General features: G+C 37.9%; 3 protein-coding genes and 1 pseudogene across 3 annotated transcripts; 3 read left to right on the plus strand and 1 right to left on the minus strand.

Annotated features, from left to right (window-relative positions):
• Positions 1-4223: 4223 nt before the first annotated feature.
• On the plus strand, positions 4224-14491 carry LOC133825793 (uncharacterized). The gene is made up of 3 exons (XM_062258692.1): positions 4224-4799; positions 4875-5358; positions 14436-14491. The coding sequence occupies exons 1-3, from the start codon at positions 4251-4253 to the stop codon at positions 14489-14491; spliced, it is 1089 nt and encodes a 362-aa protein (XP_062114676.1). The 5' UTR covers positions 4224-4250.
• Positions 14492-18757: 4266 nt separating this feature from the next.
• LOC133824673 (putative pentatricopeptide repeat-containing protein At3g15130) lies at positions 18758-20999 on the minus strand. The gene has a single exon (XM_062257636.1). It carries the CDS (start codon positions 20976-20978, stop codon positions 18912-18914), a length of 2067 nt encoding a protein of 688 aa, XP_062113620.1. The 5' UTR covers positions 20979-20999; the 3' UTR covers positions 18758-18911.
• A 25-nt stretch (positions 21000-21024) lies between these two features.
• LOC133824674 (pentatricopeptide repeat-containing protein At2g20540-like) lies at positions 21025-22718 on the plus strand. The gene has a single exon (XM_062257637.1). It carries the CDS (start codon positions 21025-21027, stop codon positions 22603-22605), a length of 1581 nt encoding a protein of 526 aa, XP_062113621.1. The 3' UTR covers positions 22606-22718.
• Positions 22719-29042: 6324 nt separating this feature from the next.
• On the plus strand, positions 29043-50458 carry LOC133825794 (pentatricopeptide repeat-containing protein At2g20540-like; annotated as a pseudogene).
• The last annotated feature ends 21631 nt before the right edge of the window (positions 50459-72089 follow it).

Consider the following 72089-nt stretch of genomic DNA (forward strand, 5'->3'; position numbering starts at 1 on the left):
AGATTGGCCTAGACCAAAGAACGCGTCGGAAGTAAGAAGCTTCTTAGGGCTAGCAGGTTACTATAGAAAGTTTGTAGAGGGCTTTTCTAAGATAGCCACTCCACTCACCAACCTGACCCGGAAGCAACAAAAGTTTAACTGGAGTGATAAGTGTGAGGAAAGCTTCCAGTTGCTTAAGGATAAGCTTTGCTCAACACCAGTACTTAGTGTCCCAACACCCAACGACAAGTTCGTTGTCTACTGTGATGCATCAAAGTAAGGATTGGGATGCGTACTGATGCAAAATGACAAGGTGATAGCCTACGCGTCACGTCAGTTAAAGGAGTATGAACAACGCTATCCAACTCACGATATGGAGTTGGCAGCGGTGGTCTTTGCGTTAAAAATCTGGCGCCATTATCTTTACGGAGAACGGTGCGAGATTTATACGGACCACAAAAGTTTAAAATACTTCTTTACTCAGAAGGAGCTTAACATGAGGCAGCGCCGGTGGTTGGAATTAGTAAAGGATTACGACTGCGAAATCCTATACCACCCGGGGAAGGCAAACGTAGTTGCCGATGCACTTAGCCGAAAAAGTTATGGGAACTTAGCAGCCTTATCCGGAATAGAAAAGCCACTGCAACAGGAGCTTATCAGTGCCGGAATAGAAGTGGTTGTAGGAAAGTTGGCTAACTTGTCTATCCAATCGAATCTGCTAGAAGACATACGGAATGGTCAGAGACATGATGATTCACTAGCAACGCACATGGATGCAGTCAGAGAAGGCAAGACTACAGATTTCTCAATATCCAGTCAAGGTTTATTGAGATATAAGGATCGGGTATGCGTGCCAGACGATCAAAGTATTAAGAAGACGATCCTAGAAGAAGCGCACAACACCCCATACTCGGTTCATCCAGGGTCTACCAAGATGACTCATGACATCAAGGCAGTCTATTGGTGGCCAGGGATGAAGAAGAACATAGCGGAGTATGTATCTAAGTGTCTGGTATGTCAGCAAGTGAAGGCGGAGCATCAGCGGCCTGCAGGATTATTGCAACCGCTTAGCATACCGGAGTGGAAGTGGGACGATATAGCCATGGACTTCGTGACGGGTCTGCCAAAGACAAATAAGCAGCATGATTCTGCTTGGATAGTCATAGATAGACTAACCAAGTCGGCTCATTTTCTGCCTGTTAAGACTTCTTATACGGCAGACCAATATGCAGACATCTACATCCAAGAGATTGTACGATTGCATGGAATCCCCAAGACGATAGTATCAGATAGAGGATCAGTGTTTACGTCAAGATTTTGGAGAAGCTTACAGCAAGCCATGGGTACTAAGTTAAGTCTTAGTACAGCTTTCCATCCTCAGACAGATGGGCAGTCAGAGCGTACGATTCAGATTTTAGAGGATATGCTACGCGCATGTGTACTTGACTTCGGAGGATCGTGGAACAAGTACTTACCGCTGATCGAGTTCTCGTACAACAATAGCTACCAGTCGACGATCGAGATGGCACCTTATGAGTTGCTATATGGAAGAAGGTGCCGATCACCGTTGCACTGGGACGAGGTAGGAGAAAGGCAGCTTCTAGGGCCCGAAGCTGTTAGGCAAGCTCAAGAAGCAGTAACGCTTATTAGACAGCGTATGCTTGCTGCTCAAAGCCGACAGAAAAGCTATGCAGATACCAAGAGACGCGATGTGGAGTTCCAAGTTGGAGATCAAGTCTTCCTGAAGATATCTCCTATGAAGGGTGTCAAGCGGTTCGGGAAGAAAGGCAAGCTCAGTCCCCGATTCTTAGGTCCTTTTGAGATATTGGACAAAGTGGGACCAGTTGCGTATAGACTAGCCCTACCGCCAGCACTAGCCGATAGTCACAACGTCTTCCACATCTCGATGTTACGCAAGTATGTGTCAGACCCATCTCACGTCCTCAAGTACGATACCATAGCACTCCAGAAAGACTTAAGTTACGAGGAACGACCGGTTAGCATCCTAGATAGGGGGATGAAGCAGTTACGGTCCAAGAGCTTTCCTATAGTTAAAGTCCTATGGAGCAATAGTTCTGAACGCGAGGCAACGTGGGAGTTGGAAGAGGACATGCAGAGCCGGTATCCGGAGTTATTTGGTAAGTAAATTTCGAGGACGAAATTCTTTTTAGTAGGGGAGAATTGTAGAGTCCAAGAACTTTACTTAGCTAATTGTTTAGTAGTATTATAGTATGTTTAGTGTTATCATTGTTACTTTGGATTTTTGGTTCAGACCGGGAGTTATTTGGACACTCATAGTAGTACTTATAGATTTTCTAAGTTTAACCTATAGTTTAAGAATATTAAGTATAACCTAAGGTTTGATTAATGTGTCTGATATTAAGGAATATATTATTATATTATACGGTTTAGACATCAACCAATAGGATTTTAAGCACATGTTTTGAATGGTAATTAAGGATTTAGTATTTTTGAGGATTAAATTAAATAAGGGTAAAAGTTTGAATGTATAGGGTCAGTCAGCAGCTTTGAGCACGTTGAGGGCTTAGTCAAGGCTGTTTACTCCATTCAAACTCAGCTAAAAATGTGTAAATTCGTGTTTAAATATTCAGCGTATGCCGATATATCGCAGCTATAGGGGGCGATATGTCGCAGCACGTAGATACGGAAAACACGAATCGATGCACGGTCGCCTCGGGAACAAAGGTCCAGGCGATATATCGCCTATAGGGGGCGATATATCGCCTCCACCAGCATGAATTCAAATACATTTGAATTCTTTTCCCTTCAGCCATTCAAACTCCTTCAACAGTCCAGCATCTTCTGAACGAGTCTTCAGCCTCTGCTGAACGATTATTCAAATGATTTTCACCTAAAAAGCCATTATTTTTATTCAAGTAAAATCAAGATATTTTCATTCCCAAACTCTATAAATAGGACCTAGTACCCAGCCATTATTCACCATTTGCTCTAAGTTCAGAGGCTGCTAGTGTTAAGTGAGTGAGAGAGTGTAAACACTTGGTTTGGGGAAAAACTATAAGCTTAAACATCATAAGCTTATCAAACACTTGGGAAGTAAGTGAGTGCTATAGTATTTCGGTGGATGTTAGATTGATCTTGCAATCTTTGAGGTAAACCCAAAACTCTAGTCCTTTCTGTATTCTATGTTATTTCTTTTCTCAAAAACCTTCTACTCAGTCCCCTAACCTTATTCTTTTTTTTTGGTTAGGGAATCCAAGTTCTTAAGCACTTAAGTGGTGGTAAGCATATTTTCGTTTAATGGTTTAGTCTTCCTATTCTCTTTCATTTCATCTCCTTTCTTTAGACTCACCCTTGTTCATTGTGGTTTTAGGAGTGTTCCAAAAGTCCTAACTCAGTCCATTTTATCCCGGTAACTTTGGTAAGGAAAATAGGCTAGAATTAATATGTTATGTGCTTATGTTATCTATATGTTTATGTTATTAAAAGCGTTATGATATGTATATGTGTATGTAGGCTTGGGCATATGACCCATATGACTAACAAGACCCCAAATGGGTTATGGGCATATGACCTACTTAGCTAGTAGGACCCCATTAACCCCATGGGCATATGCTTGTTTAGTCTATGGGACCCCAAGTAATAATGGCCATTATAATAAGTGTATGTTATATGTATTATGTTAAGTCTTTATGTTTTCTTATGAAATTGTGTATATGACTATGTGTTAGGTTTTTCCTTGCTGGGCATTAGGCTCACTCCTTTCTGTTTATGTGCAGGAAAATAAGCTTAGAGGCGGTAAGATTCGTGATGCTTGGGAGGATGTGTATCGATGATGAATGGAGTCAAGGGGCCGAGCGTTATCGATTCGAGGATGTAGTCTCCTTTTATGTTTTTTATGGTTTTACATGTATTTTCCGCATTATTATGTAATGTCTTTTATTTTAAATCTTATTTTGTTTTAAAGACAATGGGATCCCAAAATCCTTCTTAGTATTCTGTTTCTTTGTAAATAACTCTTATTTTCAAGTTACTCAATAAATTATGGTATTTTCGTAAAATGTAAGTTTTTATGTATAGTTTCGATAATGGTCCAATTAGTCTAGATTAGTGGGTCATTACACGAGGTTATCACCAACTTATAGGGAAGGCCCTCCCCCCGCCTCTTCTGAAGACGGGGGAATTTCATGGTCCCCAAGCTCGATCTCGGGGGAAAGTTCTAGTTAGGTTTCTTCTTTCACCACTCTATATAGTGTTGGAGTAACTTGTATTTCTTTCACTGACTCACTGTGATGACTTGTGCAGGCAACATGGACTCCGACCTCGACGCCCTCATCGACAATGCGGGTGCCAAGAGGAGCAAGCGCCCCAGGGCAAGGGGACTGACAACCAGTCAGCCTGGGAAAAGCTCCAAGAGATCCAGGAAAACGCCTCCTCCTCCCCCGCCGGCTTCGAGCTCTGCTGCTGCGTCGACTGGCCAGACTAACGTCCCCACGACGATACCACCCTCGCAGGCCGTCGTCCCTGGGGTGGCGCCGGCCTCGCAGACTGATATCGCTGCCGTGGTTGAATCCCAACCTCCTGTGGCGGGTCAAATGCCTTCTACCCAGCTCGTCAAAAGACCTTCTGCTTCCCGAGCCCAGAAGCTAACTATTTCCACCCATATGGATTCGTATGTGGTGGATAATGCTGCCGGTCCTCACGGGTCTACGCTGATCTCGGATGTAATGTCCCGGATTGGCCAGAGCTACGGCAATTTTGAGGCTCCTCAGTGGCAGTGTCTAACTGGCACTCGGGACCGCACTGTCCTGTACGAGAAGAGTATCGAGCACACTGCCGCGGTAAGTATCCTATATATTCCTTTTGCTTACATTCATGCTGTCTCGAGGCTAATGATGGTTTCTTCCTTTTTTCAGGCTCTTGCTTTCACTGCCCAGCTTAATTACGAGCTGAACAACGAGGTCCATACGAGCAGGACCCTCGCCCAAGAGGAGAGGGACCTCCACCTTAAAGCGAATGACGACCTGAAGGCAGTGAATACTAAGCTCGAGGCAGTGGTTAAGGAGCGTGAGGAAATGGCCAAGGAGCTCGGAAAGCTGAAAAACGAACTCGAGGAGCAGAAGAAAGACAACATCCAGCTTCGGGAGACCAATAAGAAGCTCGAGGAAGACAAGGCCGTCACCCTCGACCTCATGGAGGATATCAAAACCCGCCTTACTGCTGAGTTCAAAGAAAAGAAGGAAACGGCGGTCGATTCAGCCATGTACCGGATGTGGGCCTATAACGAAGAACTGGACACCAGTTTTTTGGGTCCCCTCGAGGCGTCCTTCCTCGAACGATGGAATGCCCGGCTCGAGAAGGAAGAGGCTGACCAGCTCGAGAAGGATAAAGCTACTCCGAGTACTATTTCGGAGGGAGCTCAGGAGGATAGTCATGCTATTCGTCCTGAGGGGTCCGGTGCCACTGATGCTGAGAAGGCCAAGGAGACTCCTCTTCTTTGAATCTGACCTCGGGGAGATCAGTTTTCGGGGCTGCGTCCCATTATTTCTGTAATTATTTCAACTTGTGCCCACGGGGCTGATACAATTTCCTTTATTATTCTTTTATATACTTACATTTCTTGGTTCGAAATATTTTGCATATTTTTATAATTGATGGACCGGTTATGTTTATTTATGCATACAAACATAGTTTGGATTTAGGCTCGAAATTCGATGCATTCATGCATAGTTTATTCGATTTATCCGTTTCCAACCTCGTTATTTATCAAGGTCGGACATTACTGTAACCATGAACTGAAAAGTACTTATATGGCATGTAATATGAATGATTTGGTTAATCTTTTTAGTCACTTTTCCTCATCCTTAGTATCTTAGCTCCGAGGTTATGAGTTCGAAACTATTTTAAGATGTTCCAGCCTCGATCTCGACATATTTTGTGACGGGTTTAGGCTCCCATTCATCATTGATCGATAATTTGGCTGGTTTGTTCCAAACCTGTTATGCTTGCACATCTGGTTAATTCCAAACGTTTTTTGTTTTTGGTAGCTCGGTAATGTCCGAACTATCTAAGCCCGCGTACTTGGTTATTTCCAAATACTTAATGTTTTTTATAATTCGGTTAAGTCCGAACTATCTAAGCTCGCTCGGTTAAGTCCGAACTATCTAAACTCGCGTATTTGGTTATATCCAAATACTTTTTTGTTTTTGATAACTCGGTTAAGTCCGAACTATCTTAGCTCGCGTATTTGGTTGTATCCAAATACTTTTTGTATTGTATTTTTTTTTTTAAAGCTAGAGGTATGTATACCAATGTTGCCCCCTTAATATCCTATGAGTGTGACCATAGGTTATTAAATTAAGAGAGATTGCAAAAATAAAAATAAGTTACATGTGAAACAAAGTAGACCCTTTATTTGAAATTCAAAAACAAACTAAGTACAGAAAATCATGGTTACGGGCGACACTTCCTACACTATTGATAATATGGTCTAAGGTGTTCGCCATTCCATGCTCGTGGTATGAGGTTCCCATCTAATCTCGCAAGTTTGTATACGCCAGGGCGGATGACTGATTCTATCTGGTATGGTCCTTCCCAGTTTGGCCCGAGTACTCCTGCTGCTGGATCTCGGGTTGCTAAGAATACTCGTCTCAAAATCAGGTCTCCTACTCCGAACTTTCGACTTCGGACCCTTTTATTGAAATATCTTGTTGTTCGTTGCTGGTAAGCAGCATTTCTCAGCTGAGCCTCCTCCCTTTTTTCTTCGATCAAGTCTAGGGTTTCTTCGAGCTGAGTATGATTGGAACTTTGGTCGTAAATCTGAGTTCGAATTGTCGGAATTTCGACCTCAATGGGCAACATTGCCTCGCAGCCGTATGCTAGAGAAAACGGGGTATGCCCAGTTGATGTCCGAGCTGTAGTTCTATATCCCCAAAGTACTTGGGGTAATTCCTCAGGCCGTCGTCCCTTTGCTTCTTCCAACTTTTTCTTCAAGGAACTCTTGAGAGTTTTATTAACGGCTTCGACCTGACCGTTCGCCTGAGGGTGAGCCACTGACGAAAAGCTCTTTATTATACCGTTCTTGTTACAAAAGTTGGAAAATAAGTCGCAATCAAACTGGGTTCCGTTGTCAGACACAATCTTTCTTGGCACTCCATATCGGCATACGATGTTCTTTACCACGAAATCCAGGATCTTCTTCGAAGTTATGGTCGCCAATGGTTCAGCCTCCGTCCATTTTGTGAAGTAATCAACCGCGACCACAGCATACTTTACTCCTCCTTTGCCAGTTGGGAGTGAGCCTATGAGGTCGATGCCCCATACCGCAAAAGGCCATGGGGACGTCAACATGGTTAGTTCGGAAGGTGGAGCTCGGGGTATCGTGGCGAATCTCTGGCACTTGTCGCATTTTTTCACGAACTAGAAAGAATCCGTCTTAATGGTTGGCCAGAAATATCCTTGGCGTATAACTTTCTTGGATAGGCTGTGCCCCCCGGTATGATCTCCGCAAAACCCCTCATGAACTTCTCTAATAATCTTCTTTGCCTCGGGGGGAGTCACGCATCTGAGCAATGGCATGGAATACCCTCTTCTGTATAACCTTCCATCCAGGATGGTGTAACGAGGAAGTTGATACATTAGTTTCCGAGCCTGACTTCGATCTTTGGGAAGAATTCCATTTTCGAGGTATTCAACGATCGGGCTCATCCAGGTCGGTTCTGTCTCGATCATGCACACATCTTCCTTGTCTGACTCAGTAATGCTGGGTGCTGACAGATGTTCTATGGGTACAACATTCAGCTCCTCATTTTCAGTGGAAGTGGCGAGCCGAGCTAAGGCATCTGCATTTGAGTTTTGTTCTCGGGGAACTTGTTCGATTGCATAAAACTCAAAAAACTCCAATGCGTACTTTGCCTTCTCCAGATAAGCTGCCATTTTTGTGCCACGAGCCTGATATTCTCCCAAGATTTGATTAACTACGAGCTGGGAGTCGCTGTAGCAATGTATAGCTCTGGCCTTGAGTTCCTTTGCTATTCGTAGTCCCGCCAGTAAAGCCTCGTACTCAGCTTCATTATTAGATGCTTTAAAGCCGAATCTTAATGCAGAGTGAAATTTGCTCCCTGCAGGGGTGATCAGAATAACTCCTGCCCCCGCTCCATTTTCATTTGACGACCCGTCGACGTAAAGTTTCCACAGCTCGTGGGCCGTGGTTGTTACTTCGTCGTCGGCTGTACCGGTGCACTCTACTATAAAATCTGCCAACGCTTGTGCCTTAATGGTTGTTCTCGGATGGTAGGTGATTTCGAATTGTCCGAGCTCAACAGCCCACTTAAGGAGTCGACCAGATGCCTCTGGTTTGGACAAGACTTGCCTTAATGGTTGATCTGTCAGTACATGGATAGGATGTGCCTGAAAGTAAGGGCGGAGCTTTCGAGATGAGTGGATCAGACTGAGGGCGAGTTTCTCCATCAGTGGATACCTTGACTCTGCCCCCAGTAATCTTTTACTGATGTAGTAGACGGGTTTCTGTATTCTCTCTTCCTCTCGGACGAGCACCGCGCTTATCGCGTGTTCAGTTGTTGAGAGATATAAGAACAGTACTTCTCCCGTCTCAGGTTTCGATAGGATAGGTGGTTCGGCTAAGTGCCTTTTTAGCTCTTGAAAGGCTAGCTCGCACTCGTCTGTCCATTCGAACTTTTTACTTCCTTTCAATAAGTTGAAGAACGGGAGACCGCGGTCCGTTGACTTCGAAATGAACCTGCCCAGAGCTGCCATCCTGCCAGTCAAGCTTTGAACATCTTTATGCTTCCGAGGTGACGGCATATCAATCAGGGCCTTTATTTTATCGGGATTAGCCTCGATTCCACGAGAGTTGACAATGAAACCCAGAAATTTCCCTGAAGACACCCCAAAAGTGCACTTCTGAGGATTCAACTTCATGTTGTACTTTCTGAGCACGCCAAAGCACTCTTCGAGGTCATCAACATGGTTCTTGGTAAGTTGAGACTTTACGAGCATGTCGTCAACATAAACTTCCATGTTGTTCCCTATTTGCTCTGAGAACATCTTGTTTACGAGCCGCTGGTACGTTGCTCCGGCATTCTTGAGTCCGAATGGCATGACATTGTAGCAGTAGAGCCCTTTATCCGTAATGAAGCTTGTATGCTCTTGGTCGGGGGCATGCATGGGAATCTGGTTATATCCAGAATAGGCATCCATGAATGACATCAGACCATGCCCCGCCGTGGCATCCACGAGCTGATCAATTCTCGGTAGGGGAAAACAGTCTTTCGGGCAGGCCTTGTTGAGGTCTGAGTAGTCAATGCACGTCCTCCATGTCCCATTGGGTTTCGGGACCAACACTGGATTGGCCACCCAATCAGGGTAAAAAGCGTCCCTTATAAAATTATTTGCTTTCAGCCTGTCCACCTCCTCCTTTAGTGCTTTCTTTCTGTCTTCATCCAGCTGCCTTCGCTTTTGCTGCTTCGGAGGAAAGCTTTTGTCTATATTCAATGCGTGGCTCGCTATACTAGGGCTTATTCCCACCATGTCAGAGTGGGACCACGCGAAGACATCCTGATTTTTCTTCAGAAAGCAAATTAATTGCTATTTTGATTCGTCTAGGAGGTGTTTCCCGACCTTCACCTTTTTCGAGGGACTAGATTCATCGAGCTGAACCTCTTCGAGCTCCTCCAAAGGTTGGAGATCAATCTTCTCTTCAATCCTTGGATCGATCTCCTCGTCAATTTTTAGAACTGTCCCGTCTTTATACTGTATGACAACAAGTGCTTGCGCGCTTGTTTGTTTCTTTCCCCTTAAGGAAATGCTGTAGCACTCCCTTCCTGCCAGTTGATCTCCTTTCAATGTTCCGACCCCGCTTGGAGTTGGGAACTTGAGGGCTAGATGCCTTACAGATGAAACTGCCCCCAGCCCGACCAGGGCGGGTCTCCCGAGCAATACATTGTAGGCAGATGGTAACTCTACTACCACGAACTCCATCATCTTGGTCACCGAGACTGGATAGTCTCCCAAGGTCACAGGGAGTTCAATGGACCCCATACAAGCGGTTCATTCTCCAGAAAAGCCGTACAAAGTGGTTGCACAAGCCCTCAGGTCGCGAAGGGAGAGCCCCATTTTCTCTAGGGTTGCTTTATAATGAATGTTAACTGAGCTCCCATTGTTTATGAGAACTCGGCGCACTCTTTTGTTGGCAAGCTGTAGGGTGATGACGAGTGGATCATGATGAGGGAACTGGACGTGAGAGGCATCCTCCTCGGTGAAGGTTATAGGCTGAGTCTCAACCCTTTGGCTTTTTGGTGCCCTTGGTTCGGGTTCATATGGAGACCCGTCCCCTGTTTTCAGCTCATTCACATATCGTTTTTGAGCATTTCTGCCCCCTCCTGCGAGATGAGGACCTCCCGAGATGGTTATTACGTCCTCTCCATCTATCGGTGGAGGCCTATCCTCATCCCGAGATCGGGAGTTATTATTCTGTGTCGCCGGAAGTGCGGCTACTCTCTAGCTGGCAGTAGTCTGTCCAGTATTCTGGTTTTTGACATACTGCCGGAAATAACCTCTCGAGATCAATCCTTCGATCTCGTCCTTCAGCTGTCGGCACTCATCAGTTGTGTGGCCGGTGTCCCTATGAAATCGACAATACTTGCTGGAGTCCCTCTTGGACTTTTGATTCCTCATAGGATCCGGTCGCCTGAAGGGGACCTGGTTTTCATTAGCCAGGTATATGTTTTCCCGGGACTCGTTGAGCTCGGTATGCACTTTATATACGGAGAAATATCTTTCTCCTTTTTTCTTCTTTCCTCCATCAGCCTCGGGATTATTTCCCTCGCTTTTTTTTTCTCTTGGAAGGATTCTCCGAGGCAGGCTGTGTAACTAGAGGATCAACCGAGGTTGAGGCGGAGTTAATGTTTATCGTTGTAGTTTTGGTCTGCGAGGTCGCTTTGAGTGTTGACCTCGCTTCCTCTACATTAACAAATTTCTGCGTCCGTCTGTTAAACTCGGTTATCGACCTCACCGGTTTCCCTTGTATGTCATCCCAAAGTGCACTCCCGGGTAAAACACCAGCTCGGATGGCCATCAAGTGCCCGCTGTCATCCACGTCACGAGCTCGGGCGACCTCTAGATTAAATCTTGTCAGGTAGCTCTTTAGTGTTTCGCCTGGTTGTTGTCGGACGTTAGTCAAAGTGGATGCTTCGGGTCTGACTCCCACCATAGCCCGGAACTGTTTCTTGAAGTCTCTAGACAATTGATCCCACGAAGTTATAGAATGTCTCTTGTACTTCTCGAACCAACTCTTGGTAGGCCCGGCCAATGATGTTGGAAACAACATACATCTGAGCTCGTAACCTACGTTACTAGCTCTCATAATAGTGTTGAATGTACTCAGATGGCTGCATGGGTCGGTTTTTCCCTCAAACGCTGGGACATGAGGAATCCGGAACCCTTGGGGGAACTGAGTGCTAGAAATATTGGGAGCAAACGGCTCGAGCTCCTCATCAGAGTCCTCATATCGACCGTTTCCTCGCTCATTCTTCAAAAGCCTAAAGGCTTTTTCGAGCTGATCGATCCTTTCTTGTACTGGGTCCTTAGGCGGTGTTTGGAATTGATAGTCATTAATCGCGATCCCAGGCTCGCGTCTCCGTGAGGGATCTCTACGCCCATTCAGATGATTCCTAAGATTCGGGTTTGTCTGATCTCCCTTTCCCCTGCTCTGATTCAGGTGATTGCGCAGGTCGGGATGGCTCTTGTGATTCCCAGTATTTTTACGACCCCGGTCGTGTTTACTGACAGACCTTGTTTCTCCGGACTCATCGCTAGTGAAACTCATCGATCGGTCATTTCGTGGTGGATCCTTTCTACGTCGCCTCGTCACTGCAGTACGAGATCGGGACGTCTGACTTCTCTCGGATGGCGCGCCTTTCCACCCCTGGAACGTCTCCCCGTTTCTTTGTCTCTCCCCTGTACGCCCTTGATCCTGATCTCGACCAGGTTGAGCGTTCCTGCGGGGAGGTGAAGGATATCTTACGGGAGACGGAGGAAACCGTATAGGTGACGTTGGTTGCCGTCCTTGCCTCGGCCTGGAAGGTCCAGAATTTGCCCGAGATGGGCCGGTTGCGTTTGGTGCGCTACCAGGAACCTGAGTCCGAGCCTCGACAGGAGCTTGGTTATTCTCAGTTCCTGTAGGCACTTCCACGGGTGGATTAGGCAGGACCCGAGCTCGGGTACTCCTCTGAGGCCTAGAAGGAGTAGATGGCTCTGTTGGTGCTGGAGGCTGAGCTGGCCTCCTTGTGTTAGCATTTTTTCGTGGACGTCCACGGGGCTTCCGGGGAGGAACGTGCACGTCCCTTGGAGGAGGGGCTCGGTCTTCGCGCGGAGGTGGGGGCTGAGCCACCTGCGCCTCCGCGGCTATCCTAGTCAACTCCTCGTTACGTTTGTTGGCATCTGCCAGCAGTTGTTTCAGCTGCCGATTCTCCAATTCTACAATAGGGACATAACGCTCAGGGTTATAGTACATGTCCTCATCCCTTGGTTGTGGAGGTGGTCCCCGGGAATCAGAGGACCCACTCCTTTCATCAGCGTCCGGGTTCTCCATTGGCTGTTTTCCAGGACGCCTTGGGTAAGTTTCTTCAGGAGTGTTCTGATTGTTTGTAGCCATGAATCTCTCAGGGATGGATGCTTGAGGCTCTCAATGAAAGCACCAAACTGTTGACGCCGCTTTTCGTCAACAGATAAAAGAAGAGAGCACGCAAACAATTAAAGACAATGGCTAAAATAAACAAACGAATCAGACACGCGGTTTTTACGTGGTTCAGCAGTTAAATCTGCCTAGTCCACGAGTCTCTGTTATTAATCTCAAGATTATCTCTGAACAATTCTTTAGCATGAATTCTCCAGAGTTTTCTCTCAAGAATCAGAAATTCGATCCTTTACAATGGTGCATGCCTTCTCTATTTATAGAGAAGGATGCAGAATACTATCCCACATATTTTGGGTAGTTACTCTTTTGTGAATAAAATAAATGGCTTTAAATGCCTATAATCAGATATAAAAGGAAACGTCCCTGAAGACCAGGAAACGCATAACTGACCAAATAATATCCCACGATTCTTGGGGATTTACATTAATAAATGAGGATCATATCCCATATCTACAACACTTGTAGATATTCAAGGTAGTCATTGCGTATCTCCAAGGCTTCACGTCAATGTGCGAGCCGCTGACACTTCCCGAGCTTACATTTCTTTCGAGATGGCATATCGAGCTCGAGATCCCTGCTCCGAAGTTGCTTCTGAAGATGAGGGGCTCACAGAGCTATCCTTCGAGATCGAGATCATTTCGAGGTCACCATATTCGAGATCTGCACCATACTTTGCAGGCTCCGATTTACAATCGTAGAGCATACCCTTAACCCTCACGAGACCATTTAATGCGAACTCAGCTTTCGAGGTCATATTTGCTACGGCTCGAAATCTGGGTATAACAATACGTTTTTCAACTAAAATTGGAAAAATATCTCAATTAATTAACCATATTAATTGTAATAAATGGAAAATTTCAACTATTGAATTAAAATTCCTAGGTAGAAAAAACAAATTAATATTAAAAAGTAATAAATGTTATAAAATAAATGTCATTTATTATTAGAAAAAAATTATGCCAAAACTGATTACAATGAGTTCTATGAAAGATATGATATGTCAAAATTAATTACATTGAACTCAAGTAGCAAGAAAATAAAATAATATATCTAATCAAATGATAAATCGACATCAAATCTTACTAATTTACAGAGTTTCACACATCTGTGATCTTCCACAGTTTAAATACCAATGAAAAATCACCATAGATCTAGTCTACCAAGAAATCTAACTTCAACAACACACCAAAGAAAATAAGAGAACAGATCTAATATAGTCGAACTTCTATATTGCAATTGGCTATGGTGCTCTCTTGTTGAAATTAAAAGATAATATGTTAGTTAGTAAACGTAGAAAAAAATGGGATATTACCATATTTGGGGTAAATTCCCTAATAAAAACCTCTAATTTGTAAATTAGAGAAAAAAACATGTTTACATTTTATTTAATGGATTCCAGAGAAAAATAATCCTCTTAATTATACAGTAAAGATCCTTAGTTAGTAAAATAAGAAAAAATGACATTGATGATATGTTTCTTATTTGGTAATAAAAGTATTCTTTAAAAAATGTCATTAAAAGGCCCATCACTGTCCCTCAACTGACAATTTAATGTCCAAGCTATTTTAATAGTCTAAATATTATTTATGGTTAATAAAATAAAATAAAATAAATGCATATAGTAATATAATTTAATCATACTATAATTTATTTATATTGAAATCCAAAAAATAATATGCGTAGACAATTTTACTGAAGAAATTTCAACTCATGGGTATATTTTTTAAGTCTGTATAATGATAAATATTTTTTTAACTTTCAGCTATTGCTTTCTCAACAATGTTCTCGTGGAGAAAAGAAAAGACTGACAAAAAGTAAAATTTTCTTAAAATCATAGAGAATTTCATATACAATGGAGCTACTCTCCTAAAGAACAAGTTTAATAACACTGATTTTTTTTTTAAGATTTACATTTTCGTTTGATATATAGCCAATTTACATATGTTAAATTATATTCTTATAGCCAATGGATATGTAGGGATTTTACCCCTTTTAACCCTACACAATTCAACACACGGTTAACAAAACACAAGGTCACTTTTGACCTTTTCCCTGAAATACTTTACTCAATCAGCCTTGGACACGATTACACAATGATGTGATTCTGAATACCAAAGTTTGCCACGAATATCAATGTACAATAAGTGATTCAATTGATATCTATTAAACCTAATTAAATTTCTTGAACCTAAATACAGAGAGGACTAGCCTTCGACAATCTCTGCAAAGTTCTAGAACAAAGAATTTAGAATAAAACCAAATACCCAGGGCAGATCAACAACAAAAAAATAGCAACAAGAAAGAAATGAAGAACAAGACATATTTTTATCACATATTGAAAATAAAATATGTGGGGCTTGCACATTAAAAATAGGTTATTTATGATTTTTGATCCCGAACTATGACTTATACATTATTGTGTTTGTTAGGATTTATGTCCTATAAAAACATGTAAATATATTTTATTGATTTAAATAAATTACAATGACATATACAATTGCCCCCGAATTATCACTTATACATTATTGTGTCTGGTAGGATTTATATCCTAAAAGCATGTAAAAATATTTTATTGATTTAAATAAAATTATAATTTTATTATATCTGAATGTTATAATTATTATTTGAATAATCTTGTATTAGTATAAGAGAATAATTAAGATCATATATAATGGATAAAATAGTCAGTAACATATCAAATTATAAAATCTTTAATGAATTGTTATCAGTACAGTTTACTAAGCATACGAGATGCAAGTAGTTTAGGTTCGTAAATGTACTATATATAATAGTGATTATATATGACAAAATCGATATCAATTAACTATTTTTATAAACTTACTGTTTGCCATAAAGATTTAATTCTTATCATAATAGATTATCATTTGCAGATCAGTTTAAATCTTGAGTAGTCATGAACTCCTGTTTGTAATTTTTGGATATTTTGATTCATTCGTTAAGGTCTTTGATATAATAAGGCTTGTGGCTTTTGTTTTAGAGATTCAATATCATGAATGACTGGAAACATGATTTACAATAATTAAATACATGATTTCCTAACGGATTAATAATTCTAGTAGTGAATAGTTATTGAACTCAAATTTATAATTTGATTATAGATTAATTATTCACTAGTGCATTAATGGTACTTAAAGATCAATAGGTAATTAGAAAGGTAAAACAGTAAATTTGGATTTGTTCTCTTCCCCGTCTCTATAAATATAATCTTCAAACATAAATTATTTACATAGTAAAAGTATACAAAACAATATTAGCATAAACATCTTAATTTATTTCCAATGGCTTGTTGTGTTCGAGTGTTTTTAGTAGCCATTTTCACGGTTGCAACGATGACTAATATATGTTGTGCAAGAGAGTACATAGTTGGGGATGCAGCGGGATGGACTACTAGTTTTGATTACCAAACTTGGGCACAGGACAAGAGTTTCGAAATTGGGGACACACTTGGTAATTATTATAAATACATATTTATATAATTTTACAAAAGATAGGTATTTGGTACCCTGTGTTTTTGCAAAGTATCATTTTGGTACCCTTTGTTTTCAATAATGCTCATAGGTACTCTGTCTTTTAAAATCGTACATATTTGGTACCCTAAACTCAAATTTAATTAATAAAATTTTACCAATTTAATCAAACTACTGTCAATTATGTAAGTTACAAATTTAAATTTAATTACATAATTACATATAACTGATGACAGTTTGATCATATTGACAAAATTTTATCTATCAAATCTGAGTTTAGAGCACCAAATATGTACGATTTTAAAATATAGGATACCATACGAGCATTATTGAAAACAGAGGGTACCAAAATGATACTTTGCAAAAACATAGGGTACCAAATGAGTAAATTCCCTTTTACAAAATATCATTAATTTTATAGAGCATTTGGTAAAAATAGTTCATTTTTAGAGTACAAATTGTATTTTGACTTTGTTTTAATAATTTTTATAAAATGATCTCTTATTTGAATTTTTGACATGATGTCTATTCAATATTGTTTTCGTCACTTGGTTGGAGTTGGCCAAAGGCGTTTAAAATCAATTAAACAACATTGTACACTTCAGTGTCAACAGGCTTTGATGCTTAGAAAACTCATCGTGACATGTTAGACAATTTTTGCAGCATCATATATTTTTGTCTTGTCATGGATCAAAATATCCAATTTATTATCTTATAGTAATAGCGGTCTTAACATAACATAATCAAATCACAACACAAATAAAGCAACATAGTTTCCCCCAACAACTCGATCTTGTCCAACACAGTATGTTTGTAGTGCACACAGAAGCCAAATAACCCCATAACAATAGATAAAGTAGAACAAACCGTTGACCATGGTAGGTAGCTAGCTTTCACTTTTTGGGATTGATAGCGTACCAAGTTTGAACGGCAGTTAAAGAAAGCACCATTACAGCTGCTATGAGACCTATGATAGTCCATGGGTTATTAAAATATTGCTGATAGACTTGGCTCAGCCAAATGGCACACCTTCTCTCACAATGAGTTTGTATCTTAATCTTGACATCCGAATAATAGTCTTCTGGTGGCTCATTGAGTCCAGAACCCAATTCATTAAACAAATTAGCCACATCTTTATTGCTACTGAGACAATTTTGAAGTATTCGCGATGCTCAAGTTCTTGATCTATGGTAGCACAAGTTTTCAAGTGAAAATCATTTCTTCTAATATCTCTCTTCACCAAATCGAGAAGATAAAACGAAATCAGAAATTGAAAGCTTGAGCATCAATTTGTTGTAGACCAAAGAAAGTTTCAATTTCTCGAAAAAAACAAAAAATCAGAGCAATTTTATTTTGTTCCAAACCCAACAACCAACTTGGTTCATCTCAACTTAACTACCTTTGTTATCCAATAAACACTCAACTAAGGTATTAATTAGAACCATTTCACATTAAAGTTGAAATTTTTATACACAACCAAAAATATATACAACCTCCCTGGTACAATACCTATCATTGCCTATATACTCCTAAGCCCTCAAAGTTAAAGAATAAACACAAAAAAAAATGTAAACAAAAAACATTAACATCCGAATTAAATTTTTATTTTTTTTCATTGCTCATATGCCCTAATCCCAAATTTTCACTTTCGAAAAAGCAATAGCAATACTAAAATGATAAATGTAAAAATAAATAGTCACAAAACAGACGTTTATGCCTATTTTCATGGAAGAGAATGGTTGGAAAATGCTTCCATCCAACAACGAGTTAGCTTTCCAAGAGATAAAAAAATATATAAATTTTTTATTAAAGTAGTACTGTTAGTATAGGCTATGTTAGTATACAATCAAGCCTCATTTCAAATGGTACAACTTTCATTTCAAACCAATGCTTAAAAAAAAGAGACGTACTGGTGCAGGCGATTAAGAAGTCTTCTATATATATATAAATATTTAGAGAGCTTCTTAGTGGCATTACTTTTGCCTAAGGAAGCTTCTTAGGTATGGGCAATACTTTTGCCCCTACCGTAGGGGCGTTTTTTTATTTTCGGTACTTGGAGAAATTATAATCAATTTTTTCTGTATGGTAGTGTACATGATAGTTATAGTAGGCATCCCGCCAATTTTCAGAAAATTTTGAATGATTTGTTTTTCACCCTTATAAAAAAAATGAAGCACGCATGCAATTGACTGTTTGAACTTTAATTTCGGCACCGTAAATTATTCAGAAATTTTCAAAAATTAGCAAAAAACTTGTTATAACTATAATGTACGTCATCATACAAAAAATATTAGGTTATAATTTTCAAAGTGTTTAAAATAGAAAACACCCTTATGGTAGGGGCAAAAGTGATGCCTCTACTCGAGAAAATTCGCAAATATTTATATGATTGTGATCGATCGTTTTAGGTAGATCTTACATGTGTTATTGTCTGTGATTGTGTTATAATTCTGATCAAGAGTTAGTTGCTGATAAAAAAGCAAATTGAAGCAGTCAATGAGGTTTATAAGCTTCATGGTCTTCCTGAATATTATAAGGTATGTTTAGTTAATCATTGTTGATTTTTAATTAAGAGATAAAGAAATGGTAAAACTAATTATATATAAACAGATGTGTATTAATGGCATAGTCTGTAGGATTGGTAATAAAATCTACCAGATATGTAAATATGCAGACATGTAAAATGGAATACCAAAAAACATATGAAAAAAATTCCATATGTATATATAGTGTTTTGCAGTATGTTATTTTCACCAATAATCTCTACAAGAGCATATGCCATCTTCAAACTTGTGAAACCTATTTGCATCTCTCACCAAAAACACCACCTTCAAAACCTTTGACAAGCCCTTAATGAACATATGACAATCCCCACATACTCTCAAGTTCTTGAAAATTCGAATCGTCTTCTTCTCCTCCTCCTCCTCGAGCCCACCGCGAACCAATGCTAACCCGATTGCCAGCTTCTCGCTGTGTACGCGTAAGCTCTCTTCCTTGGACTCGTCTTCTACATCATGCAACGCAAACCTCAACCCGGGGATGTATCCCATTTCAGCTTTCATTCTCTTCTCCATTTCCTTCAAAGCTTCATGGATCTGTTCTATAAGTGGGTGAGAATCATCTCCATTGTAGAAAAAGTGGACTTCTTTGTCGATCTCCACCCAACTACGCCCTGCCTCTTTCTTCAAGCCCTTCATCTTCACCACTTGTCTTAATCTCTCACATTCTTTCCAGCAGCCTGCATCGGCTAAGATGTTTGATAACATAACATAGTTGACTGTGTTATCTCCATCTAATCTCATTAGTATCTCACCCACCTCTCTACCTATTTCCACATCTCCATGAACTCTGCAAGTACTAAGTAATGTTTGCCATATCCCTGTGTTTGGTTTCAGAGGCATGTTCTCGATAAGGTTCTTGGCTTCTTTTAATCGTCCAGCTCGGCCAAGGAGATCAACTATGCAAGCATAATGCTCTACTTTTGGTTTAACTCGTCTGTCACGACGCATTCTTGAAAATAATTCTTGGCCTTCTTCGACAGGTCCAGAGTGGCTGCAGGCTGAGAGCACAGCCAAGTAAGCTACTCCATCAGGCTGTACATTTTCGAGTTGCATTTTTTTGAACAGACTTATTGCTTCCATTCCAAGACCATGCTTTCCAAAGCCTGTGATCATAACAGTCCATGAAACAACATTTTTGGTTAGCATTTCATTGAACAGTCTTTCGGATTCCTCTACAGATCCACACTTGAGATACATGTCGACAATCGAATTGGCTACTGATACATCTAAACCAGATGGGATTTTAGTTGCAAGAGCATGGATTTGCTTGCCTTGCTCTACAAGTGCAAAATCAGCAAAAACTCCCATAAGACTTGAGAGAACAAACCCATCTATTTGATGGTATATGCTTCCTCTTAGCTGCCTGAACAAGTCCATTGCCTCTTGTACATTTCCTTCTTGAGCATAGCCTAGAATCAGTGAACTCCAAGATATAATGTTTTTCTCTTTAATTTGTTCGAATACTTTCCAAGCTTCGAATAGTTGTCTGCATTTGACATACAGATCAACTAGAGCACCTGCAATGGTGGCCTGGATTTGACATGGGAAGCCTCTTGTGATTAAGCTAGCATGTATTTGATTTCCTTGCTGAATTGCCCCAAGACCACTACAAGCCTTAAGTGTACTTGTATAGGTGTGTTCATCTAGAACTTCTCTTTCTTGCATTTCACGAAACAAAATCAAAGCTTTTTCTCCATTTCCTTCAAGTGTGTAGCCACTGATCATTGCATTCCAAGTTACAAGATTTCGAAGTGGCATTTTGTCGAACATATTAGCTGCGTCTTTAATTCTTCCACATTTAGCATACATGTCCATTATAGAATTGCCCACCACAATGACCCATTCAAAACCAGATTTAACACACAACTCATGAATCTGCAGACCATACTCAGCAATACCCAAAATCCCAGACGCCTTTAGACTCGTCGAGAAAGTGAATTCGTTTGGCTTAGAGTCTGAAACTCCCAGCATTTGACCAAAAATAGATAAACATCTCTGAGCATTTCCATTTTGTAAGTAGACACACATTAGAGACGTCCAAGAAACTTCATTTCTTTCAGGCATTCTCTCAAACACTTGATAGGCCAACCCTGTTCTACAACATTTTCCGTACATATCTATGAGATCATTGCTCAGCATTAAGTCAGACCCAAGTCCCGTTTTCATCAACGCCGCGTGAGCCTGCAACCCCTTATCGAGTACCTTGCTCTTCGAGCAGTTCCTAAGTAGGTTTGCCAAAATCTGCCTTTGGTTCATTTCGAAAAAAAAATAAAAATTCAAGCTTTGTCCATCGAACTCATTGATGTCAGCGAGAATATGGGTCCTAACAATCAGGGAATTGGAAAATTCATTCGTGCCCACGTTGAGAAACTGTACTAACTTGAAGGAGTTGAAAAAAATCCATGCCCATGTAGTCAAGTTTTCGCTATCTCAGAGCAATTTCTTGGTCACAAAAATGGTGGATTTTTGTGAAAAGAGTGCAGAAGTGGAGTACGCGAGTTTGCTTTTCGAACAAGTGACTGAACGAAACGTTTTTTTGTACAACGCAATGATCAAAGTCTATACGCATAGTTACATGTATAGTCTAGCTATGGTTCTCTACAAGCAAATGGTCAGAAATATAAAATCTGAGAGCTCCATTTTTCCTGACAGATTCACTTTCCCTTTTGTGATCAAATCATGTGCAGGGCTCCCCTGTATTAATCTGGGTAGACAAGTTCATGGCCAAGTTTGTAAATTTGGGTCAAATTCCCATTCAATCACTTGTAGTAGTTTAATGGATATGTATATAAAGTTTGATAGTTTGGCAGAGGCGCAGAAGGTGTTTGATGAAATGAGCGAAAGAGATGTAATAGCTTGGAATAGTTTGATTTCAGGATATGCTAGACTGGGGAAGATGAGAAGAGCAAGAGAGTTGTTCAATGAAATGCCTAACAAGACTATTGTCTCTTGGACTGCTATGATTTCTGGGTACACAAAGATTGGATGCTATTCTGATGCATTGGATGTTTTCAGAAAAATGCAAAAATTGGGTATTGAATTTGATGAGATCAGTATTATATCAGTGCTGCCAGTGTGTGCTCAGCTTGGAGCTCTTGAGATAGGAAAATGGATTCACATTTACTCAGACAAGAATGGATTGTTGAAGAGGTCAACTAGTGTTTGTAATTCCATAATTGAAATGTATGCAAAATGTGGTTGCATTGATCCTGCAGTGCAGATATTCGATCAAATGACCAAGAAGGATATCATTTCATGGAGCACCATGATAGGAGGGTTGGCACATCACGGTGAAGCTTATAAAGCCATTGAACTCTTTAGAGACATGGAGAGAGCAAAGGTTCAACCTAATGGGATCACATTTCTGGGCCTTCTATCAGCCTGCGTCCATGGCGGATTTTGGAGTGAGGGACTGAACTACTTTGAATCCATGAGAAAAGATTATCATCTACACATCGAAATCGAGCACTATGGTTGTTTGGTCGATCTTCTTGGACGCTCAGGGCAGCTTGACCAGGCTCTTGAGACAATAAACAAAATGCCCATGAAGCCAAATTCCAAGATTTGGGGTTCTTTGTTAAGCTGTTGCAGAATTCATGGCAATCTTGAGGTTGCTATCATAGCCATGGAACACCTTTTAGAGCTTGAACCAGATGATGCAGGGAACTATGTGTTGATTTCCAATATTTATGCAGACATTGGAAGGTGGGAGAGTGTTTCAAAGGTCAGGAAGCTAATAACATGTGGGAACATGAAGAAAATTCCAGCAAGGAGTTTGGTTGAAGAGCTGTCTCTGGTGCTGAATCTTAAATGGGACAGCAGTTGGGAATGGCACTCTTTGTCAAGACTGTCTAAAGTTTTTATTTATTTCTTAATATTTTAAATGTATTTTGTATCTTTTTGTTGTATATATATATATTTTTTACAACACCCATGCATCTACTTCTCAGTATAGTATGTATTTCATTTTTATTTTATTTGTAACAATATTCTATACTTTGGATTATAATTTGCAGGGAAATTACCAAATTTTTTTTTTGACAGTAAAACTATCTAAATTTATAAAACCACGGTTTCAGTAACTACCCATTTAACACCGTTAACTATGTAGAAAGAAAATTTGCAGCAAAACTACATTTTTTTTTACTGTAAAACTACCTAATTTTTTTTTACGGAATAAACTATCCATTTTAAATGTTTAGACATAAAAAATTAAAATTTTCAATTAAATAATTAAAATTTGATCAAATAATTTTTTTAAATTAGAATTTTTAATATTTTATTATATTGAAATTCATATGTATTTTTCTAAAAGAAAATTAGAAAAAAACTATTTAATTTTAAAAATAGAATGCACTATATCTTTATGTATAAAGATTGTTTCTTGATTTAACAGTTTAATTTTTTTTAAATTATCTTATTTTTTTCTAAAACTATAGACAATATTTCAGTTTAATTTAATTTTTAATATATTTATGTCAATTTTTATAGTATATAACTTTATATATATATATATATGATCATTAAAAAAACATAGAAACTATAATAAAAAACATTATTTGAGCCGTATGGGGGAAGGGTTGGCTTACCTATCTTAATAAATTTTATGATTGGTTGAAATATCGTATTGAGATTCAAGCAATTGCGGATGATACAATAAGTAAATATGTTCCCCTGATGTCCCCTGATGTCAACATATTTTATTGTCTAGGAGGAATTACGCTTACTTGTTTTTTAGTAGCTACGGGGATATATTTTCTAAATAAAACTAAGTAAAAGTGCATTGCATGTTACTTTTACCTAGTATATTATAAATGTCAGTTTAACGGAAATTGTTGTTTTCCATTAAATTTAACATTTTTTTTTATTGTGTTTCTAACACTGTTAATTTTAAAGTCATCTAAATAAGATAAATAATTTTTTTTTTTTAAAAGTGATAAAGTAATCTAAATAAGGTAATTTAATTGAAAATAAAATAAAAAGTAATAAATAAGTCATAATAATTTCTCATCGTATGTTTTAAAATTTTATATTAAAGTATTTAAATTACTCTATCAATTATGTTTTCAAAATTATAACTTAAATAGATGATTTATTTGTGGTATTCCTGGTCATTGTGATTTGGGCATGAAACTTTCTATTACTATGTGATAAGAGGTTATTAATTTGTAACTTATTGTATTGGGATCAATAATTAATAATAACATGAGATTTGTAACTTATTCAGATAATTAGTAATAATAAGTGATTTATGAGATACTCCAATTTTTGTACTTGTTATAAAAATAAGAAACATTAATGGCCAAAAGTACCTAAATTTTTGTAAGAGTTGCATATACATATACCTTAATTTTTAGGTTATTTTAGCCAAAAACAATATATATATTTTTTTGTCAACAGTTAGTTTTAACTAAAACAAGTCCCATGTGGAACATGTGTAATTGACCAAAACCAATTACAATTTATTTAGTAAATAAACAATAAATTATAATTATAATAAAAATTCAATTTACAAATTAAAAATTTGTATATAAAATAACATATATTAAAACAAATCTTGAAACTAAATTGAAATTTATTTATTTAATTAAAAATTATGTATATATCACGAAAGTTATTACTCAAATGATGATATTATGCAAATAACAAAAGAATTAAATAGTGTGCATAGGCCTCAATCAATGTATTAGAGTTCACCACACGAGAGAAAAGAAACAAAAGAAACAAAGAAAAGTTGAGAGTGAAGTTTGGACTGAGAAGAGAATGACAATGAGGTCGAGATAAGGAAGACTACCTAGTCACATCAAAAGCCCTAGGCGCCCAAGAAATACGACCACCTAGCTCTAGTAACATCTACAACGCCTAGGAGACGACAAGCCTTGGGCCCTGTTGAGATCAAAAGCAACATTTTGATCTCAAAGAGAGACATGATTATTTTTTTAGGGATTGTCTATTTTTTTATTTGGGACTTATGGTCTCTAATTTTTACTTTGTATGGCATTTGACAATGCCTAATGCCTTAGCTCAAAATATAGAGATATATAATGCATCAGAAAATGCCCAATGTCATATAAATTTTTAATTTTACAGCACCGAACAACGTGTTTTACGTGATTAGTGACAGATTTAAGATTTTTGTTTAGAGGGGGTTTGGAATAAAAAAATACGTATATACTATTACTATTAATAATTGTTATAAATATTAGAATTGATTGCTTATTTCAAACATAAATTATAATTACTTTTGATAGTTTTATTTTATTTTGTGAGGTTTAATTGTTATAAAATAAATTTGTGGGAACTTTTCTTAATATTTAGGTGGACAATTATTCAATTAAAACAATAATATATATTATTTTAGGTATTTTTTTTTAAATATGGCTTTTATGCTATCATTGTGCAAAAAAATGAGGATTATGCTTTTTCCAATTTGCATGGAAAAATTTATTAAAGAAAAAATAAAGTATGAGAAATACAATTATTAGCTAAGTAAATATGATAGCTAAATTTAAAACCAAAACACATCAGCCAAAACATGTGTACTATTGTAAATTAACATTTCAGTCATCTCTCTCAAACCCACTTTCTCTCTCAAAACCCATGCACAAACCCTCTTCTCTCTCAAAATCCAGCCAACAAATCCCCTCCACTTCCGACCAGCGCAAATCTCCTTCAACTCCGACGGAAATCTGTTCTAGCTCAAGTGCCATCTCAAGATTCGATCAACCACAACTCAGCTGCGATGTTCCCTTCGGCAAGAAAATTCGTGATCCGCTTCTCCTAAAATCAAATCAATTCCAGCCATGTTTTGTTGCGATATTTGCCATCTTCGACGACCTCCATCTCCGACCAACTATTCTTACTCTTCTTTTCAATTTTCAGATCATTTTTTTTTTCTAGGTCTAAACTTTTTTTTTTAGATCTAGAACTAACTTGTAATTTTTTTTAAGTTTAGGTAAACAATTGCTCATATTATTACATATATACTTTCTTCTTCTTGAGTTACAGATCAAAACTCGTTTGTTTTCTTTGGATTTATTTTTTTTTTCTTTCTTCTGCAATAGGTAATTGGTTACCTTCACGTTCTGATATGTGTTTATAGTTTTGGGTTCTTTATGGTAACCAATTACCTTCACGTTCAGGTATGTGTGTATACTTCTGGGTTTTTTTTTCTATCATTAGATCTGCAATAGGTAATTGGTTACCTTATAACGTTCTGATATGTGTATATTTTTAGGTTCTTTATGGTAACAGGTTACCTTCAAGTTCTGGTATGGGTTTATATTTCTGGGTTTCTTTATGATAACTGGTTACCTCCACGTTCCGATATGTGTGTATATTTTTGGGTTATAAGATCAGATCAAATCGTGTCTTTTTTTTTTCCTTCAAATTTAATGTTTCTTTTCATATTCAATATAAGTAACTCGTCACCCCTCGTATGGTAACTGATCACCCTTCTTATGGCAGAATGTTACTCTCTTGATACATGTTATTTAACCTAGCTCTATGATTTTTTTTACATAATAATTGTGAAAAATCAATAAAGTAATTGGTTATCTTACCCAGACTTTGAAAAAAAAAACGTACAATCTAAAAAAAAAGAAAAATATGTTTATAATAAATAAAAATAATGATAAACACAATTCATATTACAAAACAGCCAAAGAAAAATTTAATATAAAAATAATTATATAAAAAAATCAAATAAACTAAAAAAAATAATAATCAAATTACAAACATATCTTTCTAAATTAATAAAACTTGATTAAGAGTAAAACTATGACATAAACAAACTTTAATACAAAAATATGAGAAAATAAACCCATAAAAGTGAAAATTCTTTAAAAAAACCATAGATTAAAATTTATTTTTTTGAGAAAAAGCCTTAATTTTGCAAACTCTATTAAAAATCTCATATTTAAAATGTAATTTTCTCATTTTTTTAAAATATTTTTTTTAGTGTGGCCTTTAGCCTGCACTGGGCCAGCCAGTCTCTGTATGTGATGCAAAAAGTGTATTTTGTGTAAGTGTGAACCTTAGAAGCTCTCTAATGGGGAAATCAAAGAACATCAAAAATCTTTTGTACATCTCCCTCCTATCTCTTCATCAACTCTTACTACAAAAAATCTTAGTTTTGGTCACAATTAATTTAAAACAAAAAATTTGTGACTAAAAAAAAATTATCTTACTTATGTCATCACTAAAAAGTCCGTGATTAAAAGTATTAGTCATAAATATCACAATTTGTTGTCACTAAATGTATTTTTAGTCACAACAAACTTTATCACTAAAAATAATAGGTTGTGACTAAAACTACACTAGAGACAACTTGTGATTAAGTATGACTTTTTAGTCACAATTAATTTTTTTTTGTTACTGAAACTAATATTTAGTCACACAAAATATATGTCGTGACTAAAAGGTTGTCACTAAAAGTTATCTTTTTTTGTTTCTCATCTTTGTCTTTGGCACAGGGTTGGACTCCATATTTTGTGCAATACATATTCAAAATTGTTTTCGTCACTCGGTTGGAGTTGGCCAAAGACATTTAAAATCAATTAAAAAACATTATATACTTCAGTGTCAAGGATCAAAATATCCAATTTATTATCTTATAGTGATACATCACATTCACACAATAATGACTATCTTAACATAACATTCAAACTGGTGAATCAAACAAATACAAAAGGCAACATTGCAATAGACAAACATAATCAAATTACAACACAAGTAAAGCAACATAATTTCTCAAACAACTCGATCTTCCCCAAAACAGAATATTTGTAGTGCACACAAAAGCCAAACAACTCCATAACAATAGATAAAGTAGAACAAACCGTTGACCATGGTAGGTAGCTAGCTTTCACTTTTTGGGATTGACAGCGTACCAAGTTTGAACAGCAGTTAAAGAAAGCACCATTACAGCTGCTATGAGACCTATGATAGCCCATGGGTTACTAAAATATTGCAGATAGACTTGGTTCATCCAAATGGCACACCTTCTCTCGCAATGAGCTTGTATCTTAATCTTGACATCAGAAAAATAGTCTACTGGTGGCTCATTGAATTTCGAGCCCAATTTATTAAACCAATCAGCCACTTCTTTATCGCTACTGAGACGGTTTTGAAGTACTCGCGATGCTCTTAGCTCCTTAACATCTTGTTCATTATCGATGAGAATATCCATAAATTTTACGTAAGAAGTAACCACATTCCGTTTATCATCAATGTCCATCTCGTACATGAGAAGATTCTCTAGCTTAAGTTGTGTCGTTTCATCCAAAATTAATGGAGGAAGTTTAAGATGCCCTTTGAGGTTAAAACACTTACCACTAAAAGATATGTCTGCCAAGCTACGACCACTGGGCTTAAACTCTATCCCTGCTGATTTAAGTTCCTGGACATTGCGAAAAAACCCATTGTTATCAATAATATCATACCCTATTGCTACGGGATCATTTGGTTTTGGTCTTTGCCGGCAAAAACAAGGGACACATAAAACATTTCCATGAATATTTTCCTCACTTTCTCTATTGTTGTTGGTAGAGACAATATCGCCATCGACAGATGTGATTAGCGAGTAGAGAAGGTGGTGGAAGTCAACACGTAGATCTTGAATTTTTATTTGAATAATGTCATTCCATTGTCTGAGACAGTTGCTGGGGGTTATAATTATTGGCGTCGTATTATTCTTGGTGATATTGTTGATGTGAATGAATCTGACAATATCTATTTTCAGTTTGTCCGGGTCATTGCTCAAGTTCACCAACAACTCAAGGACTCGGAAAGGGATTTGACAAAAATCTCTTGCAAACAACTTATCTCGGATCCATCTTCTTTTGACAATACCAATTTCAAACTCTTCTAATTCCATACGAAGATAGCTACGTATGAATTGTAAAATTGTACATCCATCCAAGAAAAACAACACAGCCAAAAAATTATCGTCAGAAAACAAACCTCTACTATAATGTGCAGGAAAATGTCCGAAGTTCCTTAAGTCCTTGATATTCTTATTGATTTCATCGAATAAACTCTTTCCTGTGTTGTCCTTGCTGAACGAGTTGATGAACTTCCTCGTCATTTTACTTTTCAAGTCAACTTCAATGTTGACCAGTGTTTGATATTCAACTTCGCGGATAGTTTGGCTAATAATAGAATCTAGCGACCATTGCGTATTAGATGCCAAAAGGACATCCACATCGACACTACATTCTCCAGCCATCCTTAACTGTTTAATCGATGATAAGTTAAATGATGCTCCCACATTCTATAGATAATTAGGTTAAATCATTATAAAGTATAATTCAAAATGAAATGAGTCAAGCAAAATTTTTGTAATCTTTTTTTTAGAAAAAAAAATTCTTGTAAAATTGAGTGTGAGTGCATAGAAATAGTACTTTTTTTTTCTTCAAAATTAATTTTAAAATACATGAATATATTTATATATTATAAATATGAATTTAAATAAAATTGTTGTTTTCCATTAGATTTAAATAACATTTTTTTTTAGTTATCTTTTAACGGATAAAGAAATTATAAAAAAAAAAGTAATAAAGTCATCTAAATAAAAATAAATAAATTGAATAAAAATAAAAGGTGATAAATGAGACAATAATTTTTTTATCACATATTTTTAAATTTTATGTTAAAGTATTTAAATTACTCTATCATTTATGTTTTCAAAACTATAACCGAAAAATATTCATGTACTTAAATTTATTATATTATTTTGTTATTAATTATTTATTTAATCATTTAACGTATTTTATTTATCCAAACATATATGTAATAATAAGATAAGATATAAATATACATATATTTGTTTTCCATTTACTTTTTTTTAATGAAAAATTACTTATTTTAATTGTTCTTGCCATTATTAGATAATATATATTTATATATAACTTTTTGTTGACTTTTAATTTTTTTAAATTAATTGAGTTTATATTTTTTTGTATCCTGTGTTTTATCCAATTGCATGTTTTGACTCTGTGTTTTGATAATGACTTTTTGGATCTCGTGTTTTTGTAAAATAGTTCAAATAAAACCTTAAACTCGATTTTAGTCAAAGTTTTCTGAGCTAAAATTACAAATAATTCACAAAACTAACAATTTAAGAAAAAAATAAAATCATTTTACCTAACAACTGTGTTGTTATATTCAATTTTTTTTCTTCATCAAAATTGAGTTTAGGTGTCTATTTGAACAGTTTTACAAAACAATGGGTCCAAAAAATAATTTGTCAAAATATATGAACCAAAAAGGTATAATCCCTAATTAAATTAGATCAAATAAACTTTTTAATTCATAGTTTCAATTTAGATTTTTTTAATATTTTATCATATTGAAATTCATACATATTTTTTCTAAAATAATATTAGAAATAAAATATTTACTTTTAAAACTAGGATGCACCATGTCTTTTATATATATAAAAAATGTGTATTTTATACATTCTTGGTTTAATAATTTTTTATTTTTTAAAACTAAGAGACAATGTTTTGTTTTTAATTTCTTTTTAAATGTGTTTATGTCATTCTTTTATAATATATGACATTGTTTATGTATTTAAAATTTATATGATAATTAAAAAACATAATAAAAATAAATTAATATATTTTTTTAAATAAAACTAAGTATATATATAGGGTGTATCTATGGTGCATCTATTTTTGTATTTCGGCACCTAAATTTTTTTTCTTCAATTTTTGTATGATGGTGTACATTATAGTCATTCAAGATATCTTACAAATTTTTAAGAAATTTAGAATAATTCATAGTACCGAAAAAAAGTTCAAATAATTTATTACATGCGTGTCTATTTTTTTGTGTGAGCGTGTAAAATTCAACTGTTTAAACCTTAGTTGGAAGCTACGCGTGCCTATTTCTGCTTGCTAGTGTTGGAGACTATTTAGTTTTATAGTGATGAGCTCTTTACTTAGCTTTTTGGTTCTTTGTTTGTCTTATGTGTGAAAAGTATACTCGACCTTTATGTTGTTTGGCAACTTGGTCACAATCACGGCCCTAAGCTAAACCTAAACAATCATTTTACTATTTTTTTTCTTTCAAAACAATAGAAAAAATTAAAAAGGTTTAAATTAAGAAAAATAAAAAGGTTTATTTTTATATAAAATTCATATCTTCCTTTCTCAGCCTCATCCTCTACCCCTTCCCTTGTTTTTTTTTTCTTTCTATAGTTTATTCAAAAATTAAAAACAAATATTCCTGGTGCCATGAAAATTTAAAAAATATATATTTTCATTAAAAAAAAATATCAATTTTGAATTTAAATAAATAAATAAATAAGTTTATAAATCTAATAAAAAATTAAAACTTCAGGAAACAAAGAAATGTAAAAAAATAACATTTTCTCCTATAATTTAACCAAACAACAAAAATTAGAAGAAAATCATGGCAAACTCAGTTTTATCAATATGCTTGCTTCTAATGTTTTTTTTTTCAAATTCCTAAACTTTTCAATTTTTTTTTCAAATTCAAATTCCTTAACTTTTATGAAAATATATTGAGAAAAAAATATGCATGCAGCTAAGAAAGAATAAAGAAAACCCAATTTGACTATAATAATATTTAAAAAAAAATAATAATGAATTAGCTCTTTCTTCTACATCTCTCTATTTTCTCAATAATGGGAAAAAAAATCTTGTATTTTCTACTACTCTCAATGACAATGACAATGACAAAACACAAAGATTGATTTTGCAACAGTGGATATATGGCAAAAGCTTCAGACATTTTTTTATTTTTTATTTTTTATCTTTGATTTTTATTTTATTAAAAGATAAACTTTTACGCTTTTCTTAATTTAAACATTTTTTTATTGTTTTAAAAATATAATTACATGGATTTTAAATGTAGAAATTTATGATGTTAAGCTCTAGGGGATGCGATTGTTTTGAAACTGAAAGCTTAGGGATTAATTTGACAAAGAAAAAAGATCAGAAATCAAGTTACCAAAAAACATAAGGATTAAGGTAAGGACCTTCTACACAAATAAACCTCTTTATTTTGTTTCAGTTATTTGTAGGTTGCTTCAGCTAAGTAATAAGTATTTGAAACGAAGTAAAGAACAAAAGAGCATTGAGCAGTAACTAATAATCAAGAATAAAAATAAAGATATCTTAAAATACAAAAACCTCAAGTAATTAAGAATACTTACAGGAAAACAAGAGAAGATGGAGAGAGGTGGTGCGCTTTGTTCTTGTTTTTTATTTTTGGTAAAATAGAATGATTAGAAAATGGAAGGTTATAGTAACTAGCTAGGTCAAGACACGTTTAAGATAGCACATAAGAGCATCTTCAACGCTCGCAACGAAGTCAGTAATGGAAAAAATGCCAAATAGTAAAAAAAAGAATATAACAAACGTTATCAACAATGGGCAACGTTACCAAAAAAAAGGTTGAATATAATGTGTATTTTGTAAGGAATATAATAATGTAGGATATATTTTTTGATGTAATTTTTAGCATTGTGATTAGGTTAAAAAAATAGATGGGGTTAAAATTCATTTATTTTGGTGAACGTGGTTGGACTTACCGAGAAGAAAACCCTACTCTCAACCCTACCCTCCCTTAATATATAAAATATAAAACAATAAAATAAAAAACACACCTTGTTGAGAGCATTTTGTTCAGATTTTCGCTCTTCTAGGCTTTTCTTTTTCTAAAAAACATAACACTTTCCATCGAAAACAATCAAAAAAAAAAATCTATTCATTTATGCTTCCACTTTACCTTTTTTTACTCATTGGTTTTAATTATTTATTTAAAACAATTCAGTAATTAATCACTGTTGAAGAAGTCTAAAAAAGTGTTTTGCTGGACGTAGATGATCTTGAGCCTTGTGTCCCTTGTCTTGCGCTCCACATGTTTGTATACCCTCTTCTGCGCATGTTTGTCTTCTGTATATTCTGAATGTTATACACGTGTAGAAGCACTTTACTAGTTAAAAAAAATTAATTTTTAACATTTTTTCTCAATATTATTTTTTAAATAAATAACATTTTTGCCACCAGACAATAACCACTGTATGATTGTGCCATCGAATAATTAGCTATATTAAAAATTCTTCTCAAACTATATACGTTATTAAAACATGAGATTTCTGTTAAATTCCGTCCTACGTGGCTAACGGAATGCTTACGTGACACTTTAAATACTGATGTGGATTGCCACTTTAGTGCCAAATGTATAATTCAAAATAAAAAATGAATTAAAATAGATTTAAAATTCATTTTTAAATTAGAAAAACTAATTAAAAATGTATTTAACTAATAAAAATATAAATTAGTTTAAATTTTTTTAAAGCTGAATAAAAAAAATTAAATATTAAATTAAAGTCAAAATCTTAATTAATTAAAACATTTAAACTTGTTTATTTCAAAACAAAAACATTTAAACTTTAAAATTTATTTTTTTAATTAATAAAAACAAAAATTTATCCAGCCTCTTCTTCTTCTTAGTTGTAGAGTCCCATAATGTTTACTTAGTTAGCTAGCTAATAGTAGTTATAGTATTTTAAATTTCGTGGATTTTGGTTCCAACTGGGACTTAGTTGAACACTCGTAGCAACACTTATAGATTTTATAAGTTTAACCTATAGTTTAAGAATATTAATTATAACATAAGGTTTGATTAATATAGTTGATTATAAAGATGTTATTTATTATACTATAAGGTTTATATAGAATTAATAAGATCATGACACTTGTTGTGTGCATGTTTATTTAAGGATTTAATTATAGTTTAAATAAAAGAAAGTTCAAGAAAGCTCTAGAATCTTTCAAGACCATTAGGAGCATGACATTTGTCACAATCTTGTTTATTTGTGGATTAAGTTGTTATTTAGATAATTAAATAGATTTTCCGTAACTTTAGGGTACTATAACTTCCGACCTATTTTTGACCCAGTTATGTTATGAATTTCTAAAAATAGTATTTCTAGAAAGTTGTAGATAATTGAATTAGCTTTCTAACGGTATAAAGATGGTCTAAATCTGAGTCCTACAACTCCAGTTATGTTGATTTTACTACAGATGCGTTTAGAGTTACGAGATTTAGGAAGTTAGAAGTTAGGATTTTATTTTATTTAAATTTAAATTTGGATTATAGTTAGAATGAAATTAAGTATTTTTTTTAAATAGAAGAAAGATCTAGAAACTCTAGAACCTTCCAGAAGGGAAATTTGAGTTTTTATGCTTAATGAGATATATTAAATCAAAAAAATGCTAGCATTTCTAATCATTTTAAAAAAAAATGCCAAATCTTTTGGCAATACCCAAAATACCTCTCTCATAATTTTTCCATCAACTTCCTCTTCTCTCTTCCCTCTCTCTCATTCACGGGTAAGGTAAAATATAAGAGAACTCAATGTAATAACAAGTATTCCTTACTTAGGACACTAAAATACTGCATTTCGTACAGATCTGGGCATGATTTTTGAGTTTTTTTTGTGATTTTTTTCAGATCTGAAACTTTGAAATCTGCAGAAAATTGACGTGGTTCGATGTTGCTCGATGCCAGCTCAATGGGGCCTTCAAAATCAAGATTTTCATGAAAAAATCGATGTGTCCTAAGTAATTTTCACTAGGGTGTTCGATGGTGGTTCGATGGTGTTCGATGCGATTCTTGCAAGATACGTAATTTTTCACTCGGGTGTCCGTTTGGGGTGATTTTTTTTTTATTTTGGGTATTTTTTCAAGATCTACACGTTTGAGATGTGTATATACACATTTGAGAAATGTAAATCTTGAAAAAAATGACAAATGCAAAACATACCTCATGTTCAAGATATGTTTTGGTATGTTTTCAAGTTCTAAATTTTGAAAATGTGTATGTGAATATCTAAAACGTGTAGATCTCAAAAAACTACCCAAAATAAAAAAAAATCATCCCAAACGGACACCCGAGTGAAAAAATATGTCTCTTACAAGAATTGCATCGAACCACTATCGAACCACCATCGAGCAACCATCGAACCACCATCGAACAACCATCGAACCACCATCGAGCAACGTCGATTTTGTCATGAAAATATTGATTTTGAAGGCCCCATCGAGGTAGCATCGAACACCATCGAGCAACCATCGAGTTCGGCATGATTTTTGAGTTATTTTTCAGATTTGAAACTATGAAATATGTAGAAAATTGATTTTTCTTGATTGTTGCTCGATGGTGCTCGATACCAGCTCGATGGAGCCTTCAAAATCAATATTTTCATAAAAAAATAGAGATTTTTCGATGGTGGTTCGATGCAATTCTTGTAAGAGACATAATTTTTCACTCGGGTGTCCGTTTGAGATGATTTTTTATTTATTTTGGGTATTTTTTTTTGAGATCTACACGTTTTAAATGTTCACATACACATTTTCAAAGTTTAGAACTTGAAAACATACCAAAGTGTTGACGCCGTTTTTCGTCAACAGATAAAATAAGAGAGCACGTAAACAATTAAAGACAATGGCTAAAACAAACAAACGAATCAGACACACGGTTTTTACGTGGTTCAGTAGTTAAATCTGCCTAGTCCACGAGTCTCTGTTATTAATCTCAAGATTATCTCTGAACAATTCTTTAGCATGAATTCTCTAGAGTTTTCTCTCAAGAATCAGAAATTCGGTCCTTTACAATGGTGCATGACTTCTCTATTTATAGAGAAGGATGCATAATACTATCCCACATATTTTGGGTAGTTACTCTTTTGTGAATAAAAATAAATGGCCTTAAATGCCAATAATCAGATATAAAAGGAAACGTTCCCCAAAGATCAGGAAACGCATAACTGACTAAATAATATCCCACGATTCTTGGGTATTTACATCAATAAATGAGGATTACATCCCATATCTACAATACTTGTAGATATTCAAAGTGATCATAGCATATCTCCAAGGCTTCAGCATCTAAGGTTTCACGTCATTGTGCGAGCCACTGACATCTCCCGAGCTAACATTGCTTTCGAGATAGCATATCGAGCTCGAGATCCCTGCTCCGAGGTTGTTCCTGAAGATGAGGGGCTCTCAGAGCTATCTTTCGAGATCGAGTTCATTTCGAGGTCAGTACATTCGAGGTCATGTATCATACTTTGCAGGTTCCAACTTACAATCGTAGAGCATTCCCTAACCCTCACAAGACCATTTAATGCGAACTCAGCTTTCGAGGTCATATTTACTATGGCTCGAAATCTGGGTATAACATTTTGCCCCCTCAAAAGTATTTGTTCGAGTCCTAAGAGAAGGAAACTTTTGAACTACTTTTTCTTGGAACCATACCGTCACACTCTTAAAAACGGACACGTGCCAGATGGGTATTGCTCACTTTAGGTACTTGAGTACCTTGGGAACACGCCCACGATCGTTCGCCTGACAACTTTTCGGCGCCATCTTATCACCGATTCCCCTCCATTCGATCTGTTGAGGATTTTAGCCAACGCTCCTGATTGATTTAGTTTTCCCACCTATATATATAAGATCTCCTCTTCGTCTTCTTCTTTACGTTTGTTCATTGTAAACCAGAAAGAAAAGAAAAAACAAGAAAGCCAGAAACTTTCTCAAGAAGCTTCCATCCCGTGCATGTTTTCTCGACCCAAAAAACAAAGGAACCCTGGTCTGTTCGAGTCAGTGAGTTCTTTCCTGCAACCTCTTCTCCACTCGACGATTTCGCTGCACTTCCCATCACTGTGTAAGTACGCCATTTTTGCTCTTAGCTCTTTCCCCTTTTTTTTTTTTGTTATGCCGTACTTGCTGTGTATAATAGAATGATACGATAGGAGGTTTTGGATCAATAGGCTTTTATGTTTTCTAGATTTTCTTTCTGGATGTTCGCCTCTAGTTTATGCCCAGTTTTGTCCTTTGAATGGCGTTTCAACTTTCTGGGTTTTGAAAATTTTAGGCTATGTTTCTTGTACACCAAGTTTTCGGGTAAAAACCCTTACTCTTGACAATTACACGAAACCCGAAAAAGCCCTTTCCTGGCTAACCGCCACCTTTCTTTCCCTTGAACTTCGGGATTTTCAAAAAATCATCCACGTTCTTTTTCTTCCCTGTGGAATACGCGCTCTGACTCTTTAGTGAGGGTCTTAATATTTAGTTTCTTGCCCTTAGATATCCGAGCTCATCTTATCGAGTTCGTGATCCTTGCATGCATGGCCCTCACCATTTTTTCTTTCTCGTTAGATGTCACAGAATCTGGAAAGACGGTGGGGGTCATTACGAGCAATCCCTTACGAGCCCAAATCTCCGAGCCCGGAATCGGTCTTTGTTCGGAACCAGCGTCGGATTAAAGAGTACGAGATCGCACGCGAGCAAGAAGACATTCGAGTCCACTATCGCCGCCAGATTGACGAGGTCATCGAAAAGAAGAGAAGGGTCCTTCGGGAAGCCATCTATCCGGAGCCGAACCCCGGACCTAGGCCAGTTCCCCTCGACCCCGCGTTAAAAGTCTCGGTAGCATACCACCCGGGGGAACTTCAGTTTTCCTTAATGGCGGAGCCTTCATCTTCGCAGCCTAGGAGGGAGATGTTTGAAGCCGAATTCTACCAGAGCTCGGTTACCACCTCCGACCAGATAACTGACATCCTGCCCATTCATGGCCTTAGCTCGTTGGACACACTGAAGTGTCGAGCTCCGACAAGGCATGAACGGAGCTGTTTCGCTCCTGGGGGCCGCGATTCCAGTGTGAAATACGCGGCCTGGAGCCCGGAGCACCTAAGGGCAGGAGCTTTGTTGCCCCTGAAGTCCTTTTTCAGGGACTTCATCGATTTCGTTGGGTTGGCTCCATTCCAACTCAACACCAATTCATACAGGGTGCTGTCTGCCCTGAGGTCCTTGTTTCACGAGCAGGGGTGGACAGGACCTTCACCCCAAGAGATTTTATATCTCTTTTGCTTGAAGAGTAATCCCTCCCGAGCTCGGGGAGGAGATGGTTTCTACTATCTTTCGAGCTACCCCAAAGAGACAAAAATCTTTGAAGATCTTCCGAACCATCCTCCTGACTTCAAGAGGGCTTTTTTCTGGACAGACGGTCTGTTCCCGTCTCGACATCGTTCGTTTAGGCGAATTCGTAAGTATTCCCGTTACTTTCTATTTTTGAGCTCGAATCTTTAGCCCTTGAATCCATGTTTAGTTGAAGTGTATCTCACCTTTCAGCTAACTTTCAGCGTCCCACCCCTGACGAGACAATGAAGGAGCACAGAGAGAGCCTGCTCCGACTCCCTTATGGCAGGAGGTCTCTCTCATTTCTGCTACATGAGGACAAGCTTCGAGCTTGTGGCTTGTTGGGATAGGGCCAGTCAACCTCTGACTGGTCCAGTAAAAAATATGAACGCTGGGAGGAAGTGCCTCTGCCCACAGGCATCCTTCCTCCGAGGAGGGAAAGGAAAACATCTCTCCCAATTCGCTCGAGAAGTCCGCGGTCGGGGAACGAGGCAAATGATGAAGCCTCGAGTTCGGACTCCGATGGAGGTAAAACCCTTCCTACTTCGCGAATGTGGTCTCCCACTTTATTAAAACACAGGCCCAATAGACTAGTCTCGTGCCCACAGGATAGATACCACTTCTACATATGGAGTTGGGTAGATGACTGTGTCCATAGGTTTGATAGTGGGCTCGGGAAATACGACACTATGTATACCATGTGGAATGGGATAGCTGTGCAGTATGGGACCAATGATTATAGGGACCTTTCGAGGTTATCACCAACTTATAGGGAAGGCCCTCCCCCCGCCTCTTCTGAAGACGGGGGAATTTCATGGTCCCCAAGCTCAAGCTCGGGGGAAAGTTCCAGTTAGGTTTTTTCTTTCACCACTCTATATATAGTGTTGAAGTAACTTGTATTTCTTTTACTGACTCACTGTGATGACTTGTACAGGCAATATGGACTCCGACCTCGACGCCCTCATCGACAATGCGGGTGCCAAGAGGAGCAAGCGCCCCAGGGCAAGGGGATTGAAAACCAGCCAGCCTGGGAAAAGCTCCAAGAGATCTAGGAAAACGCCTCATCCTCCCCCGCCGGCTTCGAGCTCTGCTGCTGCGTCGACTGGCCAGACTAACGCCCCCACGACGATACCACCCTCGCAGGTCGTCGTCTCTGTGGTGGCGCCGACCTCGCAGGCTGGTGTCGCTGCCGTGGTCGAATCCCAACCTCCTGTGGCGGGTCAAATGCCTTCTACTCAGCTCGCCAAAAGACCTTCTGCTTCCCGAGCTCAGAAGCTAACCATTTCCACCCATATGGATTCGTATGCGGTGGATAATGCTGCCGGTCCTCACGGATCTACGCTGATCTCGGATGTAATGTCCCGGATCGGCCAGAGCTACGGCAATTTTGAGGCTCCTCAGTGGCAGTGTCTAACTAGCACTCGGGACCGCACTGTCCTGTTCGAGAAGAGTATCGAGCACACTACCGCGGTAAGGATCCTACATTCCCTTTGCTTACATTCATACTGTCTCGAGGCTAATGATGGTTTCTTCCTTTTTTCAGGCTCTTGCTTTCACTGCCCAGCTTAATTACAAGCTGAACAACGAGGTCCATTCGAGCAGGACCCTCGCCCAAGAGGAGAGGGACCTCCACCTTAGAGCGAATGATGACCTGAAGGCGGCGAACATTAAGCTCGAGGCAGTGGTTAAGGAGCGTGAGGAAATGGCCAAGGAGCTTGGGAAGCTGAAAAATGAGCTCGAGGAGCAAAAGAGAGATAACATCCAGCTTCGGGAGACCAATAAGAAGCTCGAGGAAGACAAGGCCGTCACCCTCGACCTCATGGAGGATATCAAAACCCGCCTTACTGCCGAGTTCAAAGAAAAGAAGGAAACGGCGGTCGATTCAGCCATGTACCGGATGTGGGCCTATAACGAAGAACTGGACACCAGTTTTTTGGGTCCCCTCGAGGCGTCCTTCCTCGAACGATGGAATGCTCGGCTCGAGAAGGAAGAGGCTGAGCAGCTCGAGAAGGATAAAGCTGCTCCGAGTACCGTTTCGGAGGGAGCTCAGGAGGATAGCCATGCTATTCGTCCTGAGGGGTCCGGTGCCACTGATGCTGAGAAGGCCAAGGAGACTCCTCTTCTTTGAATCTGACCTCGGGGGGATCAGTTTTCGGGGCTGCGTCCCATTATTTCTGTAATTATTTTAACTTATGCCCACGGGGCTGATACAATTCCCTTTACTATTTTTTTTTTATATGCTTACATTTCTTGGCTCGAAATATTTTGCATATTTTTATAATTGATGGACCGGCTATGTTTATTTATGCATACAAACATAGTTTGGATTTAGGCTCGAAATTCGATGCATTCATGCATAGTTTATTCGAATTATCCGTTTCCAACCTCGTTATTTATCAAGGTCGTACATTACTTTAACCATGAACTGAAAAGTACTTATATGGCATGTAATATGAATGATTTGGTTAATCTTTTAGTCACTTTTCCTCATCCTTAGTATCTTAGCTCCGAGGTTATGAGTTCGAAACTATTTTAAGATGTTCCAGCCTTGATCTCGACATATTTCGTGATGGGTTTAGGCTCCCATTTATCATTGATCGATAATTTGGCTGGTTTGTTCCAAACCTGTTATGCTTGCACATCTGGTTAACTCCAAACGTTTTTGGTTTTTGGTAGTTCGGTAATGTCCGAACTATCTAAGCCCGTGTACTTGGTTATTTCCAAATACTTAATGTTTTTGATAACTCGGTTAAGTCCGAACTATCTAAGCTCGCTCGGTTAAGTCCGAACTATCTAAGCTCGCGTATTTGGTTATATCCAAATACTTTTTTGTTTTTGATAACTCGGTTAAGTCCGAACTATCTAAGCTCGCGTACTTGGTTATATCCAAATACTTTATTGCTTTTGATAACTTGGTTAAGTCCGAACTATCTAAGCTCGCGTACTTGGTTATATCCAAATACTTTATTGCTTTTGATAACTCGGTTAAGTCCGAACTATCTAAGCTCGCGTACTTGGTTATATCCAAATACTTTATTGCTTTTGATAACTCGGTTAAGTCCGAACTATCTAAGCTCACGTACTTGGTTATATCCAAATACTAATGTCCGAACTATCTAAGCCCGCGTACTTGGTTATATCCAAATACTTTATTGTTTTTTATTTTTTATTTTTTATTTTTTAAGCTGGAGGTATGTATACCAATGATGCCCCCTTAATATCCTATGAGTGTGACCATAGGTTATTAAATTAAGAGAGATTGCAAAAATAAAAATAAATTACATGTGAAACAAAGTAGACCCTTTATTTGAAATTCAAAAACAAACTAAGTACAGAAAATCATGGTTACAGGCGACACTTCCTACACTATTGATAATATGGTCTAAGGTGTTTGCCATTCCATGCTCGTGGTATGAGGCTCCCATCTAATCTCGCAAGTTTGTATACGCCAGGGCGGATGACTGATTCTATCTGGTATGGTCCTTCCCAGTTTGGCCCGAGTACTCCTGCTGCTGAATCTCGGGTTGCTAAGAATACGCGTCTCAATACCAGATCTCCTACTCCGAACTTTCGACTTCGAACCCTTTTATTGAAATATCTTGTTGTTCGTTGCTGGTAAGCAGCATTTCTCAGCTGAGCCTCCTCCCTTTTTTCTTCGATCAAGTCTAGGGTTTCTTCGAGCTGAGTATGATTGGAACTTTGGTCGTAAATCTGAGTTCGAATCGTTGGAATTTCGACCTCAATGGGCAACATTGCCTCGCAGCCGTATGCTAGAGAAAATGGGGTATGTCTAGTTGATGTCCGAGCTGTAGTTCTATATCCCCAAAGGACTTGGGGTAATTCCTCAGGCCATCGTCCCTTTGCTTCTTCCAACTTTTTCTTCAAGGAACTCTTGAGAGTTTTATTAACGGCTTCGACCTGACCGTTCGCCTGAGGGTGAGCCACTGACGAAAAGCTCTTGATTATACCGTTCTTGTTATAAAAGTTGGTAAATAAGTCGCAGTCAAACTGGGTTCCGTTGTCAGACACAATCTTTCTTGGCACTCCATATCGGCATACGATGTTCTTTACCACGAAATCTAGGATCTTCTTTGAAGTTATGGTCGCTAGTGGTTCAGCCTCTGTCCATTTTGTGAAGTAATCAACCGCGACCACAGCATACTTTACTCCTCCTTTGCCAGTTGGGAGTGAGCCTATGAGGTCGATGCCCCATACCGCAAAAGGCCATGGGGACGTCAACATGGTTAGTTCAGAAGGTGGAGCTCGGGGTATCGTGGCGAATCTCTGGCACTTGTCGCACTTTTTCACGAACTCGAAAGAATCCGTTTTAATGGTTGGCCAGAAATATCCTTGGCGTATAATCTTCTTGGATAGGCTATGCCCCCCGGTATGATCTCCGCAGAACCCTTCATGAACTTCTCTAATAATCTTCTTTGCCTCGGGGGGAGTCACACATCTGAGCAATGGCATGGAATACCCTCTTCTGTATAGCCTTCCATCCAGGATGGTGTAACGAGGAAGTTGATACATTAGTTTCCGAGCCTGACTTCGATCTTTCGGAAGAATTCCATTTTCGAGGTATTCAACGATCGGGCTCATCCAGGTCAGTTCTGTCTCGATCATGCACACATCTTCCTTGTCTGACTCAGTAATGCTGGGTGCTGACAAGTGTTCGACGGGTACAACATTCAGCTCCTCATTTTCAGTGGAAGTGGCGAGCCGAGCTAAGGCATCTGCATTTGAGTTTTGTTCTCGGGGAACCTGTTCGATCGCATAAAACTCGAAAAACTCCAATGCGGATTTTGCCTTCTCCAGATAAGCTGCCATTTTTGTGCCTCGAGCCTGGTATTCTCCCAAGATTTGATTAACTACGAGCTGGGAGTCGCTGTAGCAATGTATAGCTTTGGCCTTGAGTTCCTTTGCTATTCGTAGTCCCGCAAGTAAAGCTTCATACTCAGCTTCATTATTAGATGCTTTAAAGCCGAACTTTAAAGCAGAGTGAAATCTGCTCCCTGTAGGAGTGATCAGAATAACTCCTGCCCCCGCTCCATTTTCATTTGACGACCCGTCGACGTAAAGTTTCCACACCTCGTGGGCCGTGGTTGTTACCTCGTCGTCGGCTGTACCGGTGCACTCCACTATAAAATCTGCCAACGCTTGTGCCTTAATGGTTGTTCTCGGATGGTAGGTGATCTCGAATTGTCCGAGCTCAACAGCCCACTTAAGGAGTCGACCAGATGCCTCTGGTTTGGACAAGACTTGCCTTATTGGTTGATCTGTCAGTACATGGATAGGATGTGCCTGAAAGTAAGGGCGGAGCTTTCGAGATGAGTGGATCAGACTGAGGGCGAGCTTCTCCATCAGTGGATACCTTGACTCTGCCCCCAGTAATCTTTTACTGATGTAGTAGACGGGTTTCTGTATTCTCTCTTCCTCTCGGACGAGCACCGCGCTTATCGCGTGTTCGGTAGTTGAGAGGTACAGGAACAGTACTTCTCCCGTCTCAGGCTTTGATAGGATGGGCGGTTCGGCTAGGTGCTTTTTGAGCTCCTGAAAGGCTAGCTCGCACTCATCTGTCCATTCGAACTTCTTACTTCCTTTCAATAAGTTGAAGAATGGGAGACCGCGGTCTGTTGACTTCGAGATGAACCTGCTCAGAGCTGCCATCCTGCCAGTCAGGCTTTGAACATCTTTATGCTTCCGAGGCGAAGGCATATCGATGAGGGCCTTTATCTTGTCGGGATTAGCCTCGATCCCACGAGAATTGACAATGAAACCCAGAAATTTTCCTGAAGACACCCCAAAAGTGCACTTCTGAGGATTCAACTTCATGTTGTACTTTCTGAGCACGCCAAAGCACTCTTCGAGGTCATCAACATGGTTCTTGTTAAGTTGAGACTTTACAAGCATGTCGTCAACATAAACTTCCATGTTGTTCCCTATTTTCTCTGAGAACATCATGTTTACGAGCCGCTGGTACGTGGCTCCGGCATTCTTGAGTCCGAATGGCATGACATTGTAGCAGTAGAGCCCTTTATCTGTAATGAAGCTCGTATGCTCTTGGTCGGGGGCATGCATGGGAATCTGGTTATATCCAGAATAGGCATCCATGAACGACATCAGACCATGCCCCGCCGTGGCATCCACGAGCTGATCAATTCTCGGCAGGGAAAAACAGTCTTTCGGGCAGGCCTTGTTGAGGTCCGAGTAGTCAATGCACGTCCTCCATGTCCCATTGGGTTTCGGGACCAACACTGGATTGGCCACCCAATCAGGGTAAAAAGCGTCCCTTATAAAATTATTTGCTTTCAGCCTGTCCACCTCCTCCTTTAGTGCTTTCTTTCTGTCTTCATCCAGCTGCCTTCGCTTTTGCTGCTTTGGGGGAAAGCTTTTGTCTATATTCAATGCGTGGCTCGCTACATTAGGGCTTATTCCCACCATGTCAGAGTGTGACCACGCGAAGACATCCTGGTTTTTCTTCAGAAAGCAAATTAATTGCTATTTTGATTCGTCTTGGAGGTGTTTCCCGACCTTCACTTTCTTTGAGAGATCAGCCTCCTCGAGCTGAACCTCTTCGAGCTCTTCCAAAGGTTGGAGGTCGACCTTCTCCTCAATCCTTGGATCGATCTCCTCATCAATTTTTAAAACTGTCCCATCTTTATTCTGTATGACAACGAGTGCTTGCACGCTTGTTTGTTTCTTTCCCCTTAAGGAAATGCTGTAGCACTCCCTTCCTGCCAATTGATCTCCTTTCAATGTTCCGACCCCGCTTGGAGTTGGGAACTTAAGGGCTAGATGTCTTACAGATGAAACTGCCCCCAGCCCGACCAGGGCGGGTCTCCCGAGCAGTACATTGTAGGCAGATGGTAACTCTACCACCACGAACTCCATCATCTTGGTTACCGAGACTGGATAGTCTCCCAAGGTCACAGGGAGTTCAATGGACCCCATACAGGCGGTTCCTTCTCCAGAAAAGCCGTACAAAGTGGTTGCACAAGCCTTCAGGTCGCGAAGGGAGAGTCCCATTTTTTCTAGGGTTGCTTTATAAAGAATGTTAACTGAGCTCCCATTGTCTATGAGAACTCGGCGCACTCTTTTGTTGGCAAGCTGTAGGGTGATGACGAGTGGATCATGATGAGGGAACTGGACGTGGGAGGCATCCTCCTCGGTGAAGGTTATAGGCTGAGTCTCAACCCTTTGGCTTTTTGGTGCCCTTGGTTCGGGTTCATATGGAGACCCGTCCCCTGTCTTCAGCTCATTCACATATCGTTTTTGAGCATTTCTGCCCCCTCCTGCGAGATGAGGACCTCCCGAGATGGTTATTACGTCCTCTCCATCTATCGGCGGAGGCCTGTCCTCATCCCGAGATCGGGAGTTATTATTCTGTGCTGCCGGAAGCGCGGCTACTCTCTGGCTAGCAGTAGCCTGTCCAGTATTCTGGTTTTTGACGTACTGCCGGAAATAACCTATCGAGATCAACCCTTCGATCTCGTCCTTCAGCTGTCGGCACTCATCAGTTGTATGGCCGGTGTCCCTATGAAATCGACAGTATTTGCTGGAATCCCTCTTGGATTTTTGATTCCTCATAGGGTCCGGACGCCTGAAGGGGACCTGGTTTTCATTAGCCAGGTATATGTTTTCCCGAGACTCGTTGAGCTCGGTGTGCACTTTATATACGGAGAAATACCTTTCTCCTTTTTTCTTCTTTCCTCCATCAACCTCGGGATTATTTCCCTCGCTCTTTTTCCTCTTGGAGGGATTCTCCGAGGTAGGCTGTGTAGCTGCTGGGTCAACCGAGGTTGAGGCGGAGTTCACGTTTATCGTTATAGTTTCGGTCTGCGAGGTCGCCTTGAGTGTTGACCTCGCCTCCTCTACATTGACAAATCTCTGCGCCCGTCTGTTAAACTCGGTTATCGACCTCACCGGTTTCCCTTGCATGTCATCCCAAAGGGCACTCCCGAGTAAAACACCAGCTCGAATGGCCATCAAATGCCCACTGTCATCCACGTCTCGAGCTCGGGCGACCTCTAGATTAAATCTTGTCAGGTAGCTCTTTAGTGTTTCGCCCGGTTGTTGTCGGACGTTAGTCAAAGTGGATGCTTCGGGTCTGACTCCCATCATAGCTCGGAACTGCTTCTTGAAGTCTCTAGACAATTGATCCCACGAAGTTATAGAATGTCTCTTGTATTTCTCGAACCAACTCTTGGCAGGCCCGGCCAGTGATGTCGGAAACAACATACATCTGAGCTCGTAACCCACGTTACTAGCTCTCATGATAGTGTTGAATGTACTCAGATGGCTGCATGGGTCGGTTTTTCCTTCAAACGCTGGGACGTGAGGAATCCGGAACCCTTGGGGGAACTGAGTGTTAGAAATATTGGGAGAAAATGGCTCGAGCTCCTCATCAGAGTCCTCATATCGACCGTTCCCTCGTTCATTCTTCAAAAGCCTAAAGGCTTTCTCGAGCTGATCGATCCTTTCTTGTATTGGGTCCTTAGGCGGTGTTTGGAATTGATAGTCATTAATCGCGATCCCAGGCTCGCGTCTCCGTGAGGGATCTCTACGCCCATTCAGATGATTCCTAAGATCCGGGTTTGTCTGATCTCCCTTTCCCCTGCTCTGATTCAAGTGATTGCGCAGGTCGGGATGCCCTTGTGATTTCCAGTATTTTTAGGACCCCGGTCGTGTTTACTGACAGACCTAGTTTCTCCGGACTCATCACTGGTGAAACTCATCGATCGGTCATTTCGTGGTGGATTCTTTCTACGTCGCCTTGTCCCTGCAGTGCGAGATCGGGACGTCTGACTTCTCTCGGATGGCGCGCCTTTCCGCCCCTGGAACGTCTCCCTGTTTCCTTGTCTTTCCCCTGTACGCCCTTGATCCTGATCTCGATCAGGTTGAGCGTTCCTGCGGGGAGGTGGAGGATATCTTATGGGAGACGGAGGAAACCGTATAGGTGACGGTGGTTGCCGTCCTTGCCTCGGCCTGGAGGGTCCAGAATTTGCCCGAGATGGGCCAGTTGCGTTTGGTGCACTACCAGGAACCTGAGTCCGAGCCTCGGCAGGAGCTCGGTTGTTCTCAGTTCCTGCAGGCACTTCCACAGGTGGATTAGGCGGGACCCGAGCTCGGGTACTCCTCTGAGGCCTAGAAGGAGTAGATGGCTCTGTTGGTGTTGGAGGTTGCGCTGGCCTCCTTGTGGTAGCATTTTTTCGTGGACGCCCACGGGGCCTCCGGGGAGGAACGTGCACGTCCCTTGGAGGAGGGACTTGGTCTTCGCGCGGAAGCGGGGGCTGAGCCACCTGCGCTTCCGCGGCTATCCTAGTCAACTCCTCGTTACGTTTGTTGGCATCTGCCAGCAGTTGTTTCAGCTGCCGATTCTCCAATTCTACAATAGGGACATAACGCTCAGGGTTATAATACATGTCCTCATCCCTTGGTTGTGGAGGTGGTCCCCGGGAATCGAAGGACCCACTCCTTTCTTCAGCGTCCGGGTTCTCCATCGGTTGTTTTCCAGGACGCCTTGGGTAATTTTCTTCAGGAGTGTTCTGATTCTTTGCAGCCATGAATCTCTCTGGGATGGATGCTTGAGGCTCTCAATGAAAGCACCAAACTGTTGACGCCGTTTTTTGTCAACAGATAAAAGAAGAGAGCACGTAAACAATTAAAGATAATGGCTAAAACAAACAAACGAATCAGACACACGGTTTTTACGTGGTTCAGCAGTTAAATCTGCCTAGTCCACGAGTCTCTGTTATTAATCTCAAGATTATCTCTGAACAATTCTTTAGCATGAATTCTCCAGAGTTTTCTCTCAAGAATCAGAAATTCGGTCCTTTACAATGGTGCATGACTTCTCTATTTATAGAGAAGGATGCATAATACTATCCCACATATTTTGGGTAGTTACTCTTTTGTGAATAAAAATAAATGGCCTTAAATGCCAATAATCAGATATAAAAGGAAACGTTCCCCAAAGATCAGGAAACGCATAACTGACTAAATAATATCCCACGATTCTTGGGGATTTACATCAATAAATGAGGATTACATCCCATATCTACAATACTTGTAGATATTCAAAGTGATCATAGCGTATCTCCAAGGCTTCAGCATCTAAGGTTTCACGTCATTGTGCGAGCCACTGACATCTCCCGAGCTAACATTGCTTTCGAGATAGCATATCGAGCTCGAGATCCCTGCTCCGAGGTTGTTCCTGAAGATGAGGGGCTCTCAGAGCTATCTTTCGAGATCAAGTTCATTTCGAGGTCAGTACATTCGAGGTCATGTATCATACTTTGCAGGTTCCAACTTACAATCGTAGAGCATTCCCTAACCCTCACAAGACCATTTAATGCGAACTCAGCTTTCGAGGTCATATTTACTATGGCTCGAAATCTGGGTATAACACAAAGCATATCTTGAACATGAGGTATGTTTTGCATTTGTCATTTTTTTCAAGATATACATTTCCCAAATGTGTATATACACATCTCAAATGTGTAGATCTTGAAAAAATACCCAAAAAAAAAAAAATCACCCCAAACGGACACCTGAGTGAAAAATTACGTATCTTGCAAGAATCGCATCGAACACCATCGAGCAACATCGATTTTTTCATGAAAATCTTGATTTTGAAGGCCCCATCGAGTTGGCATCGAGCACCATCGAACCACGTCGATTTTCTGCAGATTTCAAAGTTTCAGATATGGAAAAAATCGCAATAAAAACCCACAAATCATGCCCAGATCTGTTCGAAATGTAGTATTTTAGTGTCCTAAGTGAGGAATATTTGCCATTACATTGATTTCTATGATATTTTATCTTACCCATTAATTTTTTTTCTAGAGAGGGAGTTGAGAGGAATGTGTTAAGGGAGCGAGAGGGAAGAGGGAAGAGGGAAGGGGAAAGGATGAGAAAAATTATGAGATGAGTATTTTGGGTATTGTCAAAAGAATTAGCATTTTTTTGAAATGATTTAAGTGCCTAGCAATTTTTTTGATTTATAACCCCTCATTAAGCATAAAAACTCAAATTTCCCTTCCAGAACCACTAAGAGCATGACACTTGTCATAATCATGTTTATTTAAGGATTTAAGTATTTTTTTTAATAGGATAATTTCACTCCTTAAACTCTATAAATAAGACCTAGTACCCAACCATTTCACTTACTCTTCAGCTGTGATCATACTCCAAGGTGCTAGTGAAAACATAAGAGTGATACCCTTGGGTTGGGAAAGAAAAAGCTTTATCATTCTTAAGTTTTATCAAATACTTGGGAAGTAAGGATTAGAGTATTTCAGTATTGGAGTTAGGTCAATCCTTAAGATCAACAAAGGTACCCTTATTCTTAAGTTTAATTCTTTTGATTCCTTAGTTTCTTTAGTTTTCATTCAGGTTCTAACTTTTGTTATGGTTTTGTGGTTAGGTTTTTAAGTTCTTTGAACTTAAGGTGTCTTTTCGGTAAATTTTCTCTTGGTGGTTTATATCTATTCTTTTCATCTCTTTCCTTTAGAAATACTCACTATTTTATTGCTGGTTTTAGGAGTGTTCTACGTCCTGCATTTGTTCTCATATCCCGGCTTTGGTAAGGAAAATAGACTAGATCTTGTATGTTTGTATGATATGTTATGCTTTTATGTTATGTTATGTTTAATATGTTATGATAAGTTTATGTTTTAATATGATATGTTATGATTTACCCTACCTCAAATATTAGACAGGGGACGTAGATGGGTTATCATATACTACATGTGATCTAACCTACCTCAAATATTACACATGGGACGTAGATGGTTTATCACATGTCATAATGACCATTATTATTATAGTCTTATATGGTATATGTTATAATATGTTTATAATGTATGTTATGATATTCTGATTAATGGGATGTTTTCAGAAAAATGCAAAAATTGGGTATTGAATTTGATGAGATTAGTATTATATCTGTGCTGCCAGTGTGTGCTCAACTTGGAGCACTTGAGATAGGAAAATGGATTCACATTTACTCATACAAGAATGAATTGTTGAAGAGGTCAACTATTGTTTGTAATGCCATAATTGAAACGTATGCAAAATGTGGTTGCATTGATCCTACATTGCAGATATTCGATCAAATGACCAAGAAGGATGTCATTTCATGGAGTAACATGATAGGAGGGTAAGCACATCAAGGTGAAGCTTATAAAGCCATTGAGCTCATTAGAGACATGGAGAGAGCAAAGGTTCAACCTAATGGGATCACATTTCTCAGCCTTCTATCAGCCTGCGTCCATGGCGGATTTTGGAGTGAGGGACTGAACTACTTTGAATCCATGAGAAAAAATTATCATCTACACATCGAAATCGAGCACTATGGTTGTTTGGTTGATCTTCTTGGACGCTCAGGACAGCTTGACCAAGCTCTTGAGACAATAAACAAAATGCCCATGAAGCCAAATTCCAAGATTTGGGGTTCTTTGTTAAGCTGTTGCAGAATTCATGGCAATCTTGAGGTTGCTATTATAGCCATGGAACACCTTTTAGAGCTTGAACCAGATGATGCAGGGAACTATGTGTTGATTTCCAATATTTATGTAGACATTGGAAGGTGGGAGAGTGTTTCAAAGGTCAGGAAGCTAATAACATGTGGGAACTTGAAGAAAATTCCAGCAAGGAGTTTGGTTGAAGAGTCTGTCTCTGGTGCTGAATCTTAAATGGGACAGCAGCTGGGAATGACACTCTTTGTCAAGACTGTTAAATTTTTTATTTATTTCTTATTATTTTAAATGTATTTTGTATCTTTTTGTTGTATATATATATATTTACAACTTCTGAGTATAGTATGTACTTCATTTTTATTTTATTTGTAACAGTATTCTATGTTTTGGATTATAATTTGCTGCGAAACTACTAATTTTTTTTTGCGGTAAAACTATCCAAATTTATAAATACACAGTTTCCGTAACTACCCATTTAACACGGTTAACTATGTAGAACGGAAATTTGCAGCAAAATTACCTTCTTTTTTTTTTTACAGTAAAACTACCTAATTTTTTTTTACGGATAAACTACCCATTTTAAAGGCTTAGACATAAAAAATTAAAATTTTAAATTAAATAATTAAAATTTTGAAATTCATATGTATTTTTCTAAAAGAAAATTAGAAAAAAACTATTTAATTTTAAAAATAGAATGTACTATATCTTTATGTATAAAGATTGTTTCTTGATTTAACGGTTTAAACGAGTCATAATAATTTCTCATCATATATTTTAAAATTTCATATTAAAGTATTTAAATTACTTTATCAATTATATTTTCAAAACTATAACTTAAATAGATGGTTTATTTGTGGTATTCCTGGTGATTGTGATTTGGGCATGAAACTTTCTATTACTATGTGATAAGAGGTTATTAATTTGTAAATTATTGTATTGGGATCAATAATTAATAATAACATGAGATTTGTAACTTGTTGAGATAATTAGTAATAATAAGTGATTTATGAGATACTCCAATTTTTGTACTTGTTATAAAAATAAGAAACATTAATGGCCAAAAGTACCTAAATTTTTGTAAGAGTTGCAGATACATATACCTTAATTTTTAGGTTATTTTAGCCAAAAACAATATATATATTTTTTTGTCAACATTTAGTTTTAACTAAAACAGGTCCCATGTGGAACATGTGTAATTGACCAAAACCAATTACAATTTATTTAGTAAATAAACAATAAATTATAATTATAATAAAAATTCAATTTACAAATTAAAAATTTGTATATAAAATAACATATATTAAAACAAATCTTGAAACTAAATTGAAATTTATTTATTTAAAAGTTATGTATATATCACGAAAGTTATTACTCAAATGATGATATTATGCAAATAACAAAAGAATTAAATAGTGTACATAGGCCTCAATCAATGTATTAGAGTTCACCGCTAACAGAAAAGAAACAAAAAAAAAAGTTGAAAGTAGAGTTTGGACTGAGAAGAGAATGACAATGAGGTCGAGATAAGGAAGACTACCTAGCCACATCAAAAGCCCTAGGCGCCCAAGAAATATGACCACCTAGCTCTAGTAACATCTACAGCGCCTAGGTGACGACAACTCTTGGGCCCTATTGAGATCAATAACGGCATTTTGATCTTAAAGAGAGATATGATTTTTTTAGGGATTATCTATTTTTTTTATTTGGGACTCATGGATTATAATTTTTACTTTTTATGGCATTAGATAATGCCTTAGCTCAAAAAATAGAAATTTAATGCATCAGAAAATGCTCAATGCTATAGAATTTTTTTAATTTTACAGCACCGAACAACGTGTTTTACGTGATCAGTGACAAATCTAAGATTTTTTTTAGAGGGGGTTTGGAATAAAAAAAATACATATATACTAATTGTTATTAATAATTGTTATGAATATTAGAATTGATTGCTTATTTCAAACATAAATTATAATTACTTTTGACAGTTTTATTTTATTTTGTGAGGTTTAATTGTTATAAAATAAATTTGTGGGAACTTTTCTTAATATTTAGGTGGACAATTATTCAATTAAAACAATAATATATATTTTCTTAGGGATTTTAAAAAAAAAATATGGCTTTTATGCTATTATTGTGCAAAAAAAAAAATGGGGATTATACTTTTTCCAATTTGTATGAGAAAATTTATTAAAGAAAAAAATAAAGTATGGGAAACACAATTACTAGTTAAGTAAATATAATAACTAAATTTATAACCAAAACACTTCAGCCAAACATGGGTACTATTGTAAATTAACATTCCACTCATCTCTCTCAAACCCACTTTCTCTCTCAAAACCCACGCACAAACCCTCTTTTCTCTCAAAACCCAGCCAACAAATCCCCTCCACCTCCGGCCGACGCAAATCTCCTTTAACTCCAACGCAAATCTATTCCAGCTCCGATGCCATCTTAAGATTCGATCAACCACAACTCAGTCGCGACATCCCCTCTGGCAAGAAAATTCGTGATCCTCTTCTCCAAAAATCAAATCAATTCCAGCCATGTTCTGCTGCAATATTTGCCTTCTCCGACGACCTCCTTCTCTGACCAACTATTCTTACTCTTTTTTTCAATTTTCAGATCATATATATATATATTTCTAGGTCTAAACTTTTTATTTTAGATCTGGAACTAAATTGTAATTTTTTTTTTAAGTTTAGGTAAACAATTGCTCATATTATTACATATATATTTTCTTCTTCTTGAGTAATAGATCAAAACTCGTTTGTTTTCTTTGGATCTATTTTTTTTCTTTCTTCTGCAATAGGTAATTGGTTACCTTCACGTTCTGATATGTGTTTATATTTTTTGGTTCTTTATGGTAACCAGTTACCTTCACGTTCTGGTATGTGTGTATACTTCTGGGTTTTTTTTTTCTATCATCAGATCTGCAATAGGTAATTGGTTACCTTATAACGTTCTGATATGTGTATATTTTCAAGTTCTTTATGGTAACATGTTACCTTCACATTCTGGTATGGGTTTATATTTCTGGGTTTCTTTATGGTAACTGGTTACCTCCACGTTCCGATATGTGTGTATATTTTTGGGTTATAAGATCAAATCAGATCATGTCTTTTTTTTTTCTTTCAAATTTAATGTTTCTTTTCATATTTAATATAAGTAACTCGTCACCCCTCGTATGGTAACTGATCACCCCTCTTATGGCAGAATGTTACTCTCTTGATACATGTTATTTAACCTAGCTCTAGGATTTTTTTTTACATAATAATTGTGAAAAATCAATGAAGTAATTGGTTATCTTACCCAGACTTTGAAAAAAAAACATACAATCTAAAAAAAAGAAGAAAAAAATGTTTATAATAAATAAAAATAATGATAAACACAATTCATATTACAAAAAAATTTACAAAACAGCCAAAGAAAAATTTAATATAAAAATAATTATATAAAATTAATATAAAAAAATCAAATAAACTAAAAATAATAATAATAATCAAATTACAAACATACCCTTCTAAATAAATAAAACTTGATTAAGAGTAAAACTATGACATAAACTAACTTTTTTACAAAAATATGGGAAAATAAACCTGTAAAAGTGAAAATTCTTAAAAAAAAAAACCATAGATTAATTTTTCTTTTTGAGAAAAAGCCTTAATTTTGCAAACTCTATTAAAAATCTCATATATAAAATGTAATTTCCTCATTTTTTAAAATATTTTTTATAGTGTGGCCTTCAGCCTGGACTGGGCCGCCCAGTCTCTATATGTGATGCAGGAAGTGTATTTTGTGTAAGTGTGAACCTTAGAAGCTCTCTAACGGGGAAGTCAAAGAACATGAAAAAACTTTTGTACATCTCCCTCCTATTTCTTCATCAACTCTTTCTCATCTTTGTCTTTGGCATAGGGTTGGACTCCATATTTTGTGCAATACATATTCAAAATTGTTTTCATCACCTGGTTGGAGTTGGCCAAAGACGTTTAAAATCAATTAAAAAACATTGTACACTTCAGTGTCAAGGATCAAAATATCCAATTTATTATCTTATAGTGATACATCACATTCACACAATAATAGATGTCTTAACATAACATTCACACTGGTGAATCAAACAAATACAAAAAGCAACATTACAATAGACAAACATAATCAAATTACAACACAAGTAAAGCAACATAATTTCCCAAACAACTCGATCTTCCCCAACACAGAATATTTGTAGTGCACACAAAAGCCAAACAACTCCATAACAATAGATAAAGTAGAACAAACCATTGACCATGGTAGGTAGCTAGCTTTCACAATTTGGGATTGACAGCGTACCAAGTTTGAACAGCAGTTAAAGAAAGCACCATTACAGCTGCTATGAGACCTATGATAGCCCATGGGTTACTAAAATATTGTTGATAGACTTGGCTCATCCAAATGGCACGCCTTCTCTCGCAATGAGCTTGTATCTTAATCTTGACATCCGAAAAATAGTCTACTGGTGGCTCATTGAATTTCGAGCCCAATTTATTAAACCAATCAGCCACTTCTTTATCGCTACTGAGACGGTTTTGAAGTACTCGTGATGCTCTTAGCTCCTTAACATCTTGTTCATTATCGATGAGAATATCCATAAATTTTACGTAAGAAGTAACCACATTCCGTTTATCATCAATGCCTATCTCGTATCTGAGAAGATCCTCTAGCTTAAGCTGTGTCTTTTCATCCAAAATTAATGGAGGAAGTTTAAGATGCCCTTTGAGGTTAAAACACTTACCACTAAAAGATATGTCTGCCAAGCTACGACCACTTGGCTTAAACTCTATCCCTGCTGATTTAAGTTCCTGGACATTGCGAAAAAACCCATTGTTATCAATAATATCATACCCTATTGCTACGGGATCATCTGGTTTTGGTCTTTGCCGGCAAAAACAAGGGACACATAAAACATTTCCATGAATATTTTCTTCACTTTCTCTATTGTTGTTGGTAGAGACAATATCGCCATCGACGGATGTGATTAGCGAGTAGAGAAGGTGGTGGAAGTCAACACGTAGATCTTGAATTTTTATTTGAATAATGTCATTCCATTGTCTGAGACAGTTGCTGGGGGTTATAATTATTGGCGTCGTATTATTCTTGGTGATATTGTTGATGTGAATGAATCTGACAATATCTATTTTCAGTTTGTCCGGGTCATTGCTCAAGTTCACCAACAACTCAAGGACTCGGAAAGGGATTTGACAAAAATCTCTTGCAAACAACTTATCTCGGATCCATCTTCTTTTGACAATACCAATTTCAAACTCTTCTAATTCCATATGAAGATAACTACGTATGAATTGTAAAATTGTACATCCATCCAAGAAAAACAACACAGCCAAAAAATTATCGTCATAAAACAAACCTATACTATAATCTCCAGAATAATGTACGAAGTTCCTTAAGTCCTTGACATTCTTATTGGTTTCATCGAATAAACTCTTTCCTGTGTTGTCCTTGCTGAACGATTTGATGAACTTTATTGTCATTTTAATTTTCAAGTCAACTTCAATGTTGACCAGTGTTTGATATTCAACTTCGGGGATAGTTTGGCTAATAATAATAATAGAATCTATCGACCATTGCGTATTAGATGTAGAAGGGGCATCCATATCGACACTACATTCTCCAGCCATCATTAACTGTTTAATCGATGATAAGTTAAATGATGCTCCCACATTCTATAGATAATTAAGTTAAATCATTATAAAGTATAATTCAAAATGAAATCAATCAAGCAAAATTCTTGTAATCTTTTTTTTAGGAAAAAAATTATTGTAAAATTGAGTGTGAATGCGTAGAAATTGTACTTTTTTTTTTCTTCAAAATTAATTTAAAAATACATGAATATATTTATATATTATAAATGTGAGTTTAAATAAAATTATTGTTTTCTATTAAATTTAACATTTTTTTAGTTATCTTTTAACGGATAAAGAAATTATAAAAAAAAAATAAAGTCATCTAAATAAAATAAAAATAAAAGTGATAAATGAGACATAATAATTTCTTATCACATATTTTTAAATTTTATGCTAAAGTATTTAAATTACTCCATCATTTATGTTTTCAAAACTATAACCGAAAAATATTCATGTACTTAAATTTATTATATTATTTTATCATTTAATGTATTTTGTTTAATAGTAAAATAAAATATAAATATACATATATTTGTTTTCCATTTACTTTTTTTTTAATGAAAAATTATTTATTTTAATTGTTCTTGCTATTATTAGATAATATATATTTATATATAACTTTTTGTTGGCTTTTAATTTTTTTAAAATTAAATGAGTTTATATTTTTTTGGACCCTGTGTTTTATCCAATTACTTGTTTTGATCCCGTGTTTTGACAAATGACTTTTTAGATCTCGTATTTTTGTAAAATGGTTTAAATAAAACTCTAAACTCGATTTTGGTCAAAGTTTGAGCTAAAATTACAAATAATTCACCAAACTAATAATTTAAAAAAAAAATCATTTTGCCTAACAACTGTGTTGTTATATTTAATTTTTTTCTTCATCAAAATTGGATTTAGGGGTCTATTTGAACAATTTTACAAAACAATGAGTCCAAAAAATAATTTGTCAAAATATATGGACAAAAAATGTATAATCCCTAACTAAATTAGATCAAACAAATTTTTTAATTCATAGTTTCAATTTAGATTTTTTTAATATTTTATCATATTGAAATTCGTACGTGTTTTTTCTAAAATAAAATTAGAAAAAAAAATATTTACTTTTAAAACTAGAATGCACCATGTCTTTTATATATATAAAAAATGTGTATCTTATACATTCTTGGTTTAACAATTTTTTATTTTTTAAAACTATAGACAATGTTTTGTTTTTAATTTCTTTTTAAATGTGTTTATGTCATTTTTTTATAATATATGACATTGTTTATGTAGTTAAAATTTATATGATAATTAAAAAACATAATAAAAATAAATATATACATTTTTTAAATAAAACTAAGTATATATATAGGGTGTATTTATTTTTGTATTTCAGCACCTAATTTTTTTTTTCAGTTTTTTTATGATGGTGTACATTGTAGTAATTTAAGACATCTTACAAATTTTTAAGAAATTTAGAATAATTTGTAGTACCGAAAATAAAGTTCAAACAACTTATTATAAGCGTGTCTATTTTTTTGTGTGAGCGTGTAAAATTAAACTGTTTAAACCTTGGATGGAAGCTACGAGTGCCTAATTCTGCTAGCTAGTGTTGGAAACTATTTAGTTTTATAGTGATGAGCTCTTTGCTTAGCTTTCTGGTTCTTTGTTTGGCTTATGTGTGAAAAGTATACTCGACCTTAATGTTGTTTGGCAACTTGGTCACAATCACATCCCTAGACTAAACAGTCATTTTACTATTTTTTTCCAAAACAATAGAAAAAAATAAAAAGGTTTATTTTTATATAAAATTCATATCTTCCTATCTCAGCCTCATCCTCTACCCCTTCCCCTTTTCTTTCTATAGTTTATTCAAAAATTAAAAACAAATATTCCTGGTGCCATGAAAATTAAAAAATATATATTTTAATTAAAAAAATATCAATTTTGAATTTAAATAAATAAATAAGTTTATAAATCTAATTGAAAATTAAAACTTCAGGAAACAAAGAAATGTAAAAAAATAACATTTTCTCATATAATTTAACCAAACAACAAAAATTAGAAGAAAATCATGGCAAACTCAGTTTTATCAATATGCTTGCTTGTAATGTTTTTTTTTTCCAATTCCTAAACTTTTCAATTTTTTTTTTTTCAAATTCAAATTCCTTAACTTTTATGAAAATATCTTGAGAAAAAAATATGCATGGAGCTAAGAAAGAATAAAGAAAACCCAATTTGACTATAATAATATTTAAAAAAATAATAATAAATGAGCTCTTTCTTCTACATCTCTCTATTTTCTCAATAATGGGGAAAAAAATCTTGTATTTTCTATACTCTCAATGACAATGACAAAACACAAAGATTGATTTTGCAACAGTGGATATATGGCAAAAGCTTCAGACAATTTTTGATTTTTGATTTTTGATCTTTGATTTTTATTTTATTAAAAGATAAACTTTTAGGCTTTTCTTAATTTAAACATTTTTTTTACTGTTTTAAAAATATAATTACATGGCTTTTAAATGTAGAAATTTATGATGTTAAGCTCTAGGGGATGCGATTGTTTTGAAATTGAAAGCTTAGGGTGTGATTGGTAGTTGATTTAGAAATGATTTTATGATTTTGAAAACTCAAAATTTGTGGGACCTACCAAAATATATGATTGATATATTGTTTTTTAAAACCATATCCTAATCAGGATTCTAATTTTGTGTTATAATTTAGAAAACAAAGATTTCACGTTTTCTCTGTTTTGTGATTTTTTCTCCAAAAACCTAAAATCAAAATCAGTTTGTTTATTCTCTCTACTCCTATCATCTGTATCATTGCTTGTGTTTTTTTTTTTTTACTAATTTTTATGACTTGAGTATGTCCCACTAGTAATAAGGTGTTTATGGAATATTTTATGACATTTAGGATGCCCAATTAAAAAATAAGTCATGCTGATATTTTTATAGATGACAATATTATTATGAATTTAATCAATAATTATTATTAAATTTTAATTTATCAATATAATTAAATTTTACTTAATTAAATCTATTGATAAATCAAAATTTAATATTATATATAAAATTAAAATAATATTTATATTCAGCTGTTCCAATCAAGTATTCAGTTTCTGTTGTATTTTCAAATTTAATACCAATGATAGATTCATTTTTTCAAAACTCAATAACAGTTTACTGACATTGAACAAATCACATTTTCAGAACACATGATTTTAGTCACTAAATTCAGATTTTCATTTCAGAATTTTATTTTTCAAAAATACAATTTAATAAATCGCGAACCAATAAGACTCTTAGGGATTAATTTGACAAAGAAAAAAGACCAGACATCAAGTTGCCAAAAAACATAAAGATTAAGGACCTTCTATACAAATAAACCTCTTTATTTTGTTTCAGTTATTTGTAGGTTACTTCAGCTAAGTAATAAGTATTTGAAACGAAGTAAAGAACAAAAGATTACCATAAATCCATCCATGAGCATTGAGCAGTGACTAATAATCAAGAATAAAAATAAAAAAAAACTTAAAATACAAAAACCTCAAGTAATTAAGAATACTTACAGGAAAACAAGAGAAAATGGAGAGAGGTGGTGCGCTTTTTTATTTTTGAAAAAATAGACTGATTAGAAAAGAGAAAGTTATTAAATAACTAACTAGGTCAAGACATGTTTAAGATAACACATAAGAGTATCTCCAACACTCGCAACGATACGAGTATTGTGGAGAATATAATAATATAGCAACGTTGTCAATAGTCGGCAATGTTGCCAACAAAAAAAATAGTTGAATATAAGATTATTTTATTTTGATGTTCATAGTTCCACTCGCCCAGAAAAAAACCTGGCTTAATATATAAAATATAAAATAATAATAAAAAAATACACCTTGTTGATAGCATTTTGTTCAGATTTTCGCTCTTCTAGGCTTTTCTTTTTCTAAAAAAACATTACACTTTCCATCGAAAACAATCAAAAAAATAAAGAAATAAAAAATCTATTCATTTATGCTTGCACTTTACCTTTTTTTTTTTTCTTTTTCTACTTATTGGTTTTAATTATTTCTTTAATACAATTCAGTAATTACTCACTGTTGAAGAAGTCTAAAAAAGTGTTTTGCTGGACGTACATGATCTTGAGCCTTGTGTCCCTTGTCTTGCGCTGCACATGTTTGTATACCCTCTTGTGCGCCTGTTTGTCTTCTCTATATTCTGAATGGTATACACCGTGTAGAAGCACTCCATAGTTAAAAAAAAAAATTAATTTTTAATACTTTTTTTCAATATTTTTTTTTTAATAAATGATATTTTTGCCCTCCGAACTATGACTATTGTATTATTGTGCTCCTCGAATAATTAATTATGTTAAAAATTCATCCCGAACTATGCACGTTATTAAACACATGAAACTTCTATTAGATTCCGTTCTACGTAACTAACGTAATGCTTATATGACACTTTAAATGTTGATCTGGATTGCCACTTCAATGACAACTGTATAATTTAAAATAAAAAAATCATTAAAATAGATTTAAAATTCATTTTAAAATTAGAAAAAATAATTAAAAATGTATTTAACTAATAAAAATATAAATTGGTTTAAATTTTTTTAAAGCTGAATAAAAAAATTAAATATTAAATTAAAGTCAAAATCTTAATTAATTAAAACATTTAAACTTGTTTATTTCAAAACAAAAACATTTAAACTTTAAATTTTATTTTTTTAATTAATAAAAACAAAAATTTATGCAGAAAAAATCGCAAACCTCAAGTTTTCCTCCAAGAAATCAAATCTAGATAACCCAACCTCGACTCTTTCACCAACTTCCTCCTACAGTTGCACAAAGGAGAACCAGCTCCGCACATGGCTACTCCAGCAACAATGGCGTTGGTTGTCATGGGGAAAGACACAACAACCCCTATGGATGGCTGAGTGACATGACCTTGGACGAGATCGAAGCTGACTGCGCGAGGCAGCTAGGCTCCATGGCAGCGGCGAACGACGTCAGAGGGGTGCGTGGCTGAAGACGGACTTGGCTACAATGTTGGCCGATATCAAAGACCTGGGCTATGCTACAGGCGGCGACAGGCATCAAGCTTTGACGAAGATGTGAGATACACTAAGATCTGGAACTTTCATTTGAATCTGAGGACTTGATTTCCAGATCCATGGTCGAGGATTCTGGGTTTCGAATTTTTCCTTTTAATTTGTTAGAAGAATTGTTTATTATTATGAAGGATTTGCTTGTGGTTTGGAAGATTTAGTTAGTTTATGTGATTTAATCCAATATTTTTTCTCTTTATGATTTGAAAATTTGGAGTGTTGAAACATTCAGATGTTCTTGAGGAGTTCTTGTTGTACTTGAGCAATATGGTTTGTTGTAAGTCAATTAATTTTTCTAATTAATTAAGATTTTGACTTTAATTTAGTATTTAATTTTGTTTAATCATTTTAATTTTTTTTTAAACTAATTTATGTTTTTATTAGTTAAATACATTGATATTAGTTTTTCCATTTTTAAAATGAACTTTAAATCTATTTTAATTATTTTCTAAATTTAATTTAATTTAATTTTTTTATAATGAATTACACAGTTGGCATTAAAGTGGCAATGTCATATCAGCATTTAAAGTGCCACGTAAGCATTCCGTTAGCCACATAGCACAAAATATAATAGAAGTCTCATGTTTTAATAACGTGAATAGTTCGAGAGGAATTTATAACATTGATGTTCACATACACATTTTCAAAGTTTAGAACTTGAAAACATGCCAAAACATATCTTGAACATGAGGTATGTTTTGTATTTTGCATTTTTTTCAAGATTTACATTTTTCAAATGTGTATATAAACATCTCAAACATGTAGATCTTGAAAAAAAATACTCAAAATAAAAAAAATCACCTTAAACGGACACCCGAGTGAAAAATTACGTATCTTGCAAGAATCACATCGAACAACATCATTTTTTTTTCATGAAAATCTTGATTTTGAAGACCTCATCAAGCTGGCATCGACCACCATTGAACCACATCAATTTTCTGCAGATTTCAAAGTTTTAGATCTGAAAAAAATCGCAAAAAAAAAAACAAAAAAATCATGCCCAGATCTGTTTGAAATGCAGTATTTTAGTGTCCTAAGTGAGGAATACTTGGCATTACATTAAGTTCTCTTATATTTTACCTTACTCACGGATTTTTTTTCTACAGAGAGAGTTGAGAGGAATGGGTTGAGGGAGAGAGAGGGAAGAGAGAAGAAGAAGTGAATGAGAAAAATTATGGGAGAGGTATTTTGGGTATTGTCAAAAGATTTAACATTTTTTTGAAATGATTAGAAGGCCTAACTTTTTTTTATTATTTTATTTTTTTTATTTAGGATACCTTATTAAACATAAAAACTCAAATTTCCCTTTTAGAACTAGAATGCACTATATCTTTATATATAAAGATTGTTTCTTTATTTAACGATTTTTTTAAAAAAATGATCTTTTTTTTTCTAAAAGTATAGATAATGTTTCAATTTAATTTATTTTTAGATATGTTTATGTATTTTTTTTTTATAATATATAACATTATTTATGTATTTGAAATTTGTATGATGATTAAAAAAACATAAAAAATATAATAAAAAACATTGTTTAAGCTGTACGCGATAAAATTTTCATATACAATTCTTAGGGGGGGTTCGAAGAACGGCTTGAGATTCAGACAATTGCGGATGATATAATAAGTAAATATGCTCCCCCTCTTGTCAACATATTTTATTGTCTAGGAGGAATTACACTTACTTGTTTTTTAGTACAAGTAGCTATGGGTGTTATACCCAGATTTCGAGCCATAGTAAATATGACCTCGAAAGCTGAGTTCGCAACAAATGGTCTCGTGAGGATTAGAGTGATCTAGGATTGTAAGTCGAGCCTGCAAAGTATGATGTATGATCTCGAATGCGGTGATCTCGAAATGACCTCGATCTCGAAAAGTAGCTCCGAGAACACCTTCATCTTCAGGAACTTCGGAGCATGGTTCTTGAGCTCGATATCCCATCTTGAAAGAAACGTTAGCTCGGGAGATGTCAGTGGCTCGCACAATGACATGAGACCAGAAATGCTGGAGCCTTGAAGATACGCTATAACCACCTTGAATATCTACAAGTATTATAACTATGAGATGTAGCCCTCATTAATTGATGTAAATCCCCAAGAATTGTGGGATATTATTTAATACAGTTATACGCCCTCTGATCTTTGGGGGACGTTTCCTTTTATATCTGATTATTGGCATTTAAAACCATTTATTTTTATTCACAAAAGAGTAACTACCCAAAATATGTGGGATAGTATTCTGCATCCTTCTCTATAAATAGAGAAGGCAAGCACCATTGTAAAGGACCGAAATTCTGATCCTTGAGAGAAAACTCTGTAGAATTCATGCTAAAGAATTGTTCAGAGATAATCTTGAGGTTAATAACAGAGACTCGTGGACTAGGCAGATTTAACTGCTGAACCACGTAAAAAACCGTGTTTGATTCGTTTGTTTCTTTTGGCCATTGTCTTTAATTGTTTACGTGCTCTCTTCTTTTATCTGTTGACGAAAAACGGCGTCAATAGTTTGGTGCTTTCATTGAGAGCCTTAAGCATTCATCCCTGAGAGATTCATGGCTGCAAACAATCAGAACACTCTTGAAGAAAATTACCCAAGGCGTCCTGGAAAACAGCCAATGGAGAACCCGGACGCTGATGAAAGGAGTAGGTCCTCTGATTCCCGGGGAGCACCTCCACAACCAAGGGATGAGGACATGTACTATAACCCTGAACGTTATGTCCCTATTGTGGAATTGGAGAATCGGCAGCTGAAACAGTTGTTGGCAGAAGCCAACAAACGTAACGAGGAGTTGACTAGGATAGCCGCAGAGGCGCAGGTGGCTCAGCCCCCGCCTCCGCGCGAAGACCAAGTCCCTCCTCCAAGGGACGTGCACGTTCCTCCCCGGAGGCCCCGTGGACGTCCACGAAAAAATGCTGCCACAAGGAGGCCAGCACAACCTCCAGCACCAACAGAGCCATCTGCTCCTTCTAGGCCTCAGAGGAGTACACGAGCTCGGGTCCCGCCTAATCCACCTGTGGAAGTGCCTGCAGGAACTGAGAACAACCGAGCTCCTGCCGAGGCTCGGACTCAGGTTCCTGGTAGTGCACCGAACGCAACTGACCCATCTCGGGCAAATTCTGGACCCTCCAGGCCGAGGCAAGGACGACAACCACCGTCACCTATACGGTTCCCTCCGTCTCCCATAAGATATCCTTCACCTCCCCGAAGAAACGCTCAACCTGGTCGAGATCAGGATCAAGGGCGTACAGGGGAAAGACAAGGAAACAGAGAGACATTCCAGGGGCGAAGAGGCGCGCCATCTGAGAGAAGTCAGACATCCCGATCTCGCACTGCGGAGACAAGGCGACGTAGAAAGGATACACCGCGAAATGACCGATCAATGAGTTTCACCAGTGATGAGTCCGGAGAAACTAGGTCCGTCAGTAAACACGACCGGGGTCGTAAAAATACTGGAAATCACAAGAGCCATCCTGACCTGCGAAATCATCTGTATCAGAGCAGGGGGAAAGGAGATCAGACAAATCCGGATCTAAGGAATCATCTGAATGGGCGTAGAGATCCCCCACGGAGACGCGAGCCTGGGATCGCGATTAATGACTATCAATTCCAGACACCCCCTAAGGACCCAGTCCAAGAAAGGATTGATCAGCTCGAAAAATCCTTTAGGCTTTTGAAGAATGAACGAGGGAGTGGTCGATACGAGGACTCTGATGAGGAGCTCGAGCCGTTTGCTCCCAATATTTATAACACTCAGTTTCCTCAAGGGTTCCGGATTCCTCACGTCCCAGCGTTTGAAGGAAAAACCGACCCATGTAGCCACCTGAGTACATTCAACACTATCATGAGAGCTAGTAACGTGGGTTACGAGCTCAGATGCATGTTGTTTCCAACATCATTAGCCGGACCTGCCAAGAGTTGGTTCGAGAAGTACAAGAGACACTCGATAACCTCATGGGATCAGTTGTCTAGGGACTTCAAGAAGCAGTTCCGGGCTATGATGGGAGTCAGACCAGAGGCATCCACTTTGACCAACGTCCGACAACAGCCGGGCGAAACACTGAAAAGCTATCTAACAAGATTTAATCTTGAGGTCGCCCGAGCTCGAGATGTGGATGACAGTGGGCACCTAATGGCTATCCGAGCTGGTGTTTTACCCGGGAGTGCCCTTTGGGATGACATGCTAGGGAAACCGGTGAGGTCGATAACCGAGTTTAACAGACGAGCGCAGAGATTTGTCAATGTAGAGGAGGCGAGGTCAACGCTCAAGGCGACCTCGCAGACCGAAACTACAACGATAAACATTAACTCCGCCTCAACCTCGGCTGACCCAGCAGCTCCACAGCCTACCTCGGAGAATCCCTCCAAGAGGAAAAAGAGCGAGGGAAATAACCCCGAGGCTGATGGAGGAAAGAAGAAGAAAGGAGAAAGGTATTTCTCCGTATATAAAGTGCACACCGAGCTCAACGAGTCTCGGGAAAACATATACCTGGCTAATGAAAACCAGGTCCCCTTCAGGCGTCCGGACCCTATGAGGAATCAAAAGTCCAAGAGGGATTCCAGCAAGTATTGCCGGTTTCATAGGGACACCGGACACACAACTGATGAGTGCCGACAGCTGAAGGACGAGATCGAAGGGTTGATCTCGAGAAGTTATTTCCGGCAGTATGTCAAAAACCAGAATACTGGACAGACTACTGCCAGCCAGAGAGTAGCCGCGCTTCCGGCAGCACAGAATAATAACTCCCGATCTCGGGAAAAAGACAGGCCTCCGCCGATAGATGGAGAGGACGTAATAACCATCTCGGGAGGTCCTCATCTCGCAGGAGGGGGTAGAAATGCTCAAAAGCGATATGTGAATGAGCTGAAGACAGGGGACGGGTTTCCTTATGAACCCGAACCAAGGGAACCAAAAAACCAAAGGGTTGAAACTCAGCCTATTACCTTCACCGAGGAGGATGCCTCCCATGTCCAGTTCCCTCATCATGATCCACTTGCCATCACCCTACAGCTTGCCAACAAAAGGGTGCGCCGAGTTCTCATAGACAATGGGAGCTCAGTTAACATTCTTTATAAAGCAACACTAGAAAAAATGGGACTCTCCCTTCGCGACCTGAAGGCTTGTGCAACCACGTTGTACGGCTTTTCTGGAGAAGGAACCGCCTGTATGGGGTCTATCGAACTCCCTGTGACCTTGGGAGACTATCCAGTCTCGGTAACCAAGATGATGGAGTTCGTGGTAGTAGAGTTACCATCTGCCTACAATGTATTGCTCGGGAGACCCGCCCTGGTCGGGCTGGGGGCAGATTCATCTGTAAGGCATCTAGCCCTTAAGTTCCCAACTCCGAGCGGAGTCGGAACATTGAAAGGAGATCAATTGGCAGGAAGGGAGTGCTACAGCATTTCCTTGAGGGGAAAGAAACAAACGAGCGCTCAAGCACTCGTTGTCATACAGAATAAAGATGGGACAGTTTTAGAAATTGATGAGGAGATCGATCCGAGGATTGAGGAAAAGGTTGACCTCCAACCTTTGGAAGAGCTCGAAGAGGTTCAGCTCGAGGAAGCTGATCCCTCAAAGAAGGTGAAGGTCGGGAAACACCTCCAAGACGAATCAAAATAGCAATTAATTTGCTTTCTGAAGAAAAACCAGGATGTCTTCGCGTGGTCACACTCTGACATGGTGGGAATAAGCCCTAATGTAGCAAGCCACGCATTGAATATAGACAAAAGCTTTCCCCCGAAGCAGCAAAAGCGAAGGCAGCTGGATGAAGACAGAAAGAAAGCACTAAAGGAGGAGGTGGACAGGCTGAAATCAAATAATTTCATAAGGGACGCTTTTTACCCGGACTGGGTGGCCAATCCAGTGTTGGTCCCGAAGCCCAATGGGACGTGGAGAACGTGCATTGACTACTCGGACCTCAACAAGGCCTGCCCGAAAGATTGTTTTCCCCTGCCGAGAATTGACCAGCTCGTAGACGCCACGGCGGGGCATGGTCTGATGTCGTTCATGGATGCCTATTCTGGATATAACCAGATTCCCATGCATGCCCCCGACCAAGAGCATACGAGCTTCATCACAGATAAAGGGCTCTACTGCTACAATGTCATGCCATTCGGACTCAAGAATGTCGGAGCCACGTACCAGCGACTCGTAAACATGATGTTCTCAGAGCAAATAGGGAACAACATGGAAGTTTATGTTGACGACATGCTTGTAAAGTCTCAACTTAACAAGAACCATGTTGATGACCTCGAAGAGTGCTTTGGCGTGCTCAGAAAGTACAACATGAAGTTAAATCCTCAGAAGTGCACTTTTGGGGTCTTCAGGAAAATTTATGGGTTTCATTGTCAATTCTCGTGGGATCGAGGCTAATCCCGACAAAATAAAGGCCCTGATCGATATGCCTTCGCCTCGGAAACATAAAGATGTTCAAAGCTTGACTGGCAGGATGGCAGCTTTGAGCAGGTTCATCTCGAAGTCAACGGACCGCGGTCTCCCATTCTTCAACTTATTAAAAGGAAGTAAGAAGTTCGAATGGACAGATGAGTGCGAGCTAGCCTTTCAGGAGCTCAAAAAGCACTTAGCCCAACCGCCCATCCTATCGAAGCCTGAGACGGGGGAAATACTGTTCCTATACCTCTCGACTACCGAACACGCGATAAGCGCGGTGCTCGTACGAGAAGAAGAGAAATTACAGAAACCCGTCTACTATATCAGTAAAAGATTACTGGGGGCAGAATCAAGATATCCACTGATGGAGAAGCTCGCCCTCAGTCTAATCCACTCATCTCGTAAGCTCCGCCCTTACTTTCAGGCACATCCTATCCATGTACTGACAGATCAACCATTAAGGCAAGTCTTGTCTAAACCAGAGGCGTCTGGTCGACTCCTAAAGTGGGCTGTTGAGCTCGGACAATTCGAGATCACCTACCATCCGAGAACGACCATTAAGGCACAAGCGTTGGCGGATTTCATAGTGGAGTGCACCGGTATAGCCGACGACGAGGTAACAACCACGGCCCACGAGCTGTGGAAACTTCACGTCGACGGGTCATCAAATGAAAATGGAGCGGGGGCAGGAGTTATTCTGATCACCCCTGCAGGGAGCAAATTTCACTCTGCGTTAAGGTTCGGCTTTAAAGCATCTAATAATGAAGCTGAGTACGAGGCTTTACTTGCGGGACTACGAATAGCAAAAGAGCTCAAGGCCAAAGCTATACATTGCTACAGCGACTCCCAGCTCGTGGTTAATCAAATCTTGGGAGAATACCAGGCTCGTGGTACAAAAATGGCAGCTTATCTGGAGAAGGCAAAGTCCGCATTAGAGTTTTTTGAGTTTTATGCAATCGAACAGGTTCCCCGAGAACAAAACTCAAATGCAGATGCCTTAGCTCGGCTCGCCACCTCCGCCGAAAATGAGGAGCTGAATGTTGTACCCGTAGAACACCTGTCAGCACCCAGCATTACTGAGCCTGACGAGGAAGATGTGTGTATGATCGAGACAGAGCCGACCTGGATGAGCCCGATAGTTGAGTACCTCGAAAATGGAATTCTTCCAAAAGATCGAAATCAGGCTCGGAAACTAATGTATCAACTTCCTCGTTACACCATCCTGGACGGAAGGCTATACAGAAGAGGGTATTCCATGCCATTGCTCAGATGTGTAACTCCTCCCGAGGCAAAGAAGATTATTGAAGAAATTCATTAAGGGTTCTGCGGAGACCATACCGGGGGGCATAGCCTATCCATGAAGGTTATACGCCAAGGATATTTCTGGCCAACCATTAAAACGGACTCTTTCGAGTACGTGAAAAAGTGCGACAAATGCCAGAGATTTGCCACGATACCCCGAGCTCCACCTTCCGAACTGACCATGTTGACATCCCCATGGCCTTTTGCGGTGTGGGGCATCGACCTCATAGGCTCGCTCCCAACTGGCAAAGGAGGAGTAAAGTATGCTGTGGTCGCGGTTGATTACTTCACAAAATGGACGGAGGCTGAACCATTGGCGACCATAACTTCGAAGAAGATCCTAGATTTCGTGGTAAAGAACATCATATGCCGATATGGAGTGCCAAGAAAGATTGTGTCTGACAACGGAACCCAGTTTGATTGCGACTTATTTACCAACTTTTGTAACAAGAACGGTATAATAAAGAGCTTTTCGTCAGTGGCTCACCCTCAGGCGAATGGTCAGGTCGAAGCCGTTAATAAAACTCTCAAAAGTTCTTTGAAGAAAAAGTTGGAAGAAGCAAAGGGACGATGGCCTGAGGAATTACCTCAAGTCCTTTGGGGATATAGAACTACAGCTCGGACATCAACTGGACATACCCCATTTTCTCTAGCATACGGCTGCGAGGCAATGTTGCCCATTGAGGTCGAAATTCCAACGATTCGAACTCAGATTTACGACCAGAGCTCCAATCATACTCAGCTCGAAGAAACCTTAGACTTGATCGAAGAAAAAAGGGAGGAGGCTCAGCTGAGAAATGCTGCTTACCAGCAACGAACCACAATATATTTCAATAAAAGAGTTCGAGATCGAAAGTTCGGAGTAGGAGATCTGGTATTGAGACTCGTATTCTTAGCAACCCGAGATCCAGCAGCAGGAGTACTCGGGCCAAACTGGGAAGGACCATACCAGATAGAATCAGTCATCCGCCCTGGCGTATACAAACTTGCGAGAGTAGATGGGAGCCTCATACCACGAGCATGGAATGGCGAACACCTTAGACCTTATTATCAATAGTATAGGAAAAGTGTTGCCTGTAACCATGATTTTTTATCTGTTAGTTTGTTTTTGAATAATATGTCTACTTTGTTTCGCATGTAATTTATTTTTTTATTTTTGCAATCTCTCTTAATTTAATAACCTATGGTCACACTCATAGGATATTAAGGGGGCATCATTGGTATACATACCACCAGCTTAAAAAATAAAAAATAATAAATAAAACATAAAGTATTTGGATATAACCAAATACGCGAGCTTAAATAGTTCGGACTTAACCGAGCAAGCTTAGATAGTTCGGACTTAACCGAGTTATCAAAAACATACTAAGTGTTTGGATATAACCAAATGCGCGAGCTTAAATAGTTCGGACTTAACCGAGCAAGCTTAGATAGTTTGGACTTAACCGAGTTATCAAAAACATACTAAGTGTTTGGATATAACCAAATACGCGGGCTTAGATAGTTCGGACATAACCGAACTACCAAAAGCCTAAAACGTTTGGGTTAACTAGATGTGCAAGCTTAACAGGTTTGGAACAAACCAGCCAAATTATCGATCGATGATAAATGGGAACCTAAACCTATTGCGAAATATGTCGAGATCGAGGCTGGAATATCTTAAAAAGAAAAATAGTTTCGAACTCGTAACCTCGGAGCCAAAATACTGAGGAAGGGGAAAAGTGACTAAAAAGATAACCAAATCATTCATATTACATACCATATAAGTACTTTCGAGTTCATGGTTGAAGTAATATCCGACCTTGATAAATAACGAGGTCGGAAACGGATAATTCGAATAAACTATGCATGAATGCATCGAATTTCGAGCCTAAATCCAAACTATGTTTGTATGCGTAAATAAACATAACCGGTTCATCAATTATAAAAATGTGCAAAATATTTCGAGCCAAGAAATGTAAAGCATGTAAAAGAATTAGTTAAAGAAATTGTATCAGCCCCATGGGCATAAAATAATTTCATAAGGGGACACAGCCCCGATAACTAATTTCTCCGAAGATCGGATTTAAGGAAGAGGAGTCTCCTTGGCCTTCTCAGCATCAGTGGCACCGGATCCCTCAGGACGAATAGCATGACTATCCTGCTGGGCCGCCTCTCGAGCAGCTGCACTTGCCAAAAGACGGGCATTCCACCGCTCAACATATGTGGCTTCGAGAGGACCCAGGAAGCTGGTGTCAAGCTCGGCATTGTCGGCCCAAAGTTTGTACATGGCCTGGTCGACCGCTTTCTCCCTCTGCTCCTTAGACTCATTCAGGAGGCGGGTCTTCTCGCTCTCCATGAAATCGAGGGTGGCAGACTTCTCCTCTTCGAGCTTGGCATTGGCCTTCTCGAGCTCAGCATTTGACTTTTCAAGCTCCTCGAGACGGGTCTTCAATTTTTCAAGTTCAGACTTCGAGTCTTTGAGCTCGTCAGCCATCTTCAGCTCGAGATCCTTCGACTTCTGAGCCAGAGATAAGCTCGTTTGCACCTCGTTGGTCAGCTTGTAGTTGAGTTGTGTTGAAACAACAAGGGCCTGAAACACAAAGAATGAACCAGAATTATAATCAGAGACATAAATACTCTAAATAGAGTTGAGAAGGCTACCGCGGCGGAGAGTTCGATACTCTTCTCATAAAGAGTGTTGCAGTCCGACGCCTTGCGCACGAGGTCCCAGTGGTCGGCACCAAAGCCAGAAAAGCTCTGACCCACCCGAGAAAGGACGTCCGAGCTGAGAATCGCCCCTTCTGTCCCAGCGGCGCCATCAAGTACATATTCCTCAGTATGAGTTCGGGCCGTTGGCAGCTGAACCGTTGAGGTAGAAGGTTTCTTCGGGGGCCGAACAACTATTAATCGGGTCTCGGTGGGAAGCTGCGAGATGGATGCAGTAGGGCCTGACCCATCAACCTGGAAAATCGACTCCTTGGAGGTGTTCGCAGTGATCTGGGCCGTGGGAGTAGTCTCGTGATGTTTAGGTACCTTGGACTGTCGGTCGGGCCTCTTTGGTATCCTCGGGCGTTTGCTTTTCTGGGCGCCAGCTCCCCCATCACTAAAGAGCACGGCGTCGAGGTCGGGATTCATGGCACCTGCATAATGACAGTGAGTTAAACAATGATAATAACTTTGGGAAAAGATGTAAACCAGTTGAAGAAAAAACCTAACTGAGACTCTTCCCCGAGCTCGAGCTTGGGGACCATGAAATTCCCCCGTCTTCAGAAGAGGCGGGGGGAGTGCCTTCCCTATAAGTTGGAGATAACCTCGAAAGGTCCCTATAATCATTGGTCCCATACTGCACAGCTATCCCATTCCACACCTCGTCCGTGGTGTACATAGTGTCGTATTTCCCGAGCCCACTATCAAACCTATGGACACAGTCGTCTACCCAACTCCATATGTAGAAGTGGTATCTATCCTATGGGCACGAGACTAGTC

Source organism: Humulus lupulus, chromosome 3 (assembly GCF_963169125.1).
Source record: "Humulus lupulus chromosome 3, drHumLupu1.1, whole genome shotgun sequence".
In the NCBI taxonomy this organism is placed as follows: domain Eukaryota; kingdom Viridiplantae; phylum Streptophyta; class Magnoliopsida; order Rosales; family Cannabaceae; genus Humulus; species Humulus lupulus.

Coding starts and splice junctions, on each gene's coding strand:
- LOC133825793 (XM_062258692.1), top strand. CDS start 4,251: ATGACTTGTGCAGGCAACATGGACTCCGACCTCGACGCCCTCATCGAC. Junction 4,800..4,874: donor GTATCGAGCACACTGCCGCG/GTAAGTATCCTA, acceptor TCCTTTTTTCAG/GCTCTTGCTTTCACTGCCCA. Junction 5,359..14,435: donor GAAGGATAAAGCTACTCCGA/GTACTATTTCGG, acceptor TTTAACTTTCAG/CTATTGCTTTCTCAACAATG.
- LOC133824673 (XM_062257636.1), bottom strand. CDS start 20,978: ATGAACCAAAGGCAGATTTTGGCAAACCTACTTAGGAACTGCTCGAAG.
- LOC133824674 (XM_062257637.1), top strand. CDS start 21,025: ATGTCAGCGAGAATATGGGTCCTAACAATCAGGGAATTGGAAAATTCA.